The 72,089-nt window shown below is 32.8% G+C and overlaps 1 protein-coding gene and 1 long non-coding RNA gene across 2 annotated transcripts; one reads left to right on the top strand and one right to left on the bottom strand.

The window, feature by feature from the left end:
* Nucleotides 1–32,680: 32,680 nt before the first annotated feature.
* On the bottom strand, nucleotides 32,681–57,254 carry LOC114334736 (uncharacterized). Its single transcript, XR_007698647.1, has 2 exons — nucleotides 56,826–57,254; nucleotides 32,681–32,836 (listed from the first exon to the last, which is right to left on the bottom strand). It is a non-coding gene; the product is annotated as an uncharacterized LOC114334736 (long non-coding RNA).
* A 3,396-nt stretch (nucleotides 57,255–60,650) lies between these two features.
* LOC126890034 (histone H2B-like) lies at nucleotides 60,651–61,131 on the top strand. The gene has a single exon (XM_050658855.1). The coding sequence runs from the start codon at nucleotides 60,670–60,672 to the stop codon at nucleotides 61,129–61,131; it is 462 nt and encodes a 153-aa protein (XP_050514812.1). The 5' UTR covers nucleotides 60,651–60,669.
* Nucleotides 61,132–72,089: the final 10,958 nt, after the last annotated feature.

Below are 72,089 nucleotides of genomic sequence, written 5' to 3'. Positions count from 1 at the left end.
TATAGCAAAACTGCACCCCATACTTCCACATAGATAATCCTTAGTAAGGCTTTGTTTATATCACAGTCCTTGGCAACAAATTCCTCTTCTTACAGTAAAAGAGCTAAAACCGACCGAGTCGGTCTTCTTAGATTCATGATGTTATAACTCATGCTTAGTGTCAGCCGTAGCTTCCTACCGGAAATGTTTCACACAGACTTCCTTCTAAAGGCTTTTATTTTTTTCTTGTTTATTTTGTCATGCTGCCACACCGACGCCGGCCAAAGGTAGGAGCTGAAAATATAGCGGGGTCTGTCGCTCAAAGAAATGCTCCGTGAAAAACAACTTACAAGCCTAAATTTCTTTTGCAAGTATAAATAAGTAAAGGTGGGACAAACTGTGAGTGTGTATACAGTTTTTTATTTCTTACGTACCAGAGATTAAAATAAACAGGTCTCTCGTTTTTCCGGATTCTTCTTACAGTACACAACAAAAAACTCGCTATTTTAATCCAATTTGTAGTAAAAAACGTATTTTTTATGAAGATAGATACCCTATTGCTCTATAAGCTGATTTAAATACAGTATTGGAAAATTATGTTTTTATAGTGGTATAGACATTAATCATTCAGCGAGTTGCAATAGATTCTCAAGTTAGTCAAACATACCATATTATTGCTAATAAAAAAATAAACGAAAAATTAATAGAAGACATGGATCATGACATTCATGGCATGAATCAACAACCCGTCAGAACAAAATAGGGAAGAATACAAAATAGCGAGAAACAAAGCCAACATCATCATCATCATCATCATCAATAGCGCTACAACTCTTCGTGAGTCTTTGCCGCGTTTACTATGGCCTTCATGTTTGTCGGTCCTGTGCCACTAATTCCCATTGTCGCACTCCCATTTTCTTTAGATCTTCTTTGACTGCATCGTTCCACCTTTTTCTAGGCCACCCTACAGACCTTCCTCCATCTAGCCGTTCCCAGAACACATTGTTTTTAAGGCGATTTTCGTTACTGCGTATCACATGCCCTGCCCATCTAGTCTATTGCCTTTATATTATATCTGACTAGATTTTCTTTTCCGAATAGAGACTCTAGCTCGTTATTGTATCTGCGCCTCCACTCGTTTGTCACGCTGTCTCTGCAAGGGCCATATATCATTCGAAGGATTTTATGTTCCCACACCAGTAATTTGTTTACTGCTCTTTTTGTTAGGGTCCATGTTTCCCTTCCATACGCGACTGCTGGTCATATTATGGTCTTATATATCTGGATGTTTGCACCTCGTGAAAGAAGTTTCGACTTCATTAGATGTTGCATTGCAAAGAAAGATCTATTTCCTTCCATTATTCTCGTTTCAACTTCTCGCTCTAATTTGTTGTCATTTGTGATTGTTGCTCCTAGATATTTAAATTCTTTAACCACTTCGAAGTTGTGATCGGTTATAGTAACGTTTTGCCTTATTCGACGTCGTTCTTGTTTTGAGACGACCGTGTATTTTGTCTTGTCTTCATTTATTTTTAGACCAATGTTTAATGCAGCTTGTTCAAAGCTCGAGCAAATATCCTTGATTTCTAATGTTGACTGTGCTACTGCATCTACGTCATCGGCAAAGGCCCGATTTTTGCTCCCCGAGCAGTTATGTCTGATTTGATTTTGTAATATATATTTTCCGCATGACATATTCTAAGGCCAGGTTAAACAACAATGGGGATAACGGATCTCCCTGTCTCAGTCCAGAATTTACGCAGAAAGCATTTGATATTTTTGATATGATAAACAAAGACAACGCAACAAATAAAAAGCAAAAAATGACTGGTTAAACGAAAAGCTAGAGTATATTGTGTTAGCGCTGTTTAGATGATTATTTCCTTCGTGAACTGTAGTTTTATAGGTCTGCTAAGTTTAAATTTCGTGAACTAACATATTTATACAAATTGATAAGATAAATGATGATGAGCCGGTAAACATACAACTGATAAAAAAAATCGTACTCGCTATTTTTGTTGTCGTTTCAGAATCTGAAGCCCCAGTCACCTATGCACTCTTCCATGCACCAAATTAGCAACTTTAACAACTTTGTATCACGACGGTGATTGATTGATTTAAAATTTCTATTTCTCGCGGATGGTACGATATCTGTTGTCATCGCCATATTTCGAATGTCTAGTACTGTCTTCCGCATATGCGCAATACCAGTTCTTCCATACCCTGTGCGTTGAAATTATAGTTGTGTATTTTTGAAGTCTAATTTAAATATTTAGCGATAAAAGTGGTTTGCGCTAATATTACCGGCCTCCAAAACACACAAAATTGATGAATATTAAGATTTTATATTGAATTGATCAGATTAAATTGACAAGATCTGATATTGAATTGATCAGATGAAATTTAGAACATGTAACTTAAAGATAATAATTATTAAACGCATAGGTATGGATCCCGCGTATGAAAAAAAGTTGAAGCTGAAAATTTGTTAATAGCTTGAGGGTGTTTAGTCGGACAAACTTTGATATATGGGAACACTGAAACAGGGGAAGTTGGTTAAAAATTTGGAACGGTCAGACCACGAAAACGTCACATGTATTTTGTCCGACAGGACTTCCAATTGATTTGTTACCCTTTCATTAAACTCTCATGCAAAAATCAGACTGCTATTTATCGCCTGTCATAATTCCTGTCATTTGACATGTTCTACGTGTTCCACTCATTAAAATGCCCATTTGGTAATAAATAGCAGTCTGATTTTTGCATTAGAGTTTAATGAAAGAGTAACAAATCAATTGGAAGTTCCGTCGGACGAAATACATGTGCCGTTTTCGTGGCATGACCGTTCGAATCTTTTAACCTGTTCCACAGTTAAAACTTCCCCTGTTCTAGTGTTCCCATATGTCAAAATTTGTCCGACTAGACAACCTTAAGCTATTAACAAATTTTCAGCTTGCTGTTAATCAGCTTTTTTTATACGCAGGATCCAGACCAATCAGTTTAGGTTTAAAACTCCAAAAAAAATAACAAAAATTCTAAAGTATAATCTGTTGATTTGTTGTCCCGAAAATCAACAGAGACGGTAAAAAAAACAAACATAATTAATTTTGTGTGGCTAAGGGACACAGTTTAACCACCGGTCTCTTGTAGGTACTTGTTTCTGTTTTTAGCGTAGCAACTCGTACGCAGCCATCTTCACCGGATGCAACTGTAAATGTGCCATTTAAGTGGATTTTTGATACTGTCATTCGCAATAACAACTAAATCGTTAATTTTCACTTCTGGACAGGAATCAGACCATTTATATCTCTGTTGAAGAGTATGTAAATATTCACGCGAATATCTCTTCCAACAGTCATTATTAGGGAGCGGATTTATATGCGATCAATTTTGATGAAATATGCGCATATATATGCGGTAAAAAATTACGAAATATGCGCAAGATATGCACAAAAATTCAAAAAATGCGCATTTCAAGAAACCACAAATTTTCTGTTCTATTCTATCCTAGGGGGTTCTTTTGTAGGGGGGGGGGGGTGGCAATCTTATTTATTGTCTTTCAAATAAAATAATTTTTTTATATATGCAATTTATTCACAGTTTTTACAAAACCTGCTACCAATAGTTACCTATTTAAAATAAAACAACAGTATCACTATAAATTATTATCTTCGATTATAATTCACTACAATTTGTTTTTCCAAATTCTTTACGAGGAAACATATTCTTTGATCAGATAAAATATTTTTATAACTTGAAAAACTCCTTTCAACATCAATAGAAGTAATTAAGGCGTATTTAAAATAACTTGTTAATTTCCGTTAGAAATTCGTAAAACTATGGTTAAAGGTGTAAATTGTCTTAACAATAGAGGATTTAAAAGAATTACCAGAATTATAGGCATAGGCGTAACCAGGATGAACCTAAGGGGGGTTACAACTACCTGAAAGGGGGGGTTACAACTACTGGAAGGCCTCTGAGGGCTATGGTGTTAAGCGTATAGAGCTCAAAGTACATCCCAATGGGGGGTTATAACCCCCAAAACCACCCCTGGTTACGCCTATGATTATAGGTACCTACTAAATATAATAAAAGTAAATAAAATTCGGATTTCCGGGTAAACCATCCTTCATCACTACAACCTACAATCATTTTATTACACCGTACGATAAGCACTAGTAAGTACTTTGTGTAAAGATCGGGTATTTTTTAAGAAAAAATTAAAGGCAGTGAATGAGCCGTCTCTCTTCAGGTAGTTCTCGAATTAATATATATGAAGGGCTTAATGTGAAACAATGACAAGCCTCAAAAAGGTAAAAATGAGATATTTGACTTTGAATGTTAAAAATAATATTAAAAAATCCAGTAACAACTTTTATTGTTTTAGTTTAGATATTTCGATGGATCATTCCCTATAAGATCATAGTTGACAACAATATTAATAAAATTACTTGAAACTCGAGAAAAAACAGCATTTATTTAAAAAAAAAATGTGGCATGTTACATTATTCCATTAATAATAAATACCCAAATTTTAGATATGTAGATTCAGAATTTTATTTTATTGACTGAGTTCGTGGTGGTTTCAACTCTATACGTGTTAAACAGTGTTTATTTCTTTGTCTCCATCAACTTGTTGGAATTTTTGATGGGTGTGTTTGGTTTTGTCCTTTTTATTGACGGACCTTGTTCATTATCCTACAACCAAATGCAATAATATAACAAGCCACGTCATGAGCCACTACCTTAATCTTGAATGGTAATAATGTAACAAGCCACATTTAGGAAAAAATTACATATCGCTGTATTTTCATTACTTGAGTCACTTCTAGATTGTACATAGTCAGGGTTACGGTCACTGTCATCGAATGTCAAGTCAACTTTACTATTTTTCTTGCTAGAATCATCAGAACTCAATAATTGTCCGAATTGCTTCTGCCCATGTTCGCCATTTTGATGTGGCTTGTCATTATGTCGAGTAGATACTAGAGACAAACTAGACCTATGCAATAGTGTGACCATAGATTTATCGGGCCATCTGTTAACGAAGGGCTGAGATAATTTGTTAGTGGCTTGTTATACTATTACTTTAACCAAGAATAACACTAACTTGTTTTGAAATCATGTGTGGCTTGTCATTGTTTCACATTAAGCCCTTCATATATACATACGACAGCCTGTGCATGGAAATATTTTGTGTTGAATTAAAAAATTTAAATTTTTTTTGGACTTAAATGTTTTTAAATAGGCACAAAATATGCATGTTTCCTTAAAAATATGCAAAATTTAGTAAAGTTCTCAAATATGCGAAATATGCAGCAATATGCATTTAGCATAAAATCCGCTCCCTAGTCATTATGAAGCTGTTTTATAAGTTGTCATCTCGAAAGGCGATTAATCGAATCTTCGGAAAATTCAGATTCTGGAACGGTTCAATTTAGAGGTCCGAGGGTTAGAAAATATGCGTGGGCGAGAGGTTGAAGATCATTAGGATCGGAAAATGCCGTTGAAAGGGGTCATGAATTAAGGACACCTTCGATATGACACATAAGAGTTGGCATCTCCTGGCATAAGGTTGCCTGTCATCTTTTATAACATAATGACCTAATTAATTATTACCTAGTAATCCACTTACCAAGTGTGGGAGCCATATGTTGTACCAAAGCCACGTCCATAGGAATTATATCCATCCTTTGGATTTTACAATGTTTACATTTATATACGACTTTTAGTCTATTTTTAAAATGTTTTAACCTTTCAATTTTAGAGTGGCTCACCATGTTCTTGTAACACTGATAATGCTTTTGTTACAGAGCGAAAACGTTTTGTTTCTATGCTTGTAGCCCTATAGGTAGGGTTACCATACGTCCGGACAGTCCGGATTTGAAAGACATGTCCGGATTGGCGTCCGGATACGAGAAATATCCGGATTTTTTCTTTACAAAAAAAATAGAAAACACTTGGCCCAACGGTGGGAAATTTAATTCTGCGCAGCACCTAGTTAAGTTGGTCGCACTGCTTGTCATGTTAAAACATAGGTGTATTATGTATTTTAACTGGCAGAGATTTTCGATGTTAGTTGCATATTGTAGCGAAACAGCTGTACTTTTAATTGTGCCGTATGCATTTCGCATATGCATACATAATATTTATGTAGAATGTAGAGGTATCAATACAGTCAAATTCACATTTTACATTTTCTACAACCCCTTGGACTACCCCTGTCCGGATTTGGCCTTAAGAGGAAACAGTAGCGATCAACAGGTAGCGAAAACGCGTTCCAAGATTGCGGCTGTAATTTTGAATATTTTTTCGAGATATTTGGCACAAGTATTCGTAATATAATAAAAAATGGCGGTACAGAGCCCAATTTGAAAAATATATTAATATGTGGAAATTACTCTGCAACTAAAAACAATATTTAAAAAACGAGCCTGTACCGCCATTAAGAAGAACAAAAAAATACACTTTCTTCAAATAAACTTTTTATCCGATGCCTAGATTTTGTGTCATTTTGGAACTATTAAAATTTTTTATTACGAGGAAAACAACGAAAAGCCCCAGATGCAAAGTTTACTACCTTTTAAACAATTAGGATAATTGAAATAAAAATATAATAAGCAATATTTTAAATCTAAGACTTTTCGTTATTTAACTGCTTTCTGGCTGCATCCCGTATCTCCTGATTTTACAATATATAATCACAAGAGACGACGAAAGTAGGAGAAAGCAAATAGAGGACGCTTAGGCCACGCATTCACCTTCCCTTCGTCAAGGAAAAGGACCGAAAGACAGTTTCTAAATACTCAAACTGAGTAAAAATGAAAAAGATAAAAAAGATGAAGGCCGGTTTTGTTTATATTTGATTCAGAGTTGGACCACCATCTCCATATAGCTATTTCAGCATCCCTATGCCTCATCAGTGAAGCTCAGAAGTCTCAACTCTGAAGGAAATACAAACAATTCTGCCAATTTAAGGCAAACCATCGCAATGCAATGATCCCACCTCTGAGACGCAATTTAGCGACATCTCTTAGATTTAAAATATTGTTTATTATATTTTTATTTCAATTATTCTAATTGTTTAAAAGGTAGTAAACTTTGCATCTTGGGCTCTTCGTTGTTTTCCTCGTAATACGAGAGATGTCGCTAAATTGCGTCTCAGAGGTGGGTTCATTGCATTGCGATGGTTTGCCTTAAATTGGCAGAATTGTTTGTATTTCCTTCAGAGTTGAGATTTCTGAGCTTCACTGATGAGGCATAAGGATGCTGAAATAGCTATATGGAGATGGTGGTCCAACTCTGAATCAAATATAAACAAAACCTGCCTTGATCTTTTTTATAAAAATTTTTATTTCATTAGTAGTTCCAAAATGACACAAAATCTAGGCATCGGATAAAAAAGTTTATTTGAAGAAAGTGTAATTTTTTGTTCTTTTTAATGGGTGTACAGGCTCGGTTTTTTAATATTGTATTTAATTACAGAGTAATTTCCACATATTAATATATTTTTCAAATTGGGCTCTGTACCGCCATTTGTTATTATATTACGAATACGTGTGCCAAATATCTCGAAAAAATATTCAAAATTATAGCCGTAATCTTTGAACGCGTTTTGGCTACCTGTTGAACGCTACTGTATCACCTTAATAAATTATGGTAACCCTACCTATAGAGGCTTCTGAATTTATGGCTTTGGTGAGAAAAAATTAGCTTTAATAATTGTTAGAAATAATATTTCCAACATTACAAGTAAATAAAAATATTATAACATTAAGGTTTGTTGTAAATTCGTGTCTAAATTCGTATTGTTAGACAAAATCTAACGAGCGACCGATTACGTGAAAGAAAAGAGCGCGTGAAAATTACGCGTAAGATTACGTGAAAAGAGAGCTGTTCCCGGGTTATGAAATGGTTGAGTCACAAAATTTCACAAAAGAAAAGCGAATATTTCGCGAAATGAAAATCAGATCGAAAAACTGAAAAATACACGTATTCAATTATTTTGAAAAATCTATCGAGTAACACCAAACACGACCCCTCACGGAGGTGGTGTGGGGGGTTACATTAAAATCTTAAATAGGAGCCCCCATTTTTTTATTGCAGATTTTGATTCCTTACGTAAAAATAAGTAACTTTAATATGCATAGATGGCGCTATCAACCGAAGAAACTATTGTTGGAAATAGAAAACTAAATTAAAAAATGAAAAGTCCTCCACTTTATGGAAAACTTAACTTTTTTTGGTTTTAGGATATAATCTTCACAAGCCAATAGGTCCCCATAACGCTCGAGTAATTGCAAATTTAGCATAATTTTCTCCCCTACTATATTTCGGAGCTCCAAAATATTCCAATTTGGCAGCCAATTGTTCTTCTAGATTTTGTTACCCTTTTCTGTATTTCCTCATCGTCTTTTAATGTTCTATCGAAGATTACTCCCAGGTACGTGTATTCACTACAGGATGTGATTTCTTCATTATCTAGTTCGCTATCGGATTTAGGTAATTAGTTTTTTCCACATTAATCTCCAAGCCCCACTGTTCATATTCCTCCTTTAGTTTTCTTGCCATATACTCTAGATCGTCTTTATCATTAGCTATGATGACTTGGTCATCAACAAATTGTAAGGTATATAAACAAACCACTCCGAGGTCTACCCATACAGTGAAATTTACGTTTCCACTGGCTTAGTGCTTTTGCAATATACAGGGTGTCCCAAACTAATTTATCCAGGCTATATCCCTTAAACGAATAAAGATTTTCGAATGGGACAAAACTGATCTATTCCATTTGTAATACACTTTAATACGGCATAGAAAAAATCATCCCTTATATGTATATTCGTCCTTTAGTTAGAACCACTAACTTAAATTTTTTTAATACCACCCTGTACATTTTTTTATAGTTTTGGATGTAATCTCCTATCGTCTATTCAACAGATTTTTTAAAAATAAAATCGGTTCGTAAGTAATCAAGAAAATATCAATTTATTTTTTTTTAATTATGTGTCCCAGACTAATTTATCCAGACTATATTTCTTAAACGAATAGAGATTTTCGCATGGGACAAAAACTGATCACTGATCTATTTAATTTATAATACACTTTAATACGGAGTAGAAAAAATCATCCCCTAAATATTCATCCCTTAGTTACAACCCCTAACTTTAATTTTTTAAATAGCATCTTGTAACTAAGGGATGTATATTTAGGGGATCAATTTTTTCTACACCATATTACAGTGTATGACAAATGGAATAGATAAGTTTTTATTCGAAAATCTCTATTGTTTTAAGAAATATAGCCCGGATAAATTAGTCTTGGACACATCATAATTAATAAAAATAAAATGATATTTTCTTGATTACTTACCAACCGATTCTATTTTTAAAAAATCTGTTAGTGGAAGATAGAAGACCACCTCCAAAACTATAAAAAAATGTACAGGGTGCTATTAAAACAAATAAAGCTAGGGGTTGTAACTAAGGGAGGAATAATTAGGGGATGATTTTCTTTACGCCATATTTATGCATATTACAAATGGAATAGATCAGATTTTGTCCCATTCGAAAATCTCTATTCGTTTAAAAGATATAGCCTGGATAAGTTAGTCTGGGACACCCTGTATATCTTTAACAACGTTGGTGAAATATAGCAGCCCTTATCCAAGTGATCAGTGATAGTGTGTTGCCAATTTTTACTTGTGATATAGAATTTCATATAGATTTTTTAATGCTTTGATTAGAGTGTAGCTAATGTTAGTTTCTTGTAGTTATTTCCACAATTTAGTCACAGGAACGCTGTCGTATGCTTTACGGATGTCAACAAATATGAGGCGGGTCTCTTGATTGGTTGCTATTTTTTTTTCAATTAGTTGTTTTAGGCAGACAACATTATCTGTGCAAGTCCTTCCAGCGCGGATACCAGCCTGTTCTTCTTCTTCTTGTATAGAATAAGTATAATATGTCAACGTTATGATACTTTTTTATAAATGATCTATAACAGCAGTTTCTGAAAATGTTATTATTAGCCAATATTTTGGGTGATGAATAACTTGTGAAACTATACAGTACGGTGCAAACGAAAGGAAAACATTCGTTATTTCGTAAACCGGCGACTCTAAGGAAAAATACCGAAACAGGTCAATTATTATTTTTAAATTATGATATTTTGTCATACATTTCATACTAGTGACGTCGTCCGTCTGTGTGTGATGACGTAATCGATAATTTTTTTAAATGGGAATACAGGTCGTGTGCTAGCTCATTTGAAACGACATCGACATTCAATTCTCTATTCAGCAATATAAACATTTACATAATTATTTGTACAGCGTATCCATAACAAATTTTTAAATTAAATTATTTTACAAAATATTTGACAAAAAAAAAGAAGAATGTATGTAATTTATTTAATTCAAAATACATTTTACTGCTGTCAGAAATCAGAGAAAACTATTTATATCATAAATAAACAATGCTTGTCGCTTAAATTAAATGTTCAAACTTCCAAGAAGCGGGTGTCTGGCGGAAGCTGGCTTGAACATTTAATTTAAGCGAAAATCAATGTTTATTTGTGAAATTAACATTTCTTTCTGATTTATGACAACAGCAAAATATATTTTAAAGTATATAAATTACATACATTCTTCTTTTTTTTGTCAAATATGTAATTAAGTTTAAACTTTTTTTGGGCACCCTGTATAAATAATATTATTTGAATAGAGAATATAATATTACTGAATAGAGAATTGAATGATCTTTCAAATGAGCTAGCACACGACCCCTATTCCTATTTAAAAAAATCATGGATAAGGCCCAGATGGGTGACGTAACTAGTATGAAATTTATGCCAAAATATCATAATTCAAAAATAAAAATCGACCTATTTCAAAATTTTTCCTTGAAGTCACCGTTTTATGAAATAAGGAATTTATTCCTTTCATTTGCACCATACTGTATGTATGATGAAAATAAAATTATTTATGTTGTATCGCCCAACCCAGCGGTTGGGCTTCTGTATAACAGAATAATATAATATCCAAATATAGTTCAATAAGTATGTCGCAGTTAATTATTTACAGCGTTGCGTATTACTAAATTTCTATCGACGCCAACATCTCAAATCAAAACATAAACTAACGACAAAGATATCTAGATGATCCTTAACCGAATCATGGTTACACGATAAGAGACTGTTTAGCAAACAACATGAAATACTTAAACTTACTAGTACTTTTGTTTCTTGTAATCTGTGACGTATCTCCATATGTTCCAAGACCTAGAAATTTTAGAAAATTGCATAAAGTTAAAGACCCATGTCCCGACCATCAAGTGTTGTTATATGCAATGTGCAGAAATTATACTGATTTATATACGGAAGATACATAATAAGTAAGTTTTTTCAATATTTAACAGCTCTGTGTTATTAACAAAATATTTATGTAAAGTTTTGAGACTGTTTTCATTCTACATGCCTACCTATTTAAGTATTTTTAAGTATTATATTTACATGGGATTGTCACACAATTATTGGTGTACTAAAAAATAATAGTAATAATAATATATGAGCACTACAGGCCTAGCAGGCTCATGGCTAGGTGTACTATTCTCTTCTATTCTCGCTTATCGTTAGCTTTCCTTTTCCAGTTGGTTATAAGTAAAGACCGGATTATATGTTCCTGTTTTGGTGCATATACATATATGTCTGAAATATGAGTAATATATGTTGAAAATATTCCCTAGAAGTTTAAAATATGTTCCAAATATGTGGAATATGTGAAAAACATTTTAAAGTAACAAGAAAAAATGCATTAAAAAATATATAAAAGTTTTAATTAAATAACGGTAATTACATATATTGACACAATTAACCTAAATATACCAATATATACCTACCTAGTACCTATTACTATTACTTACGTTTCTACATTTGATTCCTTCTTGTAAAAACAATTCACAATCCAAGGTTTTTGAATATTTTCAATAGTAAAATTATGTCGCCTATCCGTTAGTAGTAATTTGTGTGTTGAAAATCTTCGTTCAACATCAACTGATGTAATTTAAATTGGTATTAACATCAAAATCGCCACAAAGAATTTGGTTTGCTTCCTGTAATAATTTTAAATTACTATTTTTCTGTAAAGTTTCAATACATTTTTTATTTATTGATTGTCAAATTTTTCCAGAAACTTTCTCAACGTTTTCCTTAAATTTCTGAATTAAATTAAGAGACTCTTGTAGTGGAAGCGATTCAGTTTTAAGATTGAGGATGGTTTTATAAACAAATTCATAATTCGATTTAATAAAACAAAGCTCATTGTGCAGTGACCTGTTTTCTAAAATTGATTTGCATTTTGAAATCGCACCAATATTTGTTTCTTCAAAACTTAAAATATGTAATTAGTTCTTTTATAGGGAGAAAATGTTCCGCATAAAAACAGGCAGCGTTTAACCATGTTCCCCATCCTGTGATTATAGGCTCCGGTGACAAAGGAGTATTTGGTAATTTTTCTTTATATAATATGTGAATCCTTAAAGGCGATTTTAAAAATATTTTCTTCACGTTGCTAATTAAACTATTAACTGTAGGAAATGAATTTCGAATTTCTTCCGCTACTCTATTTAAACCATGCGCCAAACACGTCACATGAACTAAATTGGGATTAGGTCTGGATCCCGCGTATGAAAAAAAAGTTGATTAATAGCAAGTTGAAAATTTGTTAATAGCTTAAGGGTGTCTAGTCGGACAAACTTTGATATATGGGAACGCTGGAACAGGGGAAGTTTTAATTGTGGAACAGGTTAAAAATTTGGAACGGTCAGATCACGAAAACGGCACATGTATTTTGTCCGACAGAACAGACTTAAACTCTCCGAGCGGAGATTAAACTCTCATGCAAAAATCAGACTGCTATTTATCACCAAATGGGCGTTTTAAGGAGTGGAATATGTAGAATATTTCAAATAACAGGAATTATGACAGGTGATAAATAGCAGTCTGATTTTTGCATAAGAGTTTAATCTCTGTTCGGAGAGTTTAAGTCTGTTCTGTCGGACAAAATAAATGTGTCGTTTTCGTGGTCTGACCGTTCCAAATTTTTAACCTGTTCCACAATTAAAACTGCCCCTGTTCCAGTGTTCCCATATATCAAAGTTTATCCGACTAGACACCCTTAAGCTATTTACAAATTTTCAGCTTGGTGTTAATCAACTTTTTTTTTCATACGCGGGATCCAGACCTATATAAAAATTTTAGTTGTTGGCCAGCTTTGACCATGTATGACGCAGCATCGGAAACCATAAGGAAGATTTTGTTAGTTGGAACAATGTCGGGAAGGAAAAAATTCATGAAAGCATCATTTATAAACCTAACCATTGTTACATGGTTAACTTTGTCAAGCTGTTTACAAGCAATCAAATATTATTTACGAGGGGCGCTCTCATTTAAACAACCTATTAATAAATTTGCCATATAGCGGTCACAAGAATCCGTCGTTTCATCTACTATAAAATACATAATATAATTGTTATTTATAATTTGCCTAATTTCTTTAATTATGACCCCATAAACATCAGTAACATAATTTTTTCTTAAAGTACTTTCGTCAGGTAGAGTATGTTTGCAATATGTTTGCAAAAACGTTTTAAAACACGGATTTTGTAATTTATTAAGTGGAATATTAGCAGCAAGCAAAGCTTTGGTTAAATCGGAATTGAATACTTGTTGTTCACCCTGACTTTTTGTAGATGAAGATGTTGTAGATGAAGAAGTGCCTGACCTAAAGACATTTGCACCAAATTTGACTGTTTCCTTTTTTGCCATCTTCCTTTATGAAGGCCAGTTGAAAGATGTTAGGTTATTTGGGATTTTTTTCTCACATGGAATCTACAAAAGAAAACCATATATCAAACAAGAGTTACCCTCTTATTCATTGTCAATAAAAATAATATGTGCTCCATAAACTATAGCAATTTAGATAGATTGTTTAATCGAATTCGCAAAATAAATATCAAATAAAATTGTAAAATTATCATTATCAACTTACTATTTTAGCACATGCTTTGCAGAACACTTTTTGTTCATTCAAAACTAATTCTGGAACGGTTTCGATCCAAGAGGCCACCAAATAATTTTTCACTTTAGGCATTTTTAAGAATCACTCGATAATACAACACTAGCACCTCACTTTGTTGTATGTTTCTGAATAATGACAATTTTTGAATGGGAAATATCTCTTGAAGCTTGAATAACCGGCATAACATAAATTATGGTAAATCATAGTCGTAAAATAAATGGAACTATAATACGCATTGGCAGCGTCTGCGACGATTCTTGTGACATCAACAAAAATTTCGGTATTTGTCAAAATAATGCCAAAATATAAATAAAAGAATGTGTGTGTACTTTGTACGCACGTAAGAAGTTATACTTCTACTACATATTATGGTAGGGGAGCCCAAGCGGGGATTTTTGCAGTTACTCGAGCGCGTCAGATTATCATATGGGGAGAAACGTGGTACCCTGCAGATGTACCTCTGCCATATATTGGCTCTTAACACAGGGGAGTTCGTTTAGGGGGGCCCGAAAAAAAAAATATATCCTTAAAAATACTCGAAATTTTCAGATTAAGATAAGGTAAGTTAAATACATGCAAAACAGTGTATATTTAAAAAATCTGACGATTTGAGCGGGGCGTAAGGGAATTGGCGAGTCACAAAATTTCACAAGAAAAAGGCGAATATATCGCGAAATGAACGTCAGATCGAAAAACTAAAAACTACACGTTCAATATTTTTCAAAAATCTATCGACAGATACCAAACACGACCCCTCATTGAGAGGGGTGGGGGGTAAATTTTAAATTTTAAATACAAATCCCGCGATATTTAGCAAAATAAACATCAGATCGAAAAACTGCAAAATACACTTATTTAATATTTTTGAAAAATATATCGAATGGTACCAAACGCGACCCCCCACGGAGGTGGGGTGGGGGGTTACTTTAAAATCTTAAATGGGAGCCCCCATTTTTTATGGCAGATTTGAATTTTCTGCATAAAAATAAGCAAGTTTTATTCGAAACATTTTTTCAAATTATGGATAGATGCCGCTATATTCGAAAAAAACGATTAATGGAAATGGAAAATTAAATTAAAAAATGGCAAGCGCCCGCTAAAATGGAAAATTTTACTTAACTTTTTTTGGTTTTAGGACCTAATAATCACAACCCAATAGGTCCCCAAAGCGCTCGAGTGACTGCACATTTAGCATACTTTGCTCCCCTACCATTATGTGATTTTTAAGACTATACCAAAAATTTAAAAAAATAAAAGAATAAAACGCACACAAACACATTGAAAAATGCCACAAAGAAAAAATGATTTCTGGACGATAATAATTGTTGGCAAAAATTTTAAATACGCATTTGCTGAAAAAAAAAATTATATAACAAATATACTTACAATCATAATATGCATAAAAAAATAAAAAAATAAAACTTGCATCGGGAATTGAACCCTTGAATTTCGTGCCGCTTTGACTCGTAATCGAAGCGTAGACTCACTCGTCCAATCGCACATTATTTATCATGTGGAAAAATACGGTAACTAAACGTTTTACTGTTTGACAATTGTTTTGAAAATTATGTAGTTTAAATTTTGTGGAAGAAAATATAAAAATATAACAAAACAGTAAGAAAACAATATATTAGATGAAGATTGGTAGAACTTTTGTTGGTAATCAAATTAAGTATGTAAATCAAAGCATTACATACCTACTAGATAAATAAATCTACGCCAAAAAATCATAATTTAAAAATAAAAATCGAACCTAATTGAGGCGTTCTTTGCAAAAACCCCATATGTCACTTTGTACAACATCGGAGATATTTAAAAAAAAGTTATTTAATTGAACCCTATTAAGTTTACGGAAATTCTCAAATTAGTGATTTATTATTTTGATGATTACACACAGTTTACAATATAAATAACATTATTTTTTCCTTTTGTTTATTTATGAAGGACATTTATTCATTTGACATATGGGGTTTTTGCAGGAATTTTTCATTAATTTATAGGAAAAACGATATTTATAGTAATAAACCAAAATAAAAAATGAACGAAAAATGGTGTTTACTTATAAAATCACACAACACAACTATTCGAAGGAACTTTAATCTATAAAAACCTACTGACAGCCAAGCGATAAAGTTTCCCGCAAAAACACCAATAGTCATTAAAAGGGAATTGCGCTTGATTATGGGGTTTATGCGGAATCGCCTATACTTTTGTCGCTTATATTTTGGACTACTGTAACTTTAATGGAAGTTTCTTACGCAAGGAACGTAGGTAATTAGTCCTTCAATCCATAGATGGCATAAGTCCATTTTCGGAAAAAAAGGACTACTGGGGTTTTTGCAAAGAACGCCTCAATTTGGGATTTCTCTCTAAAATCCGCATTCTTGAGAAAATAAATGTATGTATTTCAACCTAATCCAAATGTATAATTACAATATGATTATAATAAAAACTAGGTACTTACCAAATTAGAATGAGTTTTCCTTGTCCAAAATAGTCCAAAAGTCCAAAAATATAGGTATATGAAAACTATTTAAAAAGGCAGTATAACTATTAACTAACTTTTGTTTGTTGTTTCTTTTCACACAAATTTTAAAACGCAACAACCATAAATAATCTAACTACAGCTGTGCCACAGCCACCGTATTGAATAATTTTTGACATGTCATTTGAACATCCAATCAGAACAAAGTTATAATGCGCATGCGCCCGGTCGCTAGGTTTTCCCATATAAAAATTTACCCTCTATCGCCGGTAAAGAAGTATAACTTCAAAAATATGTCAAACGGTCGAAAATATGTTCAAACCATCCAAATATGTTAAAAAAACGAAAATATTCTAAATATGTAAAATTAAATCAATGTCAAACGCCTTTAATTATCATAATTCGTCCACATCCTGAAGCGTTTGATTGTATCTTTGATGGTTATCGATATGCAAAAAACATATAATCCGGTCTTTAGTTATAAGTCTTGTCATGTCGTCTTTGACCTCATTGTTCCATCTTGACTGCAGTTTTCCCCTTGTCCCTTTTCTTGCCAACGCACTAGACATTATCATTTTTGGGACTCTTGCTGAACTCATTCTCTGGACGTGACCCAGCTCTCTAATTCTCTGAGCTCTTGTTACTGCTAGTATATTAGGTTGTTGATAAAGCTCTGATAGCTCCTTATTTGTTCTTCTCATTCATTGACCGTTTACGTCCTTCCCACCAAAGATTTTGTGCAGCACTTTTTCGCTCCCAAACTAAGCGCATTGCTTGCTGTTTTTTTTACGTGGTCCATGTCTCAGATGCATAATATACGATTGGCTTTATTAGGGTTTTATAGGTTCTTAACTTTGCTCCTCAGGATATATTTTTGCTTCTAGACAGTGTTGAGAGCATATATGGCACAGTTACCTGACATAATTCTTCTACGTATTTCTACTTGGGTATTAGGGTCCCTTGTAAAAATACTTCGTAAGTATACAAACCTTTCCACTTTTTCGAATTTATATTGGATTCCTTTTGTTGTTTTCATCATTATGTATTGACCATGAATAAATTGTTTTTTGACCATATCATATATTTTGTTATTTCTTCGGTGATATGTAATTCTTCGATCACCGCTTTCTCCTCGAGCTTATATACGAGGACAAATAATTTTCCGAAGAGGTTTCTTACAAATAAAATAACCACCACTCATGATGCGCTCTTACAAAAAACACAAAATGCTTATCTAATCACAAAAATATAAATTTTATCCACAAGACTCCCAATAGTATTATCTGTAAAACTTTAAATACTTTTCACGATTTTTAATACGATGCACGTGGCCAAATAGGTTGTAAGAAGAAGTTAAGTAGAGGGGAACCGACTGCTCTGCCACCTAGGATAAATTATAATAATAAAAGTAATAGCGGCAGATATTCAGTCCGGTACGGACGAAAGATGACCTAACTGCAAATTTTGTCAATTAATGTTTATTGCGCAATTAACTTAAATTAAGATGATACAAAAAGACCGAACTGTAAAAATGTGCTGAGCCACTATAAGGTAGTTGCGTGGTTACTGAAATACGCGCTATTTTAGAACTTGTTTCAGATGCATAATGACGCAACTATAGATAGGGTTGAAAATGGGGCGATTAAATTAAGATAATGAAATTTGAACCAATCGCGATGAAATAAAAGCCATCATTGTCAGAAAACAAATGCCATACCGATCCTCCTAGGTTCTAGACGATTACTATTCGTTTAATCGCTATTTTAAATATTTAAAAATAGCTTTTTCTCTTCTGAAGAATTTTGCATTTTGCGGTTGCGTCATTCTTCTTCTGAACCGGCGAATTTGCCCTCAAACAACTTCTTGGGCCTTTTCTATATATGCTTAAGGTTCTAAGTTTTATAGTGGAGAGAAAGGTCAAAAATAGATTAATAATAGCATAGGAATGTTGAAATCATAATAAATTGTATGAATAAAAAAATATATAGATAGAAAAGTAATTAAATATTTTCGATGGGAAATAAGCAACAACTTTACTAAAAAAATGAATTTATTAACGTTTCGACGCCCAAGTCAATTTTGAAAACGACACCCGACTTGGGCGTCGAAACGTTAATAAATTAATTTTTTAGTAAAATTGTGGCTTATTACCCATCGAAAATACTTAATTATAAAAATGGCACAAGGAAATAGCTTCAGAACAACATATAAAAAAATAAGTTTTGTTTTTATCGTATCCCTATGAGCATTCGAGAATCTGGTCAAGTTTGGAGCGCTCTAAAACCTAGATAATAAATAGAATTAAACACATTTATAGTGCAAATTGTTCACTGAAAAACCCTCTACAAAATTGCTATCATGTTATTTTATTGTAAAATGAACTGAAAAAAAGTTATAACCTCCAAAAGGAAATTTGTTAAAAAATTTTTTACATATTTTTGTTTATATCTCTTTTGTTGGTCACTTGACAATAGAAAGTAATACAAACAAAATTGTAGAAAATTGAATTTGCTAGATTTTATGTTTTATTAGGTTTTCCGTAGGGTTGGTAGTTTACGAGATATAGCGCGAAACCCCTTTGCACTCCTTTTCCAAGATGGCGGCCGGGGGACAAGGGTGGCGATCCCAAAATCTTGAACTTAAGCTTTTACTGATCCACCCTACATATTAAAAAAATAAAATTGACTCCTCTAACAAATGCAAGGTATGGCCTAAAAAATGTAACATTTCAATGGACTAATGGTAAAAAAACAATTTTTATTTTACAACATCAAAATGTTTTATTTTTTGTTCACATTTGTTCTAATGTAAGTTAAGTTTTGTTAAGCAATTTGGGGCTCCAGAATATCTGGTTTATTTTAGGACCTCGTTTTTTGTTACACCCTATATACAATTTTAACTAAACAATATATAAATAAATTAAATAAATTAAACAAATAAATTAAACCCTATATACAATTATTTTTTTAAATAATTATTATTTTTCTGCACGGTATGCAGTTTATAATATCTTACTTTTAATTAGTAAAATAAATAAAGATAAGGAGAAGGGTTTAAACGTTTTCGTCACTGCAGTCAATACATTTTTATTTAAACATAAAATTTTACATCCCGGGCAAAAATCAATTTTATAGCCACTGCAGCTCACGACAAGTTGCGCAGTGTTATTGAATAATATTATAGTAAAATGCGTCGACAAATAATAAAACATGTCTAATTTCAATATTTTTTTGTCAAAGTGCTGCAAAAGCAAACTGCGCGGCCTAAGTTAGAGATATTGTCAATAAACTATACAGGGTATAAATTATATCACAGATTCTGGGGTAAAAATTGGTTGATTGAACCTCACATAAAGTAGTGCACACAAACAAAGTTACAGCCCTTTGAAGTTACAAAATGAAAATCGATTTCTTTTCATATATCGAAAACTCTAAGAGATTTTTTATTGAAAATGTAGATGTGGAATTTTTATGGCAGTAACAAGTAAAAAAAATTAAAGTGAAATTTGTGCACCTCATAAAAATTTGATGGGGGTTTTGTTCCCTTAAACCCCCCAAACTTTTGTGTACGTCCCAAATAAATTATTATTGTGACACCTAAACACAATGCTTTTAAAACTTTTTTGCCTCTTATTACTTTTTTGATAAACCAGTGTTTATCGAGATATTTTGAATATTTGTCGAATCCACCACATGTATTTGTATATGGTTAAGTATGATTATAATAGACACCTGTTAATGATCTGAAAATTTATTTATAACTTACATTTTTAAACATAAAATTATAAAAGGTGACTTATACCAGTGACTGACATAACTTACATAGGTCTTTGCAAAGTAACAAGACACTTACTCAACACACACACTACACATTACTCCCCTGACTTAGTGATAAGTTATACAATTACGTGGCTAAAGGTTCTAGTTCTAAACCAAAGCCAAAATCAGAGAAAAAAAACTTACATAGGTGACTGACATAACTTAGATAAAAGGTGACTTATCAAAAAAAGATTAAGAGGCAAAAAAGTTTTAAAAACACTGTGTTTAACTAATGGTACCACAATAATAGTTTAATTGGAACGTATACAAACATTTGGGGGGTTTAAAGGAACAAAACCTCCATAATATTTTTATGAAAATATATTAAAAAAGGAGCCGCATCTCGATAAAAAATGGCTTATCGAAAAAATATGAAGAGGCAAAAAGTTTTATAAACGTTGTGTTTAACTAATTGTACCACAATAATGAATTAATTCGAAGATACACAAAAGTTTGGGGGGCTTTAAGGGAACAAAACCCCCATAAAATTTTATGGGGTGGACAAAATTTATTATAATTTTGTTTTAAGATGTTCCTGTCATAAGAATGATACATATATTGAAAAAAATCGTTTTCATTTTGTAACTTCAAAGGGCTGTAACTTTTTTTATAAGCACATTTTTACTAAGGTTAGTTAGGTTCAACCGAACTATTTTTGACCCCAGAATGTGTGGTATAATTTATGACCAACCTTTTCGGGACACCCTGTATAAACAACAGTACTTAATAAATATAAATTTAATTTGCGTGTTACAAAGTACATTTTTAAGGCACTCATGTGAATTGCTGAACTTGCTTCGCTCATTATGCAAAATTTCACATGCGTGCCTTAAACTTGTACTTTTAACATTTATATTATAAATAACTATTAAATCAAACGTATTTTATAGTTATTTACAAAAAATATTATTTCTTAAAAAAAATGTAAAAAAAAGAATACTAGTTATCCATAATAATAAAAATTAAATTTTTCATTACTACACATTGTACACTAATAAGTCGAATATCCACCATTGGCAACAATTATTATTGCTTGACGTCTACGTAGCATACTACCTACTAAATTATTATCAAGAGATTCTTGAGTAATTTTCCCACATAACCGTTCAATGAGATTGAGATCTAGAGTAAGCGGTAGATAGTAATGCCAAATAAGGAATTTATTCCTTTTCAAATCTCTTGTTTCTTCGATGACTGACGATCTACGTGGTCGAAGATTATCGGCGAGAAAACAATTCTAGTCCCCAATGGCTGCATGTAAATTAACAAAAAGATGCTCAATAATGTCCCGTGTGTATATCCTACCATTCATAGAGTCCTTGCAAAGGTAGAAAGCTGTTATTTCACCGAAACAGATTCCAGTCCAAACCATAAAACCACCACCTTCAAATGGATGAACCATCTGACACGGTCTTTGATTTCTTTGTACCCTTGGTCTTGTCCATAAACTTACTCGACAAATATCTTAAAATCGGAAAAATCTGGATTCGGATTTGATCAATACTGAATGTCATTAATCTCTCTAATTTAAATGTGCTTTCGCCCAATCTAATCTTTGACGCCGATAGCGTAAACTCAATGGTAAACGTTTCAAAGGACTCCTACATAGTTACCAAACCAAATGTATTTAACACATTAACCTTCTTCTCTTCTTCTACGGCACTACAGCCCAATTGAGCCTTGACCCCTTTATTTTTTGCCTCCACCCTTGCTTGTCTGTGGCTGCTCTTCTCCATACATGGACTCCTAAAAGGGCTTATGCGTCGCTGTTTACTGTGTCTTTCCAGCGCTATCTTGGCTTTCCAACCGGTCTCTTTCCACGAATTCTACCATTCAGCGCCCTTTTTGGTAGCCTATCGTCTCCCATGATTATCACATGTCCGGCCCATTGCAATCTTTGTATTCTAATGAAGTCTGACAGGGGTCTTTCCTTATAAAGTTGATAAAGCTCGTTGTTGTATCGACTTCTGAAGATTCCGTTTTCCCTCACAGGTCCTGGTATTCTCCTCAGTATTTCCTTTCGAATGTGTCGAGTTTGTTTTTGGATGTTTTTTCAGGACCCAGGCTTCACTGCCTTAGCATGTTATTGGTCGAATTAAGGTTTTATATATTCTCATCTTTATATTTCCGTGGACACTTTTAGGCCGAAATATATGGGAGAGGGCAAAATAAGCTCTGTTTTCCTTCATTATTCTCTTCCGTATTTATCCATCATCTGATCCGTCGGCAAATATTTCTACTCCCAGGTATGTAAACTTTCCAACCGTTTCAATATCATCTTCATGTATAATATTTTGTGGGAATATATTTCTTTTCCTCTGAGTCATTATTTTTGTTTTTCTCTGTTAATTTCCAGACCTAGCAGTTTTGTTTGTATTTTTAACTCTGCGTAAGTTTCCTGTGCTCCTGTTGATGTTCTACTCATAATGTTAATATCATCGGCATAAGTGTTCAGCTGAACCGTTCGGTTGGTCAGTAGGTTTCCTCGTCCAGTTTGCATTTGCCTAACCTCATCGCATATTCCAGTGCCAGGTTAAACAATGTTGGAGCCAGCCCATCTCCCTGCTTTAGTCCCTGCGAAATTTTGAAAGAGTTCTCCGGTGGTTTTGTATTCGTACACATGCCTGAGTTTCATCCATTGTGGCTTTAATGAGTCTTATTAGCTTGTGTTGTATTGCCAATTCAGCCAATATATAGTATAGTTTGTTCCTTTTGACTGAGCCGTATGCCTGTTTTAAGTCTACAAACACGTTGTGAACATCAATATCGTGTTCCCATAATTTGCTCAAGTTCTGTGTGACTGTAAATATTTGATCCAGTGTCGATGTTTCCGTCGGAAGCCCGTCTGATACTCTCCAATAATATTTTCTGCTAGTGGTTGGAGCCGCTGCGCTGGTTTATAATATACGTGAGGACTTTATATGCTGTACATAGCAGAGAGATTCCACGGTAGTTTTTCACTGGAGTTTGTCTCCTTGTCTATAGCTCGGGCATACTATACTTTTCTTCCAGTCGTCGGGTATTTTCTCTTCTTGCCATATGTCTTTGATGAGCGAGTGGATGTGACTTGATAGGTGGTCGCTACCTACCTTATACAGTTCTGCTGGTATTTCGTCAACTCCCGGAATTTATTCCTTTTTATGAGCCTTAATAGCTTCGAGAACTTCCTCTATGGTTGGAGCTTCTACTTCATTCTCTTCTACGTAGTTGATACCCATTTCATCTTCCATATCTACTTGTGTAAGTAGGGTCTGAAAATAATGCTGCCAGGTTTCTGTGACTTTCTGTTGATCACTGTTTATTTGCCCACTTTCATCTTTAAATAGGCCTGTTTGAGGTTTATACCCACTTTTTATCTTTTTTAGGTATTCGTAAGTCCCACTAATTTCGTTGTTTTTGAAATTTCTTCCATTTTTTCTATTTGTCCATTTTCATAGGCTCTCTTTTTATTTCTATAAATCTTGTCTCCTTTCCGTCTTGCAACTTCAAATAATGTTCGTATTTCCCGTGTTCTTCCTGTTATATACATTTTGTGTACTTCATTTCTTTCCTCTATTGCTTGTCTGCACTCGCCATCAAACCGCACATTAACCGCCACATTCAAATTTTTTGTTTTTGTCTTCAGGCTCCACGTTCAGTATCTCATTGTTAATGTGAATTATGTTTAACTCACTGAGAGCCAGGACCAAAAAAGGCGTGAATTAAATACAACTCACGTGGCGTTCAATATCTTAAACGTCTTCGAATAGTTGGAGTGGAACCAAGAGTATTACCAGTGGCAGATTGAAAGCTGTGGCAGTGTTCGCCAAAAAATGCCACCTTCGCGCAGTTAGTCTAAAGCTCGGTACACATTATGCGAGCCGATCTGTATGCGAACGCTATATCCGTCTAATTTGTACGGCTTCGCAGCTGTTCATTCGCCACTTGTCTCGAACCACGGCGTGTCGTTTTTTGCGACAAACACAAAGGATATTCGCCGTTTAATTTGGACATCGTACTCAGCAATATTGTCTGGTTCATTTCGTCGCGTCGACATTGAGTAAATGACGTCTTCCTAGAGATAAGCAACGTGAGAAACACGATGTAATAATTATTTTTATTTTATAGTTGATCAACAAATAATTGCTGTCTTTATTTATATTTAGAACGTGACTTTGAGATAAAATTACCAATTAAATGAATCATTTACACAAACTTCGCTCAGGGGTGGGATTCTGTGTACAATCCCTAACGCTGATCGCTTTCTATCAATGTCAATATATTATTTTTTTTTTTTTTTTTTTTTATTTAGAAATAACCGCATTAACCACGAAGGTCATCAGCGGGGTAACGAGAATACAATTAATAAGTTTACAAAAGTATGAAATTGTGTACAATTAAATCTTACTTGCTAGGTTACATTTATTAAGGAATTGAAAAAGAGGTTTACAGTCGGTTTGCAGGTTAAGAATGTCTTTCATATTGTTTGAATAACCAGATATAGATTGTTTGTAAGCGGCAAATTCATCACATTCTGTTAGCACATGTTTTACTGATACTGGTATATTACACCTTCTGCATTTTGGTGCTTCGGTATGGGTAATGAGATGCTCATGAGTAAGTTTACAGTGTCCTAACCGAAGACGAGATAAGATGACTTGGTTCGATCTGTTGGTTGTATGTGGATTCCATGGACCAGTATCTTCTTTAACGTCTCTTAACTTGCTCGTGGATGTTTTCCATTTTTCACTCCATAAATTGAGAGTCATTGATTTTAGTAATTGTTTTGTATCTGCGGCTGGAATTGATTGTTCTGCCAATGTTGGTAATTGCGCAGCTGTGTAAGCCCAACGATCAGCGTTTTCATTTCCCTCGATTCCAGAATGAGAGGGAACCCATAGAAAAACTATTTTTGAGTCTGTTTGATGCAGACTGTGTAATATTTCTTTGATTAATATGACTATAGGATTTTTCGTGAAGGTTTGTTGTATGAGTCTCAGTGAATTGAGTGAGTCAGATATTATTAAGGAGTGTTTGGTTTGTGCATTGGAAATGTGCTTCAACGCTTGTAATATGGCATAAAGTTCACCATTTAAGATGCTATAGGAGCTGGGAAGCTTAAATAAATATTTGGTTTCATTGTTTATGTATACTGCTGCTCCTACACCTTGGGAAGACTTAGACGAATCAGTGAATAAGTGGGTATAATTTTTATATTTTGCGACTATTTGTTTATAATTTTGATATATAAGACGTGGATTGGTATCGTATTTATTATATTTCGTCAATTGGGTGTTTACATGTGGGGTTCTGATAATCCATGGAGGAATGCTGTGTTCATTCATTAACCACGTTCTGGGGAAATTTTGGAGATTTAACGTTGATATATACCGGTGAATTCTAACATAAAAGGGTGGTGGAGAGGTGCTATGTTGAAAAGTTGATTTGAAACGATTACAGAACGTGTTTTTGTGAGCAGGAATTGATGGTATTGATGCTATTCTGGAGGCATAAGATAAACTAAGAATTTGTCGTCTGAAAGATAGAGCTGGTTCGCCCAGTTCGCAGTATAGACTTTCTACAGGCGTTGTCCTGTAAGCCCCTAGAATTATTCTTATTGCGGTGTTGTGTATAGTATCTAAGCATTTTAATATTGAAGAGCGAGCAGATGTGTATGCAATACATCCATAATCAATTTTCGATCGAATAAGGCTTCTGTATATTTTTAGCAGCATTAGACCATCAGATCCCCAAGACTTGTTTGCTAAGCATCTTAATAAATTTAAGCCCTTTTGACAAGAAAGAGTTAGTGTTTTAATATGATTTTTCCACGACAGACGTTCGTCGAATATCATGCCCAGAAAATTTATGTGTGGAGTATAGCTTAGTTTCTGGTTGTATAGGAATATTGATGGTCGATGCTGCTCTGGTATGTTTCTTTTTGAGAATAATATGCAATTTGTTTTGTTTGGGGAGAAATTGTACCCAGACATTATAGACCAACGTTCGAAGGATGTTATGCATTGCTGAAGGCTTTGAGCCATGGTGCTAAGACATCTTCCCTTGATAAACACGATCATGTCATCTGCGTAAAGTCTGGCTACAACTGGTTTCTTTAAATCTTTTAAGACATCATTCATAGCAATTAAAAATAAAGTTGGGCTGAGAATTGATCCTTGTGGTGTGCCGTTTAATTGTTTCTTGGTTGATGATATTGTTCCAGAAATTCGGACTTGGAATTCTCTTTGAGATAAAAAATTGCGTATGAAATTTATTATATTGCCTTTCAATCCCCAGTGATGTAGTTTATTTAGGATGATTTTATGGCATGTAGAATCAAAGGCTTTATTAATGTCAAAATAAATTGCTAGACATTTATCTTTAGTAGCAAATGCTTCGTGAATATGACTTTCTAGGTCAATAATGTTATCAAGTGTGCTTCTAGATGGTCGAAATCCGGATTGTTCGGGAATTAATAATTTGTGAGTTTCCAAAAACCATATTAGTCTCTTGTTGATTATTTTTTCTAGCAATTTACTCATGGAGCAGGTTAGGGAGACTGGCCTGTAAGATTCAGGCAAGAGTGAAGATTTGTTAGATTTAAGTATGGGGATGATTGTTGCTTTCTTCCAGATTAAGGGGAAGTCACTATTATTCCACATGTGATTAAAGATATTAAGCAGAATTTGTTTCGCCGTTTCTGGGAGATTTTTTAGAAAAATTGGTGGGATGTCATCGGGACCAGAAGAACTGTCTTTTAGTGATGAGAGAGATTCCTCCATTTCTTCTTTTGTCAGTGGCTTGTTTAGAAAATTAAGGTTTTCCAGCTCTTTGAATTCCGTAGGGAGGGCAATGTTATCATTAGTTATATTTCTGTTTATGGAAAGCTTATGATAATAGTCTGCGAATGCTTCACCTATTTCTTTTGTTTGGTTTATTCGTTTGCCGTTATAATCTAATGCTTTAATGACATGGTAAGTTTTGTTTCCATAAATACCTTGTATCTTCCTCCATGCCGATGATATTGTAGTGTTTCTGTTTATGCTTCCTACGAACTTCTTCCATGACTCTTTTTTACTTTTGTTGGTAATATATCTTGCTTTTGCCCTATGTTTTTTGTATTCAATTATACTTGTTGCGGTTTTCTCCCTCCTACATCTATTTAGAGCAGATTTGCTGTTTTGTATTGCTTCGGCACATTCGTCATTCCACCAAGGCACAGGTTTAAATTTCTTGATATGTTTTGTTTTTCCTATTGAAAATTCAGCGGCTTTTATGATTATTTCGTTAAGTTCAGTTACTGCTGTATTTGCGTCCTTCCACTCATTAATTTTGTATATGTTATTCTCAATGGTTTTTGAGAAAGAGCTCCAGTCGGCTTTCTTTATTTTCCATTTCTGATGGATACTATCTCCGTTTGATATTTTGTCTTTTATAGTTGAATTCGTTAATTTTATAGGAAAGTGGTCACTGCCTAGTAAGTCATCCATAACTCTCCATTCAAGGTATGGACTAATAGTTGGGCTACATAATGAAAGATCGATGCAAGAAGAATTGCCAGTTGCTATATTGAATCTAGTATTGCTGCCATCATTCAGTAAACTTATGTTCATGCTGTTGAATATGTTTGATAGAATTCGTCCCCTTCTGTCTGTTTTTTGAGAACCCCAGGAGTAATTGTGGGCATTAAAATCTCCTAGAAGAATGAAAGGAGTTGGAAGTTGATTAACTAGAGACTCCAGTTCCTCCTCAATTAAATAATGGTCAGGAGGAATGTATATGTTGCAGATGGTGTAATTTAGTTGTGCTTTAATTTTTACGGCTATCGCTTCTAGGTTTGTATTTATTCTAATTTGTGTTGCTTGTAGATTCTTTGAGACGTAAATGGCTACGCCGCCACTCGCAACTTGTACATTTCGGTTTTTAACGAATTCATTGTATCCCCTCATTTTGTGGACATTTTCGTCTCGGAAGTGAGTTTCTTGTAGACACAATATGTCCAGAGAATGGTGGGCTATGATATGCTGTAGCATATTTAAACGGGTATAGTACCCATTTAAGTTCCACTGGAGTAATGACTCGAATTTATTTATTGGGTATCTTGAGATGTATTTGAGATATCAGATTGGGTATCACTTACATCTTGGGATTGCTTTAGTAATTTCTTTTTTAGCCTTGTGACACGAGTTTTTAGTTTCTTAGTGTTTGCGTGAGGATGAATTTCTTCTAACATATCTATTAGTTTTGGAATATCTTCTGTGAAGTCTTCCGCAATGCTAAGAACATCCCTCGATCCGTATGTATTTTCTAGGAGCTGTTTAAGCTGATGGCTGTTGATTATGAAGGGAGGAGAATGGGAGTCGATATAGTTTATAACAGATTCAGTAAGTTCTATTTCTTGATCTAATGTATTAGATTTGGGTTTTTTGTTTTTCTGAACGACTGTTTGGGGAAGAGAGAAGGTAGAAGTATTGGGTGGCATTTGTTCTTCTGGAGTGGTTGGGGTCATATCTTCAGCTGTTCGTTTTGTTGCGGATGCAGTTGTTGACTTAGTAGTTTTGTCCGAGGTTGGGATATTTTCAGATTGAGCAGTGTGATCTGGATTTGTTACCAGATTGGATGTGATCAAAGCAGTATTGGCGACTTTTGAACAATTTTCTACTACTGAGGAACTTTCGGGTAGAATATTATTTATTGAGTGGGAATTTAAGTCATTAGGAGATGTTTCATCCGGTTGAGATATTGACGAGATTGGAACATTATGTGTGGGTTGTGATGATTGTTGGGAATGTGGGTTAATATTGCCCGAAGGGCATTGGGATGCAACATGACCCGATAATTTGCAGGTGAAGCAGCGTTGACTGTCTAGGGCTAAAAAGATATGATATGATAGATTATCATGTGTTATTTCTAAGAATTCGGGTATGGTAATATCTGGGGAAGGAGCGATATACACCTGTCTTCTGAAGCTGAGTATGTGTTGGTATTCTGGATTTGATGCACCTATTCTAAGAAAGTTTATTGGAGAAACTAATTTTAATCCAATATTTTCCAGTAAGGTTACAAGAGTTTCGTGTGGGATCGTTGGGCTTACATTCGATAATACTAGTCTGTCTGCTGGTGAAATTAGACGTCTTGCTTTGATGACTTCATTATTGACAACAATTTGACCATGATTAGTTAAAAACTCATCAACCAGTGATTTATTGGTTAGATAAACACATATTCTGTTGTGTGAAATTCTGCTACAGAAAATGATGTTTGTTGGTTTTACCAGAGGTCCCAATTGGAGAAGATAATCTTGAAGTTTTGCTCCCTGAATGGAGCCGAAGATAAGTGCCTGGTCTTTGTTAGGATACTTGTAGATATTTTTGGAGACAGTGCTTGCATAAGATGTGTTGGAGGTATTCATATTATTTAAATTATTATCTGGGTGAGTGTTGGTGGATGAAGATTGATTTGTAAATGTTGGTTGTGACATTTTATTTAAAATATTCAAATTTGCTAAGTTATTTTGTTAAATATAATTATTGTCCAAAACATTTTTCCCAGGCCGACCCTGCCTTTTGTTGTTAAAAATTATTTATTTCGCTAGGCGAGTTTTTACTAGCTAATTACTTTTCAGTCTTGTGTATCAGATATCTAACCTCAATCAGCCTAACAAAAATCGTCTGAATGCAGTTAATATTAAAAATTTACTCACAGTTGCTGTTCTTGGTATTTTATGTCACTGCACTAGTAAAACTTAACTATTAAAAGGCTTTTATTTAGCGGTAATTTGTTTAAATCGACCGTAAATTATAAAACGTGTGTTTACAAACAGGTCTCACAAACAAGTCCCAATATATTATTTGAATTTTTAGTTTTAATTTTTTCTTGTTTTACTAAGTGTCACTTCAGCATCAATTAGAGTACAACCTAGCAAAACTAGAAAATAATTCAATTAAAGCTAAAAATTCAAATATTTTTACGACAATTGACATCGATAGAAAGCGACGTGTAGATATCTACAGTGCACGGAATCTAGCCCCTGGTGTTGATTCGTCGCTTTCCATAGATCGTGATGAGTTTGCGATAAGTTCGCTGCAATATATAAATATATTTCCAACGAACCGTATGCGAGCAGTTCACAAAGAGTTCGGCTGGCATATGTATACCCAGCTTAACATATCGGTCATCTCGAGCCATAGTGATTCTAGACCGACGTGTTCCTTGTCATTTAGCAACATTGCCGGTGTTCTAAAAATTTGAATAGATTTAATCTAGACGCATGTCTAGAAATAACACTTTGCGAAACATTGAAAATATTAGCAACTTCGTCTGTAGAGCTCATTTTAAATCATCCCCATAGCTCTGTTGACTTCGTCTTGACTTAAGGGGGTAGGCGCAAAAGTTCGGGTCCAATACTTTTTAAATGCATTATTTTTTTTTAATCATGAGAAAACTAACAAGTATTTTTGAAAAATTTAAACGCAGAATGAAATGTTATTACCAATGGCCGAAAGACCCTGAAACCTCCTGTAATGTTTATTTTAATAAGACATACAGGGGTGAACAACAAATAGAAAATTTAGAGTGATTTTTAATTTCAAATTTGTCATTCAAAAGAAACTTTTTGTTTATTCTAAGGGACTTTCGGGCCTCGGTAATAATGCAATCTCTCAGTCTGCTTTAAGTTTTTCAAAAATATTAATTAGTTTTCTCAGGATTCGAAATAAATGAATACATTTAAAAAGCATTGGAGACGAAATTTTGCGCCTATACCTTTACTTTGCGATGAAGCATATTACGACTACCAAATAAATTACTTGGAGCTTCGTTTATTGCAACAAAATTAAAAAATGTACTAAATTCGTTGATATTTTATTTTAATTATTTATTTGTTTGAATAAAATCTTAAATGAAAAACTTAAAACTAAAAGCTAGTGTCAACTGTGGATGTAGATAAATGACATGGTTTACAAAGTGAAGTAAAATTTTATTGTACCTTTTCAGCGAAAAGTTTACGTTTATAAATTCGCAAATTCTCTGTGTTATTGCGTTGCCGCTCCTGCAATACTCAGATCAGATTTATCGATGGATTCATATGTAGTTTTTTCTTCTGAACCCAAATCTGAAAACGGCATTTCGATATCTCTAACCGTCTTCGAGATAATCGACCTCAAATTCTAAAATGTGACGTCACAATCCATTTATTTTCTGCCGACACACTAAACGTCAGCCACAATCGTTGCTAATAAGTAGGCTAGTTTTTTAATCTCGATTTGTTAAGCAAAGCATAGGTTATTTACATTTGAGTTTGACACTTCGTGAATGTCAAACTAAATTTTAAATTAAGTATTAATAAAATATCAGTGACATTTGATAGTGAATTTAATTATTATATAAAATAAATTAGATGTTCAAAAATACAATTTGAGTATATTTTAAAACCAATAATTTATTTTTATTAACAGCTTTAAAAAGTTTTATCCGAGTATACGGTCTCCACTTTAATGATAAATGGACTGTTCCATTTGTTATGAAATGAAAATTGTTATTATAGTCGGTTCGCTAAACTCGACCTAACTTGTTAGTGATTTTACTAGGTAATGTTTGTATTACTATTGTTGCCAAAATCGGCAAAATTACTAATTATTTAGTACTTATTAACTATTTAGTAATTATTTTTCTTTTGGCAAAATTATTGGCTAAAATCGCTAGCCAGTTGTGTCTGAGTTTAGCGAACCGACTATATGAAATAATATTGTTTGGAATAAAAAATTATGGTCTGATATGTGCAATTACATCCTTCTAATTGAAAAAAAAAAATATTTGAAGATTTTTCTCAAATTATGGATATCAACAACATTTTCATTTATAACTCTTTTATTTTTAATTTGACGAAGAAAAGTTATTCTTCATAAAAAGCTCTTCATGTTCTAAAATTTATGATGCAACCATCATATACAAAATTTTATTAATTTTATACGAGGTATGTAAAAAATATGAATTTCGATCAAGAGTAAAGTACCTTTATAGTTCATAACATTTAAATTATAATGATATAACTGCACATTAAAACATAATTATTAATTCTAAACAACTTTTCATAATAGCAATTTTCCATATTATGAATTAAAATACGTAAATAAACAAAGATTTCGTTATGATAATGCTCGCATTTTCAGCTTGTTATTTATTTAATTTTCAGCTACATCCCTAACTTTTGCCTCGTATTATGTTTTATTTTCAAATTGTTCTGTGTTTTTAATTTATTATATTCGCTATATTAAAATTGTTTTTGTTTTGTTTTAGGTGAATTATATCAGGAAAGGAAAAGTGTATTAAACTAACTGTAAAGAAATTATAAAAAAATTTATTCTCTAGATTTGTTGTTTATATTAACATTTTGTAGTCTAAATATATACTAAATTTTATTTTATATGAAAATACATAAAATTTTAAAATATAATATTATTTAATTAATGCATATTCTCTTGATGTTGATCAACGTTTCTGAAACAAAAAAAATTATATTATTGTGCTATAATGGTTAATTTATATAAATGTCAAAATGTTTATATAAATATGATGAATAATATGGCATCAATTACTGGCCGATAAAAGCCGATCCTAATATACAGCTGGTTCCTAAACAAACTGATACGACTCTTAGTAAGATTTGATAATTTTGAGCAGTGTATGATTGGTTTGACATTATATTATATTTATTATGACAGACAAATAATAAAATAAACAAACAAAGAGCCATTTTTTTGAGGTTGAACAGAATAAGTTATCTGACAAATTTTAAGATTTGGCAGTGACAGTGACAGCATGTCTGTAAATAATAAGTATTTATCCTTCCAAATACACTGCTCAATTTTCTACAAAATACGCTTTATGGTAGGGGAGCCCAAGCGGGGATTTTTGCAGTTACTCGAGCGCGTCAGATTATCATATGGGGAGAAACCTGGTACCCTGCATATGTACCTCTACCATATATTGGCTCTTAACACAGGGGAGTTCGTTAATTGGGGCCCGAAAAAAAAATCTATCCTTAAAAAAACTCGAAATTGTCAGATTAAGATAAGGTAAGTTAAGTACATGCAAAAGAGTGTATATTTCAAAAATCTGACGATTTGAGCTGGGCGTAAGGGAATGGGCGAGTCCCAAAGTTTCACAAGAAAAAAGCGAATATTTCGCGAAATGAATGACAGATCGAAAAACTAAAAAACATGTGCTCAATATTTTTTAAAAATTTATCGAATGATACCAAACACGACTTCCGACGGAGAGGGGTGGGGGGTACATTTAATATTTTATATACGAATCCCGCGATATTTCGCGAAATGAACATCAGATCGAAAAACTGTAAAATACACTTATTTAATATTTTTAAAAAATCTATCGAATGGCACTAAACACGACCCCCACGGAGGTGGGGTGGGGGGTTACTTTAAAATCTTAAATAGGAGCCCCATTTTTTATTGCAGATTTGGATTCCTTACGAAAAAATAAGTAACTTTTCTTCGAAACATTTTTTCGAATTATGCATAGATGGCGTTATAATCGGAAAAAACGATTGTTGGAAATGGAAAATTAAATTAAAAAATGGCAAGTGCCCACTAAAATGGAAAATGTTACTTAACTTTTTTTGGTTTTAGGACCTACTCTTCACAACCCAATAGGTCTCCAAAGCGCTCGAGTGACTGCACATTTAGCATACTTTGCTCCCCTACCATTAAGAGTCATATCAGTTTTTTTTTGGAACCAGCTGTACGTTAAAATAACCAAAAAATAAAATCGGTCAGTTGACATTTAAACTGTTAAAAATCTTTACATAACGAGCCGAAAAAAATATCTATATACGCAGAGCATTCCTAGGCTTTGTACAAATAAGGGCGCTTTGGCAGCACTAATGTCGCCTTTTACCTGTTTTACCTGATCTAACCCTAACGCCGACTTTCAGGTTACCAAAGAAAACAGGTGAAAACGGCGTTATTGCTGGCAAAGCGTCTCATGTGCACAAAGCCGTAGATAAACTTTTTTCATCCTGTCTCCACTACAAATGCATGTAAGAAGTATCGCTTTAGAAATTCTTTCAGGTTAACACCAGCTCGGAATATAAAACCCAGTGGAAAAGTAGCAACACACCAAAACTATAATGAAGCCCTTTCAAACACAAAATTTTAACTAAACAAAAAATAACAAAGCATCTGTTGAAAAAGTATCATTTCTAATTTTCTGAAAGTATCTATATATCGAAAGGCTGTGAGCAGAAATAACTGAGAGTAGCCCTTTGAATGCTAATGACGCTTAAAGACGCCCTACCGTTACTACTATCAGGTATGGATGACGACTTCAGGCGTCATATATGCAGATATGCACAACATTCGTTTATGGACAAGGCGAAAACGGCGGGTTCGTTGGGAAAAATATTCCCATGATATTTTTTTGCATAATCACATTTGTCAGACATCCCAGAATAAGGTTCAAGAAGTCGCCCACGTGAAAAGTGGTCCAAATTTTTTTAACAATTTTTTTAATCAAATTGCAAAAATTAATATTTTTGGCACGGACAATTTTTTTTGGTTTTTGAACCATTCTGGATAAAAAAGGTCTCTTATAATTTTTCTCTAAAGTTGATCGCATTCGAGTTATAAGCAATTTAAAATTGAAAAAAACGAAAAATGGCGATTTTCAAGGCTTAATAACTTAGTGAAAAGTTATTATTATGAAAGTCAGAAAGTGACTAAATCAAAGTTTAATGCCCCCCCCCCCCTACAAGATCCTGAAGAAATGTTTGTCATTATTTTATTACTAAGCTGTTATTTTTAAGTAATAATAATGAGCGCCATGCACGTGTTAGGCGGCCGTAAATGCTGAGTGCGAGAGAGATGCCAGTTGGGCAGTCCAATTGTGCATCTTACTTCACTCACATTTACAGCCGCGTCAATACGATCTAACCGCCCATTGTTATTAATTAAAAATAACAGCTTAGTAATAAATTTATAACACAGACTTCTTCAGGATCATGTAGGATCTCTTCAGGCTTTAAATTTTGATTTAGTCACTTTCTAACTTTCATAATAATAATTTTTAACCGAGTTATTAAGTCTTAAAAAGGGTAATTTTCGTTTTTTTCAAATTTTAAATTGCTTATAACTCGAAAAAGATCAACTTTAGAGAAAAATTATGAGAGACCTTTCTTGCCCAAAATGGTCCAAAAAACCTAAAAAAAATTGCCCGGGCCAAAAATATTGATTTTTTCAATTTGATTAAAAATTTTTTTTTAAAATTGAACCACTTTTCACGTGGGCGACTACTAGAACCTTATTTTGGGATCTCTTACGAATGTGATTAAGCAAAAAAATCTCATGGGAATACTTTTCTCAACGGACCCGCCGTTTTCGCCTTGTCTATTAGAGGTTAGTGTTTGTTCGACTTTGACTGAAACGTGTTGTCTTTCTATTTAGTCCAGGGTAATAAGGTTTTTTCCATGACACTCGAGCAGCCAGGGTACTGAAGCGTTTTTTCGACAGGTAATACCTATGAGAACAAATTGTAACTAATTCCTGCTTAGGATCTGGCAGCCATTTTTATTTATAAACAATTTAATGTCGAAAAACGCCATTTTTTCCGTTTTTTTTTTTTCAAATCAATGGAAAACAATGTATCTTGTGGTTACACTAGTACAAAAATCTTCGAGAGAATGGAAAAACCTTTAAAATGACGTATTACAAAGGTTTATATACTTATTTATTGTTAATATAATTGAGAAAAAAGGTCTAAATTTAAAAATAATTGATTTTGCAATAACTATTGTAAAAATTAGTGTACAACTTTGAAATTTTTGTCAAATGAGGGTTCATTAGTGCTTAATACGTGACAAAAATTTCGAAGCGATTCATTCAATTGTTTATATTTTATTCAAATTGATTTTCCCAGAGAGCATTTTTTTGCAATAACATAAGTCGGAAAAACAGAATGCTAGAACCATTCTGCAGGTGTCAAATGAAAGAGCATAAGCTAAACTTTCAAACCTGTTTAAAAAATGTTAAAAAAGAGTGCATTTATTAGTAATAAATAATTATGCAAAAGTCTCGTCAATTTTTCCTTATAAACAATTTGAATAACTTTCTTGTTATAGCCGGTACAAACATTTTTTTTGTACGTTCTAAAAGATAGCATTTTTATACGAACTTAGGAAAAAATAAGTTAGACTAAGTCAATTAGGGCCAAAGTTAGCAACATTTTTTTAAAAATCCACAGCTAATTTGTTTATGATAAAAAAGAATCGAAAGTAGCGCTCTTCCATTTTCAAAGACACGAAGTATTCAGAAAAATGTATGGATTTATTTGCTATTTAAGGGAGTCGTCCATAAAGATTCAAAAATTAAGTACAAACGCGACCCGCTTGCTACCGACGAAGTAAAAGCATAAAATCCGTGCGACCTAAAATTGAAATATCAACTTTAAAATCCTACAATTTTTTGTAACTTGGGAACCAACCAATGGATTTTTTTTCTCTGATTCTGGCTTTGGTTTTAGAACTAGAACCTTTAGCCACGTAATTGTATAACTTATCACTAAGTCAGGGGAGTAATGTGTAGTGTGTGTGTTGAGTAAGTGTCTTGTTACTTTGCAAAGTCGACGTCATTGTCTTTGCAAAGAGACGCTAATTATTGTTTCCGAACGTCTGCGGTCTCTCCGGTGAGTACCGATCCCACAAGGACAGAAACTATTTTCCATTTATTAATTTATAATAAATGAAAAATTTCTGACCCTGGTAGGATTCGAACTCCCGACCTTTCGTTTCAAAGGCCAATGGATTTTAATGTTTTTTATTTTAATTTGTATGTACTTTTAGCGTACTTTACAAATATGGAGTCTGTTGATTTATAAATTATTTAATAAACAATTTAATTTGTTTAAAAAAAATTTTTTTTCAAAAAAAAATTTTTTTTTACTGTATTTTAGGTGAACAACTACAATGTTATGTATGTAATAATTAAAAATAAAAAATTGTAATAACTATATTATTACTACACTCACCGGCACAAAATTCGGCCACCCAAAATTTTTGATTAAGTTTAATAGTTTATAACTTCATTATTTGTGCTCCGATTTTTAAGATTCTTGCACCAATTTGTAGATACGTATATTGATATCGTTTCGTATTTTTCCAGTAACAAAAAAAAATTTGCTTGCATGGCATTATACAGGTGTGAATGGAAGCGTTGTATTTTCTACTAACTTTAAAAAAAAATTCTGTGGAAAAACGGAAGGGCTCATTTTGTGTCATAGTCCTGTCATTTATTATTCCAGAGACATCACTAAAATTTTGTCTTTTGAATTATTCGAGTATCTCTTTTCTTGTAAGAGCTGTATCATTTTTTGTAAGTAAAACACTGATTGACTCATAAAATAGAGGTTGGATTGATAAGATTAGAATGGCCCGCATGCAGCCCAGATCTCAATCCTGTTAAGGATTTGTGGGATGAATTAAAAAAAGTTATTCGCCGTTATCCCAGGCCTCCAGAAAATTTGGTACAGTTATGGCCTTGGTAGAGGAATATCGGACTATTCCCCAAGCAATATTAACACACCTTTATTCGATGCTAAACAGATTGCGAGAAGTCGTTGCTGCAAGAGAGGGACATACTCACTATTGAATTGTTTCGTTTTGTTGTTAATTTTGTTTTGTTGTTAATTTTGTTTTTTTTTTAATTTTAGTGCACTTGATATTTTTAATTAAATAAACCTTCAAAGCAGTGTTTTCATTTACAGCTCTTACAAAAAAAAAGATATTCGGATACTTCAAAAAATAGCTTACAAATAGATGTTTACATGTACTTTTTACAAAAAAGTAAAAAATGTCTCCACTTAATAGTAGCCGTTGTGCATACTTTCCAAATGAGTTCTTCTCACATGGAATGTTTTTTAATAGAAAATTCGTATAAATAGTTATTGTATAGGTACATTTTAAAAAATCTTCTTAATTTGTAATTGAAAAAACTTTGTATTTTTTATTCATATAAATATAAAATCTAAGACATAAAAGTGATTTGATAAACAGTGAATCACAAAATTCAAATTACTGCAACTGTAAGCAAACTTATCGTGTAAAAGTCGCACTTTGATAGAAATTTTTCTTTTATTATAAATATGATATATATACGGAGAGGGGCTAAATTATGGAATAAATTCATTTTCTCTAAAATCGACGACTTTGAAGAAAAATCCCGAAACAGGTCGATTTTTATGTTTAAATTACAATTTTTTTGGCATATATTTTGTAGTTTCGTCATCCATCTGAGCGTGATGACGTAATCTATGATTTTTTTTTAATGGGAATAGGCGTCATGTGGCACCTTATTTGAAAGGGTGTTCAATTGTCTATTCAGTAATATAAATAATAATATCCTTATTTATGCAGGGGGATCAAAATAATAATTTTTGGATTAATTTTAATTGACGCAAAAAGAAGAATGTATGTAATTTATTTAACTAATACAGTAAAATACATTGTACTGCTGTCAGTGAATAAAAAAAAATATTTCACAAATAAACATTTCCTTTCGCCTAAATTAAATCACAAACAACCTCCTTTCATTTTTAACATTTAATTTGAGCCAAAATCAATGTTTATTTGCCAAATAAACATTTTTTTTTCAATTTTCTGACAGCGATAGAAAGTATTTTGAGATAAATAAACTGTATACATTCTTCTTTTTTCGTCAATTAATTTAATTTAAAAAATTATTTTTTGGCCACCCTGTATAAATAATGATATTAATGTTTATATTACTGAATAGAGAATTGAACACCCATTCAAATTGGGTGTCACACGACCCCTATTCCTATTTAAAATAATCATCGATTACGTCATCACGCTCTGGTGGATGACGTCACTAATATGAAATATATGCCAAAACATTGTAATTTAAAAATAAAAATCGACCTGTTTCGGGATTTTTCCACAATCCTCCACTTTAGAGAAAATTAATTTTTTCCATAATTTAGCCACTCCCTGTATATATTATATATATTCATAACAATTTTTTTATCAATTATTATATACATAACATTACTTGGTAGTTGTGCACCTAAAAGACGGTAAAAAATTAAATAAATTGTTTTTTTTTTGTTTAAATAAATTAAATTGGTTATTATAATTTATGAATCAACTGACTCCATACTTGTAAAGTACGCTAAAAGTACATACAAATTAAAAAAAAACATTAAAATCCATTGGTTGGTTCCCAAGATACAAAAAACTGTAGGATTTTGAAGTTAATATTTCAATTTTAGGTCGCATGGATTTAGATACTTCATTTCTGAAGCTATATTGACGACTCCCTTGAAAAGCAAATAGAGCCAAAAATTTTTTATGAATACTTCGTGTCATTAAAAGTAAAAAAGCGCTATTTTCGATCCTTATTTATTATAAACAAATCATCTCTATATTTTTAAAAAAATGTTGCTAACTTTGGTACTAATTGACCTAGGCTAAATTATTTTGTTTTAAAGTTCGTGTAAAAATACCATCTTGCAGAATATGTAAAAAAATGTTTGTACCGGCAATAACAAGAAAGCTATTCAAATTGTTTATAAGGAAAAATTGACGAGACTTTTGCATAATTATTTATTACTAATAAATGCACCTTTTATTAATTTTTTAAACAAGTTTGAAAGTTTAGTTATGCTCTTTTATTTGACACCTGCAGAATCGTTCTAGCATTCTGTTTTTCTGACTTATTTTATTGCAAAAAATAAGCTCTCTGGGATAAACAATTTGAATAAAATATAAACAATTGAATAAATCGCTTCGAAATTTTTGTCACATATTACGCACTACAGAACCCTCATTTGACAAAAATTTCAAAGCTCTACACTAATTTTTACAATAGTTAGTACAAAATTAATTTTTTTTAAATTTAGACCTTTTTTCTCAATTATATTAACAATAAATTAGTATATCAATCTGTGTAATACGTCATTTTAAAGCTTTCTCCATACTCACGAACATGTTTGTACTAATGTAACCACAAGGTACAGTGTTTTCCATTGATTTTAGAAAAAACGGAAAAAATGCCGTTTTTCGACATTAAATTGTTTATAAATAAAAATGGCGGCCAGATCCTACGCAGGAAATAGTTACAATTTGTTCTCATAGGTATTACCTGTCGAAAAAACGCTTCAGTACCTTGGCTGCTCGAGTGTCACGAACAGGGTATATTTTTGCCTTATCACCCTGGCCTAATTAAGTAAGTAGATAAAAGTGTGTTTATAATGTCAGTTTAGATTCATGTTATGTATGAAGCAATTGAAGACCTTGGGACCAGTAGGGGACATGCAACAAAAGATTATTTTGGAGAAAACACCATTTTAAACTTATTTTCAGATCCTGAAATCCAATTTTTACATTTTTCTCGGAATTAAGGTCCACAATCGTTTTAAAATATGTTATTAAATACACAATTAAAATAACACAAAAAGGTTTATTTGACGGCTTTTGAGTTAGTGAAAATTTTTTGAAAAAATATGAGGCTTATCGCCTTTAGTACTAAAAAAATTATATTCTAAAAAATGAACTGGAGTATTTGTCATCTTCGCTTTTATTTAAAAAGGGATTTTGGTCACTTTGCTTCAGTCAATCAAACTCATCCAATTCTATTTTCCGTTTGCATGCACCGGAATGTTCCGCAGCCATGTTAATTACTACTGTGGCTTGTCTCCTTCTGTTTCAATATAAAGTAATGGTGACACAACGGGATTTACTACAGCGGCGCCATCTATGAGAAAAAAGCTGAAATTTTCTGTTTGGGACATTAATATGGTCATAGAGTGTGCGATTTCTACTTTAACTTATTTTTGACGAAATTGTGGCTTGTCTCCTTCTGGTCCCAAGGTCTTCAATTCGAGGGCCATCTAGACCAAAACACTGCAACCTAACTGAAGCGAAAAATCGAGCTAGCACCCAGGTCGCGTTAGGCATATATTTCGTCAGCAATGAAAGGGATAGTACCTACTTGACATGTGAATGAAAGAACAAATACCCGAGATGTGAAAGGAATATGTACGATACATAAAAAAGGAGACGTTGTATAACGTAAAAGTACAAGGGAATGATATTAAACTATAAGAATATAAAGTTTTGGAAGTATCGATAAAATTCAAAATTAAAACCAAAGTTGGAAATAATTTGGGCGAATATCAAGTAGGCGGTACACCCAACAAATCGGTAATAAAACAAATTTTAATAAATTTTTACAAGTAAATAATCTTATATGACTTTAGATTAGCATTAATGGTAAATGTGTTGTTTATCCATTATCCGCGGGCTTATGATATAATCAACACAAATAAACTTTTCGAAGCACTACTTAGATTATTTTTAATTTTCACCAATAAAATAATAATATTAAGTAAACGAATATTCAGGGACACCAAAAATCAAGGTATTATAGAAGGACATGTCTCAGACAGTTTTAAAATTAGCAGAGGCCTACGACAAGGTGACAAGGTGACCCTAATTTTAACTTTGACAAAATTTTACCAGAAATTAACATAAAAAAATACCAGGTTTTTTGGAAAAAGGTATATTTTAAAATACCCTAAATAAGGGTCACAATAATACAAAACGTTTTCGGATTAAGAAATCCACCATCATTGTTCTAAAAGCCTAAAATTGCATGCCTGAGCCACCAAAATGTATTGGGTAAAAACCCTTTAAATGTAAACGATTATGTTGTTTTACATATTTATATAAAATTCAAGTGATGTTAAAGATATGCCTTTCCAAAAAATTCCAACCACGTGAGAAGAGTCCTGTGTTGCCCTGGATAACATCCAGGCATATCTTTAACATCACTCGAATTTTAAATAAATATGTAAAACAACATAATCGTTTACATTCAAAGGGTTTTTACCCAATACATCTTGGTGGCTCAGGCATGCAATTTTTGGCTTTTAGAACACTGATGATGGATTTATTAATCCGAAAACGTTTTGTATTATTGTAATCCTTATTTAAGGTATTTTAAAACATACCTTTTACAAAAAACCTGGTATTTTTGTGATTTATGGTATACAGCCAGCTACAGGAAGTTTATTTTCCTCGTGGATTTAGAAATTAGCATCTACACCACAGGTTAAATATTATTCTTATAGTTGTCAATATGTAGCATGTGCGCATAATCTTATCTTAGTAACAATTAAACCCACTGAATTAAAAGAACTTTATATTAGATCAGGCAGGAATATCAGCGAACATGGAAATATTGTAAGGTAAGGCAGTGTTAAAAAGGTAAGTTGTTTTTATTATTAGGTAGCTAAGGGGGAATGAAATAGGCCTTTATTACATGAAGCCCCAGTTTATTCTAATTATTTAATTCTATTCTTTATTTGAATGTAAAAGTGCATTCTTTCATATACACTTGCAACTCAGCACTCGTACCTCTGAATTAAGGCATTTCACATTTACAAAATATTTACACAATAGTTATAAAATTACTTAATATTCCTCAAATCAAATACACAATCTTGACGCAGCGCCGTCAGAGCATAGGCGCAAAATCAAGGCCCAATGCTATTTAAATGCATTCATTTTTCCCGAATCCTGAGAAAACTAATAAGTATTTTTGAAAAATCTAAACTAATAATGAAAGATTACGTTATTACCAAGGGCCCAAAATCCCTAAGCGCCGTTAGGGCATAGGCGCAAAATCAAGGCCCAATGCTATTTAAATGCATTCATTTTTCCCGAATCCTGAGAAAACTAATAAGTATTTTTGAAAAATCTAAACTAAGAATGAAAGATTACATTATTACCAAGGGCCCAAAATCCCTAAGGATAAACAAAAAATTATTTTGAATGAAATATTTGAAATTAAAAATCACACTAAATGTTCTCTTTTTTTTTCACACCCGTAACTTAAAATTAAAATAAACGTTATAGAAAGTTAGGGACTTTCGGCCCTCGGTAATAATATTTATCTATAATCTTTCATTTGACGTTTAAGCTTTTCAAGAATACTTATTAGTTTTTTCAGGATTCGAAAAAACTTAATATATTTAAATAGCGTTAGACAGATTTTAGAAACATTTTGCGCCTACACCCTTTATATTAAATAATATTTGGTATTTTTTATTAATCTTTCTATTATAAAAGAAATCTCAATAATTAATATTCTCATTACACCATAATATGTGATTAACCCAATTAAGGATTATAATTATTTCTAAATTGTTAGACAATTCTACTACTTAGAAGTAACATTAAAAAAAGTAATTAATAAAGAGAACCAAGAAATCGTAATAGCTAAATGTAGTACAAATTCTGGGAGGTTGAGGTCCAATAAAATATCCAGAACCATAAAAATATAAATATGCATACATTAATCTGACTTACGATTCTTTACACAAACGAGTCTTGGATACTTAGTTATACCGGGAGACAAGATATGAGACTAAAATTTGATAGATGAAAACAATGGAAACTTACAATAATATTCATTTTGTTTGATTGAAAATCATTCTGGCAATTATAATTTTTTGGTTACGCGCATGAATAGGTCAATTGAAATGCATCCACACCATTCACGTAGCCGTCTTCATACGCTTCTTCTGCCATTGCTTTTGCTCTGCGTTATATTACTTATTAGGTAGTTCGTATTTTTCACCTCTCATAATTTTCCCCAACTATTCGCACCGCATTCCCTGATTTTTAGGGAATTTAAAACTTCGCATTGTTTCCTAGTTGTTCCAAAACTTGTGCGTACAATATACGAAGTTAAAAGAGAAGAATATATGGCGAAGAAAAATTAATGAATTAATGAAAAACATATATGGACAATCAAAAATAACTGTACTTCTTAAAATTCAAAGACAGAGATGGGTCGGTCATATAGCTATAATGTAGGAGGGGCCCAAATACTTATACTCACAAATAAGATAAAGACGGGTTGGACACATAGCTGTAATGAAGAAGGTTCCCAGATACTTAAATATTATTATTAACACTGGTTAAAAAGGGTGAAATAGTATGTCACCGAAGAAAAAGGATGATTTCAGTAAAAGATCCAAAATGGTTAAGAGTACAAGATTGGACCTTGGGCCTCTGAGTCTCTAAATCTACGAAATTTGATAAATCGGTACATCTGAGATGAAAAATAAGAACCCTTTGAGTCCCTTACGTTGCATGGATGTAAACATACTCTACAATCTACAAGATTAATTACCAACTAAAAACGATGGACAACTGAAGACTTACCCTTAAATATAAATTTCTCTACAATCTCCTCTCTGAAATGTATATCCTTCAGGACATAGCTTTGGAATTGTATATACTGTTGAGTTAGATTCGCATATAAGTAGCAGCAGTGTTGTAACAAAAAATACAAATATTATCATAGAATCCATACCTGAATAAAGGAATTTCGAAACTGTTTGCGTCAGTACTAATATGCATACTAATTGGCAAAAAGTTGATAGCATACATATTGACAAAATTTGGAACAAAAAGGAAACGGCTAATTTGCACAGCTTCTAAAGGTATTTTTAACATATTTGATATTGCATTATCAGAGGCGTCCTTTAAAAAATATAACAAACATTGTTTAGTTACGCATATCAGGAAACGTACTCGTATAAAACAAATATGTGTCAGATCGGGTTTTGACAGAATAAGTAATTATTTAGTTATACTACGACTAGTACGATTTTTTTTTTCATATTACATATATCATTTCCGGACTCCCTCGATGCCGTTTGGTCTATTTATTTGTTCTTGTACTCATGTCTTGATAAAGTGATATTCAGATAAAGTAAGTTATCAATCGAAGTAGCACACAAAACGACAATAAATATCGTTCCCATACCACCAGATTGACAACAGGTGGATTACTTTCTTTGGTTACAACCTCCCGAGATTTTCAAAAAGTATAAATCATACAGGATGCCGAGGAAATTAAGATGAGATAATTTTAAATAATTCACAACCCATCTGCTCAGCGTGGTAAAAGTTCCAACAAGAAAGATTCCTTAGTACTCAACAAAAGAGTAAATGAATTAAAATATATAAACATTTTCAATTTCTTTGCAATACGAAAATGCAGCAGCTGCATAATACTCTGGTGAAATCGGAGAGTGCAGGAACAGTCTATACCGGTTTCTGAGGTTGGCTTTTTCCTCCTCATCAGTAGTCCCATATCGATGGCTTAGTGTGAAAACCTCGTATCTCATTTTTTTTTTCGAAAATGACATTTTGGTGGTTTTAGTTTGAAAACCTTGTATCTCACGATTTACAACTGTTAGAAAAAATCCAAATATACCAGACTATTTTCTACAGCCGAAAAAAGAAACCGCGTACTTTGGTACTTCATTTGGAGTGTTTGTTTAAGAAATTCGACTTGGAGAAATGTTTTTTTGTGAACAACAAAAGGCAGTCCGGCATATAGAAACATTTTATAAACCTTAAATCAAAAGATTTGTACTGTATCAACCTAGTATTTGGAGGTGTGCAATAAGCTATGAAAAATGAAAACCTCGTAAATAATTATAAACACAACCTCATTTTAGATGAAAAACACGTATATCAAGATATACGAGGTTATCATAGTTACTTGGGCAAAGGCTCTATATACTGCAAGGATATTTACGTGTTTTTCATAGTTAATATTTGTATTTTCAATTTAATAGCAACATTTAACACTTTCAGCTCTGGGCCAAGATCAGAAATTTGTCTCAATGTGCTCAAATTAAAATACGTAACAGTAGTTTTTGTTTTTAGATTATATTATGCAGAAAATCAGTTTTTTGCCTCTCCTGTAAAATTGTAATTTAATGAGATACGAGGTTTTCACACTAAGCCATCGATACCCTCTTCTCTCCGATTTCCCCAGGCATCATACTTTGGGCCTTTCAGAATTGCACGGCGTGACGAATTGCGTGACGAAATGTCACGGATGTACTAGAACCATCTACCGAAAAACAAAGTAAGTTATCAATCGAAGTAGCACCGAAAACGAAAATAAATATCGTTTGCCATAACACCAGATTGACAACAGGTGAAATACTTTCTTTGGTTACAACCTCCCGAGATTTTCAAAAATTATGAATCATACAGGATGCCGACGAAATTAAGATGAGAGAATTTTAAATAATTCACAACCCATCGCGTTTCCCAACCAAACCAACAAACCTCATTTCTTATTATATTTCTCAAGTTTATTGCAGGCATTGATCTCTATATTTTACGTTGTATCTTTCTAAATTCTTCGAATGGAGAAGAATAAGTTTTGGTTAGGCTGCAATCGGAAAAATATCCTAATAGTTTTGTTAAATTCGAGAAATTTTCAGTGTGACTTATCTTCTCTTTGTGCAATTATTGATTTCACATTATTGCTTACCATATTTTTTTAACTTCGTATGTTAATAATGGTGTCTTTAATAGTTATTAGTTTAATAAATTAATAGTGGGCTCAAAGAATCTTCTCTTCTTATCTCAGCGTCAACTTCATTTGCATCGGTAGCTTTTCTTCTCTTTTGGATTTATTGTTATATTTTCATCTAAATGAAGTCCCTCAGTTTAATCATATGCATATGATGATATAGCTTCTTTAGTCACTCAAACATAAAGTAACACACTAAAAAAAGTGGGTAATACATTTTCAATTGTAATTTTTATTAGATTGAAGCTTTGCTTTGCACCAGAACGTGTTCTTTTATGAAATGTGTAAGTCTATTGAATATAATAGACCAATTTCTCTGATTGTTGTTGACTTCCTTAAATCATTTGACACAGTGGACACAGTCACTATTGTAAAAGCTCTATCAGAATGCAGAATAGACCACAGGTATGCGAATATTATTTGAAATATATACGCAAATGTGACAACTGTAAACCTTCATTGCATGACTCAGAAAATAAAAACTGTAGACGGAGAGGCAGCGCTAAAAATATCTTTAAATTTACTAAAGCTAAATTTTTCACAGTTGATTACTGTGATTATGTAGAGAAACATACTGCGGTCGTTCAAGCGAAACGTAGAACAGGGGTTACTGAGAGGGTATCAAAGTTGCTTTCCTACGAAGGTAATTAAAACCATTTAGGTACTATGGCTGAAAGTAAGTACACACATTCTAAATTGAATATAAATAAAAGTTATTATAGTCGGTCAGCTATATGGCGGGACAGAGCCGGTCGGTCGGCCCCAATGAATGTACAGGGTTATTCACTATATTTTGACCAACTTGTAAACAGCTTTATTTACAGAATTAGAAAAAAATGTAAAATACAAAAGTTATTAGATTTTTTAATTATGATTTTTTGACATATATATCGTACTAGTGACGTCATCCATTTGGGCGTGATGACGTAATCGACTATTTTTTTAAATGAGAATAGGGGTCGTGTGCTAGCTCATTTGAAAGGTTATTCAATTACAGTACTATAAACATTAAGATCATTTATACAGGGTGTCAAAAAAACTTTGGAATTATTAATTAAACAATTAATTTAATTTAAGATTTTTTGGGCACCCTGTATAATTAAACATGTTAATGTTTATATTACTGAATAGGGATTTGAATAACCTTTCAAATGAGTTAGCACTCGACCCCTATCCCCATTTAAAAAATAGTCGATTACGTCATCACGCCCATATGGAGGACGTTACTAGTACGATATTTATGTCAAAAAATCATAATTTAAAATAGAATAACTTTTGTATTTTACATTTTTTTTCTAATTCTATAAATAAAGCAGTTTACAAGGGGGTCAAAATATAGTGAATAACCCTGTACATTCAGTGGGGCCGACCGACCGGCTCTGTCCCGTCATATAGCTGACCGACTATAATAACTTTTATTATAATCAATTTAGAAGGTGTGTACTGATTTTATGTAGGTCCAGACGAAATACCTGCGGAATTACTGAAATATCTAGCTAGACGATGAACCCAGTACTACTGGATCTGTTAATTAAAGTATATAAAACCGGAAAAATCCCTCAGGAATTGTTGGTGTCCACCTTTGTAACAATATCAAGAACAATATATGCCAAAGATTGTTCGGACTATAGGACAATATCACTAATAAACGATACCCTCAAAATATTTCTAAAGGTGATTCACGGAAGATTATACAGAAAGCTAGAATATAATAGAGATGATACCCAATTTGGGTTCCGCAAAGGACTTGGCACAAGAGAGGCATTGTTTGCATTTAATGTCCTCTCTCAAAGATGCTTAGATATAAACCTATCTAGTCATCGACTTCGAAAAAGCGTTCGACAGGGTCCGACATGAAAAACTAATAGAATTATTGAAAAACAGAGATATAGACAGACGAGATTTAAGAATCATCATCAATTTGTATTGGAATCAAAAGGCCAATATAAAGATAGAAGAAAAAAAATCCGAGAATATTGATATAAAAAGAGGAGTAAGACAGGGTTGTGTTCTGTCGCCGCTACTGTTTAACCTGCACTTCTTCTTTACGTGCTATCTCCGCGACGAAGGTTGGCAATCATCATTGCTATTCTCACATTTGACACTACAGCCCAAAAGAGTTCAGTTGAGCTGCATCCAAACCATTCTCTGAGATTTCTCAGCCAGGACATTTTTCTCCTACCTATCCGCCTTTCTTGAATCTTTCCATTAATAATTAACCTGTACAGTGAGGCCATATTTCAGGAAGCGATAGCGGAGCTAAGTGATGGAATTTCTACAAACGGAAGAATAGTAAATAGCATAAGATTCGCTGATGACACGGTTATAATGGCAGACACCCTGGAATCGCTACAAGAATTGCTAAATAGAATTAACGATTATTGCATTCGATACGGACTAAAAATAAACAAGAAAAAAACTAAATTTATGATTGTCTCAAACACAAAATATGGAAATGAAAGGTTAATGACAAAGCAAACCCAAATAGGAATAGTTAAGACATACAAATATCTGGGAACCTGGGGTAATGACAAAAATGACCAAAGCAAAGAAATTAAAGTCCGAATTGAAACTGCAAAGCAAGCAATTATAAAAATGAAGACACTGCTTACAACCAAAGACCTTCAGTTGCCTCTCAGATTGAGGGCTGTAAGATGTTACATATTTTCTATATTGCTATACGGAATGGAAGATTGGCCATGGAAGAGGCAACACATAAGAAGAACAGAAGCGTTTGAAATGTGGTGTTACAGTTACAGAAGGATATTGAAAATTCAGTGGGTTCAAACGATTAACAATGTTGAAGTGCTACGACATTTACATAAGGAGTTAGAAATTATGAAAAGTATAAAAACTAGAAAACTGGAATATTTGGGTCACATTAGCAGAGGAGAAAAATAAGAGTTGCTGAGAATTATTATGCAAGGAAGGATCCAAGGAAGAAGAAGCATAGGAAGAAGAAGCATCTCCTGGCTAAGGAACCTTAGAGAATGGTTTAACTGTAGTTCATTACAACTATTCAGAGCAGCAGCCAACAAAGTCACCATAGCCATTATGATATCCAACCTCCGATAGGAGAGGGAACTTTAAGAAAAAGAATAATTTTGAAATAGCCAAACTGACTTCTAGTTTGTTTTTATTAATAATGATAAAAAATAATAATAATAATAATAATATAATAATAAAGCAATTATTGCTATATTGGCTGCATATAATACCTATTTAATTTGAAAACTGCTGGCGACATCTTTTAAGTATCGAAAGCACGATATAAATAGAAAACTAATATTTTCAAAGGCGAATAAAATATAAGAATAAACATAAGATTTGGTATAATATAAACCATAAATTTAATGAATAGCGTTTTTATTCTTAATTAAAATAATATTTAACTAATTTCCAGATCGAAATTAGTAAATTCACCAACTCGCCACCTATTGCAAATATCTCCAACTAAGTATGAGGTTCATTTTTATCAATCAATATATTAACTTACGTATAGATTCCTTTTATTTCGTTTTATAATTTTACAATTTTCAACAATAGAACGACCTAAGTTGGTGATTAATTTCACCTCAAAATGATTAGTTTCTTTATTATACAGGGTTCAGTAAAATATAAAATATTAATAACTGAAGATTACATGAGTTAGAATACACCAATTTGATTAAATTTACCTTACACCTGGGTTGAAAGGTGGTCCTTCCCCTACCACTTAAAATATTCTTGTCCCAGACATTGTATAAAATATAAAAAATATACCTAATAGTCACATATAAGCCCGATCAAAGAACAATCTGACCCAAAAAAAAAATAAAGAAAGGATGAAAATTTGGGAATAGGTAGTTGAAATTGTCTCTTATTATATAAGAAAAAGGTTACAATTCTACATCCCCTCCATTTAAAAAAAATGAAGGGGAATACACCCCTCTCGAAGATAAAAAAAATACATTCAAATTAAGACCGAAATTGGATAAAATGACTAATTCTAAACAACTTTTCTTCTATAGAATTTTTTCACTAAGTCAATACTTTTCGAGTTATTTGTGAGTGAATATGTTCATGATTAACAAAATAAAACATGTTTTTGGACGGTTTTTCGGAGATAACTCAAAAAGTAAGTATTTTAGCGAAAAAAATATTCTTAGCAAAAATATAACCCATAAAAAATTGACAAAAATGGTATATACATGAGGTCTATAGACCCAGTAGAAGCAGAGTTGCAGCTAATGAAAGGTAGGTTCTTCTTCGTCAAATTCCCAATCAAATATTTCAATGTGAAATAACCCAAAAACGGAGCAGCTTTGGGGAAAAATTCATTTTAAATTTTTTAAAGTGTTTAAAAAAAGGTTTACTTTTGTTTTTTAAAAAAACCTGTAATGTTAAAAGTAAGTGAATTACGCTCAAAATATTGTTGGTCCCTTTTATCCTTTGGTAAAAAAATCGCGAAAATCACCCCCTAATTAGCATAACATATAAATGTTAACATTATCACTTCACAAGTTACTTTGTCTGTGTATTATTTATATGATCTGTAAGTTTCATCTGTTCAAAGTTCTTCGTTTTGAAAAAGCTGAAGTTAAAATGGCTTGAACGAGTAATTAATCACGAGTTAAGTAAATTTTGAACAACCATAGCATAACCAATTTTTGTCTAAAAAGGAAGAAAAAATCAAAAATATTCAGAAAAGCAAAACGTATATTTTATTACTGTTTGAGATTTTTGGTATTCCTAATTGTTTTTAAGTTAATTTCATAAACAACTACGATTTTTTTCAAAATTAAAAAAAAATTTTAATTTAAACCCAATTTTTTTCAAAACTGAGCACTTTGAACCAATGAAACTTATAGATAATATAAACAATACATAATTAAAGTAACTTGTAAAGCGGTAACGATTAATTTTATTTGAGAAGCTAATTAAGGGGTGATTTTCGCCATTGTTTTAACAATAAATAAAAGGGACCAACCATATTTTGAGCGTAACTCACTTACTTTTAATGTTAGAAGTTTTTTTTAAAACAAAAATAAACCTTTTTTAAACACTTTAAAAAAGTTGTAATTAATTGTCTCCGAAAAGTGCTCCGTTTTTTGGTTATTTCACATTGAAATATTCAATTTGGAATTTGACGAAGGAAAACCTACTTTTCATTAGCTACAACTCTGCTTCTATTGGGTCTGCAGACGACACGCATACACAATTTTTTTCTATTTTTTATAAGCTATATTTTTACTACAAATATTTTTTGGCTAAATTACTTACTTTTTGAGTTATCTCCGAAAAACAGTCCAAAAACATTTTTTTTTTGGTTAAAAAGAACACATTCACTCGCAAATAACTCGAAAAGTATTGGCTTAGTAAAAAACTATATAGAACAAAAGTCACTTAGAATTGGTCATTTTATCCAATTCCGGACTTATTTTAAACGTATATTTTTTCACCCCGGAGAAAAAATTTTTCAGCCCTTATTTTCCAATTTTTTTAAAATGGAGGGGATGTAGAATTGTAAACTTTTTCTTATATAATAATAGACAATTTTAACTACCTATTCCCAAATTTTCATCGTTCCTTTATTTTCTTGGAGGTTTTCGTAAAATTTTGCGTTTATGATCGGGCTAATAAGCATAAGGTTGGGATGGAGCAAGCGCTGAATGTATGATGAATGTAGTTATATCAAAATTCAGCCTGGTCGACACTAAAACCTCATTCTGATACAGTAGGGACAGTTCTGTAGGGACCAAAGACCAATAGAGTGGTCCCCTCTATTTTTGTAGCTCTGAACTTGATTCTTAATAATCTTAACAGTTGTGATTGATTTTTCCAAAAATACTCAAAAAAATTTAGCTGACTAAAAAAATTATAACGGTAAAGAAAATTTGTTGCAAAACTTTTAGTTGTTTTTATTTATAACTTTATTGATTTTATTTTACGAGAAAAAATAACAAAAATAAAGTTGTAGACAATTTAATTTGCTATAAATATCCTATAAAATTTTCCGTAGGCTTGCCAGTTTACGAGATAAAGCGCAATAACTCTTTACACCCCTTTTTTTTTCAAGATGGAGAGCAGCGGAGAAGCACATAAAAAAATAAAATTGCATTCTCTGAAAAATTCAACCCTTAGTGTAACTTTTTAATGCACTATTTATGACAAGTACAGATTTTCGTTAGAGTATTAGATATTCGTTAAGTAAGAAACTCGCCTCAGCTTGCTATGCAATACGATCTGTCTCAAGGGAACTTAATTTAGCATCTTCTCAAATAACGTATTTTTCGTTGTTCGAGTCTCATCTTCGATATGGTCTTCCTTTTTGGGGTTCTAGTACAGCTGCTCAATTTGATGTCATTTTTAGATTGCAAAAGAGAGCAATAAGATATTTGTTTGGCCTCAGAAGATCTACACATTGCAGAAGTTACTTCAGAGATCACGAAATTTTAACACTTCCATCTTTATATATTCTAGAAACGGTTTGTTTAATTCGTAAACACCTTCATGTCTTTCCATCAAGGCCCAATCATCTTTACTCCACCAGAAATTCAATCTTTGATATTTATTTACCGATTCCATCCACTGAGTTAGTAAAGAAATCTATATTATATTCCGCAAAGAAACTGTACAATCATCTTCCGTTACAACTTAAATCTGCAACATCTTTCCCTAAGTTCCGAAAAATGACAAAAGACCATATTATTCAATAGAAGAATTTCTTAATGAATAACTAAGAAAATTGGGTTATTATTATCAGTGGAAAAATATTTACGTAAAATATTTTATAATTAAAAAATCTATACTGTACAATTGCCTAGATCAAGACAAAGTATGGTATACCAAAATGCGCTGGCGAATGCACCCGTATACAAGCCAATAAAAAGAAGAAGAAGAAGAAGGAAATAGTAGCCTCGTATTTGCTAGCTAATGTATGACTACTTGTGTATGTGTTATAGTCAAAGCCCGAATTTCAGGCACTCCTAGGTTTGACTAGGCCATCCTCAGATCTGACTGACGGTCTTAGTCAAAGCCCGAAATAAATTACAGTCTCGGCCTTTGACTTGTCAAACCTAGGAGAGACTAAGTTGGTCAGGCAAAGGTCGAAATTTAATTTTATGAAATCGGGGTTTGTAATTTATTAGATAAAGTTTAATAAAACGTCATTTTTTAATTTTAATGTTTACATTTTTACATTGTCGTAATTAAAATAAAAAAATTAGTGTTTATTCTCACATGTTGAGACATTATGGCATTTAGAGTCGCACAATACGTTAGATTTTAGATCTTTACATTTGCATTATTTTGAAGAGCATTTCTTATTGCAGTAGCATTTTACAAAGCCTTGTAATCCAAATTTAGAATCTTTCGTACTAATTTCTCTTAGAGACAGCTTAACGTCTGAAACATCTTCGAAATTAAGAAAATTTCTTGAAAAAAGTGTGTTTATTGTTTCGTATTTCGTACCAACTCTATATAAACCGTCAATAATTAGTGTTTTATCTTGTATGATACCCAAAATATTTCGAGCATCTCCTTTGGCTGTATCAAAGCTAGGGATCGGTAGTGTTACAGTTTTTCCGATCGAAATTAGAGGAATTTTTTTTCACTTAATTGTTCCATAGCATTACGTGGGTTAAAGACCTTCAATCGCCTTTCTTTTATTTATTTTAATCTTTTCTGTGTGTGCACAAAGCCTGCATGTAACTTTTCTTTTAAAACCTTCATAGTATTCACCAAGTGTGCTGTCAGCGTATACAACATATACCACCAGACTACAAATTATGCACGTATGTGCGTCATAGCTCTCATTTTGGCAAATACAACAAACCACATCTGAAAAAGTAATCTGAATTGTTTGACAATTTTCTTCCTCTTCTAGTGACGACGGTCCAGGGCTTCGTTAGTTTTATGGTGATACTTAGTTTTTTCTCAGATTGCAATATCTTAATGTTGTTCTGAAGCTATTTCCTTGTGGCATTTTTATGATTAATTATTTATATGGGAAATAAGCCACAATTAAAATGAAAAAAATAATTTTATTAACGTTTCGACGCCCAAATCGGGTGCCGTTGTCAAAATACAAAATATTACTGATTATTTCCTTATAAATAATTAATCATTGCAATATCTTCTTTCACAGTTGACGATAAATCAATTTGACGGTTTATATAGAGCTGGTACGAAATAAGGAAAAATAAACACACTTTTTCAAGAAATAAAAATAAGAGAATGCAAAGAGAATTTACTTAATTTCGAAGATATTCTAGACATCAAGCTGTCTCTAAGAGAAATTAGTACAAAAGATTCTAAATTTGGAGGACAAGGCTTTATAAAATGCTACTGCAATAAGAAATGCTCTTCAAAATTATGTAAGTGTAAAAGGTCTAACGTATTGTGCAAATCTAAATGCCATAATGCCTCAACATGTAAGAATAAACACTAATTTTTTCATTTTAATTACGAAAATATAAAAATAATAAACATTAAAATTAAAAAATGACGTTTTATTAAAATTAATCTAACAAATTACGACATTTTAATAGCTGATCGGGGTTTGACTAGTCAATCCCCGATGTTATAAAACTGAATTTCGACCTTTGCCTGACCAACTTAGTCTCTCCTAAATTTGACTAGTCAAAAGCCGAAACTGTAATTTATTTCGGGCTTTGACTAAGACCGTCAGTCGGACCTGAGGATTGCCTAGTCAAACCTAGGAGTGCCTGAAATTCGGGCTTTGACTATAACATATGTACTAAAAACCCTGCGTAATTGATTTGGCATAACTGGGCCAATAAAAATAATAAGTGAAAAATTGATAAATTCAAACTTTTCACATAACAGTCTTCGAGTCTTGAATACTCAAAGGTTCAGAAAATATTCTTTATTAATAAAGTTGATATAAAATACAGGGTGTAGCAAAAATACAGGTCATAAATTAAATCACATATTCTGGGACCAAAAATAGTTCGATTGAACCTAACTTACCTTAGTACAAATATGCACACAAAACAAGTTACAGCCCTTTGAAGTTACAAAATGAAAATGGATTTTTTCCGATATATCGAAAAGTATTAGAGATTTTTTAATGAAAATGGACATGTGGCATTCTTATGGCATGAACATCCTAAAAAGAAATTACATTGAAATTTGTGCCGCGCATAAAAATTTTATGGGGGTTTGGTTCCCTTAAACCCCCCCAAACTTTTATGTGCGTCCCAATTAAATTACTTTTGTAGTACCATTAGTAAAACACAATGTTTTAAAACTTGTTTGCCTCTTAGTAATTTTTCGATAAACCAGTTTTAATCGAGATGCGGCTTTTTTTTAATATGTTTACATACAAATTTTATGGGGGTTTTGTGCCTTTAAACCCTCCAAATGTTTGTGTACATTCCAATTAAACTATTATTGCTGTACCATTAGTTAAACACAGTGTTTTTAAAACTTTTTTGCCTCTTAGTATTCTGCAGATAAGGCACATTTTATCGAGATGTGGCTTCTTTTTTAATATGGCTCAAAGTATACCTCAAACTGTAATTTATAAATAAATTTTCATATTATTACAAAGTCGCTAAAATCGTACTTAACAGTACACAAATATGTGGTGGATTTGACAAAATATTCAAAATATCTCAAAAAAACTAACTTTTCGAAAAAGTACTAAGAGGCAAAAAAGTTTTAAAAACATTGTCTTTAACTAATTGTGCCACAATGATAATTTAATTGGAACGTACACAAAGTTTGGGGGGGTTTAAGGGAACAAAAACCCCATAAAATTTTTATGGGGTACACAAATTTCACTATAATTTTTTTCAGATGTTCCTATCAGAAGAATGTCACATGTTCGTTTTCAACAAGAAACCTCAAACAGTGTTCGATCTATTGAAAAAAATCGATTTTTTTTTTGTAACTTCAAAGGGCTGTAACTTTTTTTAGGTACACATTTGTACTAAGGTAAGTTAGGTTCAATCGAACCATTTTTGGCCCCAGAATATGTGATTTAATTAATGACCTGTATTTTTGTTACACCCTGTATATAACAGTATCAAAATTCTTACCTTAAGAATAAACCACCCTACATCTTCCTCTGACCATTTTTAGTCCGTCGCCACAAAGTCTAAAGGGTATAACCATAGCATTTGACTCTTGAACAACAACAGCCAAAACTACCAATAAAACAAAAAACATAACAACACGTAGCGAAATCATTTTAACTTATTTCACTTCTTCAGCTTCTCGTTCGTTGTGTATATTAAGTTTAGATAAGATATTGCTTATAATAATTGATATGAAAGAACAATCATCTCACTTATATTTATCTCCTAAAATGGGTGCAACTAATACGGAAGTGGCAAACCTAAAGGAAAAAATTCAAGAGTTAGTCATATGCGCGTTCACTGGTCTATACGACATTGCTTAAGTGTTTTCTGGTGAATAATTCATTCATCGTCAATCGATTTCAGTCTTTTGTTCTGAGTCATGATTACGTAAGCGGGCATCCTTGATTTATCACAATAGAGGTAGTTTTATCAGAATTTACTGTAATTATAGTTGTATGTAAGCCTATGGTCATATCGTGTTTCAATTATTAGCAATAGTTAGTCGAAAACAATTTTATGCTGCCAGGATGTGCCAAACCATTAATTTTCTTTTGTTATGCCTGAACTATGGAGTACCTACATCAAAAATGTTTATAATGAAACTGATGTATATAACTGATTATAGAGAGTTAATCAGAACAACGAAATTAACCAAAGTTGTGTTTTTTAAATGGAACATACAGTATAGTAATCCATTTTTGAATAAATTTTCTAAAAATATTAGGAAGTTTAAGTTTTTGTATCATTTTATATAATTAATTTTACATTTTCAAAATATTTACTAACGGTACCGTGGAAAAAATGGTAGTACACTGCGCGTCACAAAAGACGGCGCCGGGCCACCCAGAAAATTTAGAAAGTACTATTGTGTTTTCAATTTATCAATCAAAGGCAAAATGAAAATTATATTAAATTTTTTTTAAATAACGCGGGCACATAAATTGGATACACCCTGTATATTGATCTGTAAATATTTATTAGAATTTAGTTTGGATGTAAGTAGATTTCTCTTTTAATGAGCTTTCCGATGAACCATTAAAGACTTTTGTGAATAATTAAAGTGAAAAGAACGATGTATTTAGTTTTAAAATGGAAAAAGATTGTTTATTACGGGAACTATAGAATCTACAGGTAGAGGTAATTATCATTTTCTAGAAAAATGGTTTAAAAGAAAGTTTGGAATTTTAATATCTTTGTTTCACCCCGAGTAAATGTTGTAGGGTTCCCCGAAAGTAATTAGGATGGTCGGAATAATTTTGAAAATTACTGTTTGTTTGTCGAATGGAAAAGAGAAATGTTTCTGATTCTTGGCAATTTGGAAGGAGAAAAGTGGTTTGAATGATTGAGGGAGTTTGAAAAAGAAGGCAGTATGTTATTGGCAGCGCTGAGCAGCGGTCGACGTTTTCGTGGATAAGTAGTTAGCAAGTACCAGTGATTTTTTGATAGTGGAGAATAGTGCTGAAAAGTGGAACGAGAGACAGATCAAATTGAGACGAAATACCTCTTTGATTCTGTATTATTGTGAGAAGGAGAGCAGAGAATTTTTGGAGTTCTGTTTGAATCGAGTACTGGTCAAAAGAGGCTTTGGATCGTTTTGGAGAATTGGTGCTGGTATGCTGATAGTTTTGAAGCTGGAGAACGGAGAGGGCTTTGATGAGTAGCCTTTAACATAGTCAACGAGGGAGAGCTGTTTTGGGTCACGAGAAGACATCAGAGTGAGTGAAGCAAAAGGTCAGTCAATTTATGTGAAAGAGATTTTTATGTTCGGAAACTAAAATTTTGAGTAAAAAGCATATGAATTAAAATTCCAATATTTCAAAAAGTAAATAGGAAATATAGGTAATCTTGCGAATACATAAATTTGTTTTGTTTAGTTTGTTTTACCAAAGTCATCGGGAACAAACCGATAAATTGTTTTTTTTTAACGAGAATAAATTTAAGTGTTAAAAATTTCATTCGGACATCTGTGTCCACAGGTTTTAGATTTGATATATTTTTAGAGTATTGATTTTGATAAATAAAAGAAAATTCTGTATGTTTATTTTACATTTTGCTTTATTTCTTTTTCCTGTTTTATCCCGATTAGGATAAACTAAGAGATACTGAAACCACGAGAGAAGATAAGTATAACGTAAGATAATTTAGACATTTTTTTAATATTATAAAAAGGCAACCTGAGATTTTTTTATTCATTTTTTATGTATGATTTGCGATAACTAAATAATTAATCAAATAAATAATATTTCCTTTACTCGGATTTGAGTACTGTAAGTTCCTCTGCTGTCCGTTTTTCCTAGACGAATGAAAGCGAAATGTGATCGTTTCCCTTTCGTTTTCTATATTCGTCGTCTGCTGTCTTATTAATTGAAAAAGTCGCAGATTAAGGATGTACCAGTAAGAACTTTCAAACACGAAAAATCTCAGTTTTAAAATACTACCTACCATTTTAATTTATTAAATTGGTGGATTCTGCATCTGAGATTCTTCAATTTGTAAATAAATAATAATTAATATAAAATTAATAAGAAGCAGATCATAACAGTACATATATATTTTTTTATATTTTGATAATACTGCGAGAGATAATGCGATACGACGCCTTCCACCGATGGAAGCACAAACGTCCAAAACAACAAATAGTGGATTAAAGAAAATAAAGATCACAGACAAAAAAAGAAATAAATTAAATGGCAATAAATAAGACGTAAAATAAAATATAAAATAAAAGTGGACAATACGTGGCTCCATCAACGACGACAAGGCAATTAGTATGGGCCCCATACTCGCTAATTTTTACTAATAATTAAGATTTTATTTTCAGGACATAGCCCGATCAGGGAACGCAAAATTTTACGAAAACCTCCAAAAAAATAAAGAAAGGATGAAAATTTGTGTAGAATAGGTAGTTGAAATCGTCGATTATTATATAAAAAAAACTTTACAATTCTACATCCCCTCTATTTTACAAAAATTGGGAAATACGGGGTGAAAAATATATTCTTGTGAGTGAAAAAATATACGTTCAAAATAAGCCCGGAATTGGATAAAATGACTAATTCTAAGCAACTTTTGTTCTATAGAGTTTTTTCACTAAGTCAATACTTTTCGAGTTACTTGCGAGTGAATATGTTCATTAAAAAAAAAACATGTTTATGGACGGTTTTTCGCAGATAATTCAAAAAGTAAATACTCTAGCGAAAAAAATATTCTTAGTAAAAATATAGCCTATAAAAAATTGAAAAAAATGGTGTACGCGTGAGGTCTGCAGACCCAGTAGGGGAAAGGCGGGCAAAATGGGGTACTTAAGGTTTAAATTGGGATTTAAAATAAATCTGTAACTTTTAAGGTCTTAAAATAAGACAGGTATAATTGAAGGGCTCGGGGCAACAAGGGACCTAAGCCTCTTTTGAAAAGTTTTGAGTAAATCACGTTTAAAGTTTTTGACAAAATCCTGAAATCACATTTTTATATTTTATATTGTTTACCTTAATTCCTTACATGCATAATAAAGTATTAAATATATTTTTTCAAAAAAGGATACAAAATGAAACTGCATGTTTTAAGAAAAAATTTATTAAACAAATAAATGTGGCTTATGACCTTTTTGAAAATAACAAAATGAATATAAATTCTTAAAGAAAGAATATACCTACAATATTAATTTACATTAAAAAAATCGGTTTCATCACCCCTGTCTAGTTCCTCTGCTTCATCAACATTATAGTCTTGTTAAATGTTACTTGTACTGTTTTCAATAATACTGATATAAAACTGCTGGAGTAAGCGTAAGTTTGTGTTTGCGATGCCTCCTAAGACGAGTGGTAAAGCTGCTAAAAAAGCAGGAAAAGCCCAGAAGAACATTTCAAAAACCGATAAGAAAAAGAAGCGAAAGAGGAAGGAAAGCTATGCTATTTACATTTATAAAGTACTCAAACAAGTGCATCCTGATACCGGTATTTCCAGTAAGGCTATGAGTATCATGAACAGTTTTGTAAATGATATTTTTGAAAGAATCGCAGCTGAAGCTTCTCGTTTAGCTCATTATAATAAACGTTCTACAATTACAAGCAGAGAAATTCAAACCGCCGTACGTTTATTACTTCCTGGAGAATTAGCTAAACACGCTGTCAGTGAAGGTACCCTATATTTTCAAATGGTTGTTGAAGCTGTCCTTATGGAGCTAGAATGCTGGGACAGGTGTCATTTTGCAGGGATTTTTAAAACACTTTACAGTGATATAATATTATACAACATGATGTTATGATAATCAAGTTTTTCTCGAACAAAAAAATATATATTGTGATTAAGTTTTTTTTACAAAAAGTACTTACATAATTTAATTTTTTTTATATAGTATAGTATAGTTGATCCAAAAGATGGCATAACCCAGACATCCAAAGTGAAAGTTACCCTTCAACACCAAATTGTTCTATATGGTCCACACAATGTCCAGAAAAAAGTCACACCATTTTGAGCGTCGGGTTTGGGGGGGTGAGGGGGGAGAAATCTGTAAATTCGTAGTTTTTTAAGTTTTTCGCCAATATTTCTAAAACTATGCGGTTTAGCATAAACAACCTTCTATACAAAATTGTTATACATTAAATTTGAAATTAAAAAGGCCCTATGCATAATCTTTCTAAAATGAATGGTTCCAAAGTTACTGAGGTAGTATTGTATAGCTGGTACAAGAAAAGGCCTAACCCAAACATCCAAAGTAAAAGTTTTCCTCCAACACCAAAATGCTCTATATGGTCCACATATTGTTCAGGCAATTACTCGAAGGCATTTGATAAAATTGACCACCCTCTACTTCTCTCACTATGTAATTTTATGTCTTTTAGTAAACAAGCGCAAAAAATGTTGAAGTCATATTTAGATCAAAGATCTCAAAGCGTGTTTTTAAATAAAAAGTCGTCAAATAAAATATACCTATCACGAGGAGTTCCGCAAGGTTCTATATTGGGACCTTTGTTGTTTTCGATATACACCTCCCAGTTCTCAAGTTATTTAAATTATATGAAATCTCACTATTATGCAGATGACACAATTGTCCTTAGAGTTTAAAGAATCAGAAGTTGAAAATGCTTGTTCTAAAATTAATAAAGAACTAAAATCTATTTCAGACATTTCAAACAAATTCTGCTTAAGCATAAATCCCTCAAAATCCAAAGCCATGCTGTTTGGACGTAGAATAGAGAAAAATCGAGTAAATAATAAAATACATTTAAAAATCAATAACGAAAATTTAATTCTATCTAATTGTGAAAAAAACCTGGGACTCATATTAGATGACTCCCTAACGTTCTCTAATCATATTTCATCAATAATTCAGAAAGCATTTTGTAATTTAAAACTTTTATTCTCACATAGACAAATGTTTAATAGAACCACTAAAATTATGCTCTGCAATAGTTTAGTGCTTTCACAGTTTAATTACTGTGATGTAATATATGGACCAGCATTAACACAACTAGATCAGAATCGTTTGCAACGAATTCAAAATATGTGTGTCCGTTTCATTTGTGGTATCAGACGTCGAAATCCAACTTCTAAGCATCTTGCAGATCTAGGATGATTAAATGTTAGTAATAGGCGTATTCTTCACGGATCAGTATTATTTCAAAAAATAATGCTAAACAAAAAGCCCTATTATTTATATAAAAAAGTTAAAAAAAGGTCAGAAGTACATAATATTAATGTCAGATTCAAAAATAAACTTAATATACCGAAACATAAAACCTCGTTATTTCGATCTTGCTTCTCTTACAATATTGCTAATCTGTACAATATGATCCCTGAAAATTTCAAAACTTTACCCATCTCTCAATTTAAATCCAACGTAAAAAAGTCTCTATTTAATAATAGCATAAAATTAAAATTTAGATTATAAACAAGTAAATTTGGCTACATTCGTTTAAATGATTGGAAAGTTTATTCAATAAAAATTTATTCAATAAAAATAGATAATTAGTGTTATTATCATATACGATAAATTTATTTTAGCATGTAAATAAGGTCTCTAGGTTACACTAGAATAGTAATTATTTGTATTGCGGTTACGTGGAAGAGCGCTTCTTAGCTGGTGTTTCTAGGAACATCATCTAAGAGCGAACGTCGCCTTTTGCTTTATTATAATTATTACTGTTTGTCTAGTTTGTATTTTTTTTTTTGAAAAAAAGCAATAAAGTCATTATTATTATTATTATTATTATTAAAAAGTTACACCATTTTGAGAGTCCGGTTTGGGAGGGAGATGGGAGAGAAGCCGGTAAATTAGTAGTTTTTTTTAAGTTTTTCATCAATTTTTTTAAAACTATGCTTTAGCGTAAACAATGTTATATACAAAAATTTTCTACATGAAATTTCAAACAAAAAATGTTCTATACATAATTGTTATAAAATTAAGGGTTCCAGAGTTACGGAGGGTGAAAAGTCGAGGTTTTCGATACTTTTTATATTCTTTGGGCAATATTTATGATATAACTATACCAAAAACCCAGACATCCAAAGTGAAAGTTATCCTCCAACACCAAATTGTTCTATATGGTCCACATAATCTTCAGAAAAAAAGTCACACCATTTTGAGCTTCGGGTTTGGGGGGGAGAGGGGGGAGAAATCGGTAAATATAAAAAGTATCGAAAACCTCCACTTTTCACCCTCCGTAACTCTGGAACCGTTGATTTTATAACAATTATGTATAGAACCTTTTTTGTTTTAGATTTTATGTAGAACATTTTTCTATAGAACATTCCTTACGTTAAAGCATAGTTTTAGAAATATTGACGAAAAACTTAAAAAAACTACTAATTTACCGACTTCTCCCCCATCTCCTCCCCCCCAAACCGGACGCTCAAAATGGTGTACCTTTTTACTGAACAATATGTGGACCATATAGAACAATGTGGTGTTGAAGGAAAACTTTTACTTTGGATGTCTGGGTTAGGCCTTTTTTTGGACCAATTATACTATACTACCTCCGTAACTTTGGAACCGTTTATTTTAGAAGGGTTATGCATAGAGCCTTTTTTATTTCAAATTTAATGAAGAACAATTTTGTATAGGAGGTTGTTCATGCTAAACCGCTTAGTTTTAGAAATATTGACGAAAAACGTAAAAAACTACGAATTTGCAGATTTTTCCCCCCTCTCCCACCAAACCCGACGCTCAAAATGGTGTGACTTTTTTCTGAACATTATGTGGACCATACAGAACAGTTTGGTGTTGGAGGATAACTTTCACTTTGGATGTCTGGGTTTGGGTCTAACTATACCATACTAATAATATTCCTACAAAAACATAGAACTGTTGTTAATAACATATAAAAATTTTATCATGGGATGGTGATGGGTTCAACATAAAAAAAATTATCCATCACCATCCCATGATAAAATTTTTATATGTTATTAACAACAGTACTATGTATTTGTAGAAATATTATGAAAATTTTAAATTATGTACTTTTTGGAAAAAAGCTTAATCAAAATATTCAAAATATATTTTTTTGGTTGAGAAAAACCTTTTTATCATAACATCATGTTGTATATTATATTATCAAAAGAGCTCTAAAAATGCTGCAAAATAACACTTCTCCCAGCATTCTAGCTCAATTAGGACAGCTTCTACAACCATTTCAAAAAAGTATGGTCACGGTGTTTTGGATTTTTTTGGAAAACTTTACACAACCACATTTCGGAAACGGTCTAAGATAAAAATTTGATATTTTGTCTTTTTGTTTCCCTTATTCGCCAGTATGAGTATTCCAAATTCTAACCAATTCTGAAGAGGGGTGAAAATTAGATGTGTTAAGTTGATATAGTTGATATTCTTTAGTCAAGAAGGGACCAAGCCACCTACTAAATAAAATACTTTTTGGCCTTAAAACGTGTCATTGACAAACGAATTTAAATAAAATATAAGTGTTAAGGCCTCTTTATCAATAAAAAAATTAAAAACAGGTTATTTATGGCTACGTTTTACTAAAAAAGTAAATTTAATGTTATTATAACTTTTTAAAACACAAGCCACTTATCCTACAGCAAGAAGGTCTGAAGCCACTAAAATGTTTACTTACCCTTTTCGGAGAAGATTCATCACTTTCACTGGAACTCGTGAGGGGAGAATATTCTCGATCCTTCACAGAATCGTCAGAGTCAAAATCCGAATCGGAACTACTGTTTTTTTCCTTATAAAATAATTGTTTTTCTTCCAGCACTCGTCGATCACTTGTCGCCATGTTGATTTTACTGTGGCTTATGAAGTTCTTGCTTCAAAATTTTCCGTGATTTTGCGAGTCGGCAACAAGGTCGTTATAGCCTGGCGGCGACATCTATAGCCCGTAGCTGCAAAACTTCGCTGGAAGCTGGAGACCACTGTTAGGCAAGCCGCACACCAAAGAAACATGAAACGAAAAACATGAAACATAAAACGAAAAACATGTTTCATGAAAAGAAAACACTGCTAAACAAATCTAAAATTCCGCCTATCAATGAAACGAGTGTGATTCATGCTCATGACATATTTTTATTTTCGAAGAGTGTCATAAATGACCGGACGTATATTTTGTTTAGCAGTGGTTTATTTCCATGAAACGTAATTTACGTTTCATGTTCCTTTGATGTGCGGCCGGCCTTATAGAGCCAGTTTTACTGAAATCTTCAAATTTCAAAAAATGTGGCTTAGGTCCCTTGTTGCCCCAAGCCCTTCAATAATTGTTATAGTAGTTACTATTTATTAATATAATTTAGATTTAAAAAAAGTCAAAGTTTTTTTTATTACATGAAAAATCAGAAACTAATGTAAATTGCCCCATTATGCCCGTAGTATAGGGTAAAATGGGGTACCAAATTGAAACCAAGAAAAGCCTATTGACAAAATTCGCATACAAGTACTACTTCATCATCCTCATCTTCTACACCTGCACATGAATTTTTAGCCCGTTTAAGGCAACTGGATCAGCTTATCCTTCCTTCTGTGGAACTTGAATAAAAGTTTCCGCAGAACCAGTCAGTGTCACTATCTTCGCCTTCTGAATCTGACTCTACTTTTGTAGTTTTATTCAATTGCGATTTCTTACTCGTCTGTGATTTGGTTTGATCATCAGCTATCTTACTTGGTATGGTAAAAAGGGTAAAGACTACCAATAGGTATTGTAAAAAGGTTACCCCATTTTACCCTAACTATTGGTACCCCCATTTTGCCCAAAGAGCAGATTTTTAGATTATGACCTGTTTAAATTATTACAAGTTTTTATTTTTTAACATAATGACAAACGAATACTCTAGAACACATTCACTGTCAGTTGGAAGTAATTATAGTAAATAATAAATTGCTTTAGTAATACTAACGATGGATTATTTTTCGGCCGATATTATAACTTGGTTAACTAAAAACGTACATGTACTCTTCACAACAATCGACTAACAGTTAATTATATCTGCTTTATGACAGAAGGCGTAAACAGGCGTCTATAATATAATTTCATTAACGTCGTATAGATGGAGCGAGTGATATTGGAAAAAAAAGGGGGTACCCCGTTTTAGGCAGCTACTCCGTTTTGCCCGCCTTTCCCCTATAAGCAAAGTTGTAGCCAATGAAAAGTAGGTTCTGAAAATAACCAAAAAATAAAGCACTTTTCGAGAAAAATTCATTTCAATTTTTTTAAAGTTTTTAAAAAAGGGTTTATTTTTGTTTTTAAAAAAAATTCTAGCATTAAAATCATTGTTGGTCCCCTTTATTTTTTGGTACAAAAATCGCGAAAATCACCCCCTAATCAGCGTCCCAAATAAAATTAATCGTAACCGCTTCACAAGTTACTTTACTCATGTATTGTTTATATTATCTATAAGTTTCATTGGTTCAAAGTGCTTAGTTTTGAAAAAAATTGTATTTAAAATAAAACATTTTTTTTTTTAATTTTGAAAACAAAAATGGAATTGTTCATGGAATTAACTTAAAAATTATTAATAATACCAAAAATCTTAAAGAGTAATAAAATCTACATTTTGCTTTTCTGAATATTTTTCCTTTTTTGTTTTCTTGTTATACTAAAATTAATTACGATATGGCTGTTCAAAATTTGCCTAAACTCGTGATTAGTTACTCGTTCAAGCCATTTTAACTACAGCTTTTGCAAAAATAAGCACTTTGAACCGATGAAACTTACAGATCATATAAATAATACATAAGCAAAATAACTCGTAAAGTAGTAATGATAAAATTTATTTGTGATGCTAAATAGGGGGTGATTTTCGCGATTTTTTTACCAAAAAATTAAAGGGACCAACAATATTTTGAGCGTAATTCACTTACTTTTAATGTTACAAGATTTTTTAAAAAACAAAAATAATCCTTTTTTTAACCACTTTAATAAGTTGAAATGAATTTTCCCGAAAAGTGCTCCGTTGTTGAGTTATTTCACATTGAAATATTCGATTTGGAATTTTATGAAGAAGAACCCACTTTTCATTAGCTTCAACTCTGCTTCTACTGGGTCTACAGACCTCAAGCATACACCATTTTTTTTCAGTATTTTATAAGCTATACTTTTGCTAAAAATATTTTTTTCGCTGAAATACTTACTTTTTGAGTTATCTCCGAATAACCGTCCAAAAACATGCGTTTTTCTATTAAAAATGAACATGTTCACTTGCAAATAACTCGAAAAGTATTGACTTGGGGAAAAAACTCTATAGAAAAGAAGTTGCTTAGAATTAGTAATTTTATCCAATTCCGGACTTATTTTAAATGTATATTTTTCACCTTCGAGAGGGGGGTATTCCCCTTTATTTTAAAAAAATGGAGGGGATGTAGAATTGTAAACTTTTTCTTATATAATAATAGACAATTTCAACTACCTATTCCCAAATTTTCATCCTTCCTTAATTTTTTTTGGGTCAGATTGTTCTTGATCGGGCTAACATCATACAAAAAAAATATAAAAAACCCAAAATAATCGGCCTCGGCAAAAAAAAACTACAAACACCGGAGCAAGCCAACAAAAAAAAATCTAACAAAACGAAAACACAAAAACCCTTCCAAGTAGGGCCCAACCCTTGAGCACAAGGTCTCTGAACCGAGCTTAACTCGGTTCAGAGGCCTGGGGCCCAAGCAAGCAATTTTAGTACCGCGGACAAGTCACAAGAAGATAATAGGTATATAACGCTTCACGCTGGCCTGATTTGCAAATCGATTAGGGCACCATGTTAGAATTCTATTACCCAGGATTACCACGTAAAGAGCATTTGGCTGATAGTTGTGCCCCTATCGCGCATCAGCGTGCTATAGGGGTGAAATGGATGGCCTGGAGCATTGGGGTGAGGTGTAGTGACTCCTGTCTTAGACTCGGGTTAATACACCTCGCTCCAATGAATTGGTACACCCGAACTTACTTTCTTAGAGGTGAACAAGTCTCACGGGTCAGGTTGAATCAAATTGCTTGTTTGCTTGCATAATTAAAAAAATCATACAAAAGTAAAAACTTCGTTTGTACAATGATATAAAGAGTTTATTGAAAAAACTATTACAAAGTCATCCAAATGGATTGCAAAACGTTTTCGATCTAGATAAGATCATCTTCAGTGCCTAGAACGAAGTATTTCCACGTTAGAATGAATGCAAAAGGTTAAAATTGTGAATAGGTAAAGAAAACATATGGCATATACTTACGTTCTGCTTAGTAAATGAAACTAGCACACTTATAAAATTGGTAACATCGATTATATTTGATAAAGTGCTCAAAGGGCAGCATGGTCCCTGCTCGATAAGAAGAATCTAGACTGAGCTGGTAAAGAGAATAAACAAAGTCGCAAAACCTATTAAATCATAAAGTTCTCAGAATTCTGTATTTACAAATCAACGAAGCTTCGCGGAGTTGATGATTTTGAGAACTCTGTGAACTATTTAGTATTCTAAAGCGATTCTGAGATACTTTCGCGTTACATTGGTCTCGTTACCGTGAAGGGTCTTTCTGAATAACGATGGAAAACTATTTAAAGTCCGTTCAGATTGTTACATAGCTGGAAAATGGGGTAAGCTAATAGGATCTAGCAAGATAACTAAACGTTAGTCGTTTATCTATGTACAAAGAACGTATTTACCAACTATTTCTGGAGACTGAATCTCATCAACGGCGACCCGTTTCGAGTGCCAAAAGGACGAAAACAATCAAAGAAGTTCGCGTTCTCACTATTGCTGCATTGTAAGACCGGACTCAAATTGCTAGAATACTCCAAAGCCATATTGAGCATTGAGTAGGTAAGCCCAGGCACCATTCATTAGCAGTTCTACCGTTAGATAAAGAACAGTGTTTGGCAGCTGGCAATTTAGCAACGAAGCCATCACTTACTGCTGCTCACAAAAGACCAAGACCTTCATTTGCCCGAATACACGTCAATGTGGCAATAGACAATTGAAAAAAAGTATTGTTTACGGATGAGTGTAGAATATCAATTTTTAATAAACAGAGTCGAAATAAGGTCTACCGACCGGCTGCAGAACTTTATGCTGCCTGCACTCGGCAACACTGGGTTAATTTTGGTGCTGGCTCAGAAATGTTTTGAGCAGGAATTTTTTTTTGAGGCACACGCGGACCTCTTCTTGATTGAGAGGGGCACTTTAACACCACACAAATACACAACGGAGGTCATAATATATGATGCGATATGCAGGGCTTATGGGTAATAGTTTTCTGCTATTCCAAGATATTACGAGACCACACACGGCAAGGATTCTAACACAGTATCTTGAAGAATATACTTACTAAAAATATATTTTTCTTGGCTCTATCATTTTTATAATAATGTAATGTTACATAAAAAATCGAATACCACTTTTATGATTCGGGCGCCTTTAGGTATCAATCTCGAATGTTGCTGTTTAATGCCACCGTCGCCTTGGCATTAAATTAATGTACATGTGCGGTTTTCTGCGCTCGTTCATTCGCTCTTACAAATTTCCTGTTTGCACTCTTATTAACCTCTTGCACTCCCTTCTTACTCTCATACAATTTATCCTCAGATATCCATGCCGCTCATTCCACCAGTATGGTTGTTTCCTTTCATACCTCCCATTTGACTTTATAGAAGCCAACTCCGGTACCGCACTCAGACCCTCGATCAACTTACATCCTCGCATCTCGAACCAATCAAGCCAAAAGCATCCACCTCCTCATTTAAAAATCTCTTTAGATCGATATCTCTATCTTTCTGTTTCTTCCTTTTGCTCGTTATTTCAATAATCACATACTTATGTAAGCTGAGCGATTCTTCTTCCAAAACAGTCTAGCTTATGACCCTGTTTAGAAGTAACGTTGAAATCAGTGAGATGTCCACAAAGGATTTACTATTACCTCTCACGAACCTAGGTGCATTACCGTCATTTACCACAGTAAGCCTCACGGCGTAGATCCATTCTGATAGGTTTTTCTCTCTCCAATCAGATCTCCTATCTTTAATGATTCTTTGTCGAGAGACCAACTTTACATATGGCTCCTGAAATAGGATCAAGTCATAACCTTCCCTTCTTGAAAATACCTCTGCAACGTCGTGAGCGGCCGTCGCCCTTCCCACATTTATTTGAAGCAACTTCGTATTAGATAGTTTTTATCTCTCTAACTGACTTACCCGTACGATGTCTGATTCCTGGTCCTAGGTGCTTTTATCCACTCTTTCCTCGTCACTTGTGGCAGGGTCTCTCTTAAGGCTCCGCTTTTCCGGGATCAGTTTTTTTACTCCGGGCACTGTAAGCTGTCAGATCTGTGACCGGACTCTTTACCAAACGGACCAGTCACTCTCGTGCCTGGTGCTCCCTTGCCACATTTGTAGCAGGAGTCCGCCCTGTTTTCTACCTTGCAGTCGGTTTTACTATGCCCGAATTGCCTTTTACTAAACCATCCACAACTTAGTCACGGATCACCTGACACCATGTGGTTGTGGATTTTTTATCGATGTTTACTCTTATATTATATGGAGTTTTAGAGCGCTCTAAAAATTTGAAAAAATTCAAAAAGATTATGTTGAACACCGATCATCATGATTTTTGTTAAATGTTTTTGGATCCAGTAGGTCCTTCTGTAAAAGTAGTTGAAAAATTACTCAGACTTTTCAAAAATTTGTTTGGAGTCTCCAGAGAGTACCTACCAAAGAGTGTAACGGAATAAAAGGGTACTGGGAAACTGAAGCTATATTTTTGTCTCATCTTCATATAATTTACTACATATTCCCAATAAAAGTAGTCAATTACTTAATGGCTTTAAATTAAAATTAAACTTAAAAAATTCACAAGTAATATTGATTTACTTTTGCATAAAAAGTTTGATGCAAAAACTTACGAGGGGGTCTGGCGCCTTTGCTTAGAGATTAGGTTGGCGCCTTTGTTTAAAGATTAGGTTGGCGCCTTTTTTTGGAATTTGGGTTGGCGCCTTTTTCATGAGCCAGTCCAGCCCTGACTCAATCCACAATAATAGATCTAAGAAGATGATCTAAGTGGGACTGTTTTAAAAGTATGTATTACTTAAAGTTGATTGCGATATGGTATATCTTCGTGGATGAGTTTTGATGCAGTGACTTTGATATCCTTGTTTTTAGGTCCCTGGGAATTCCACCGATATCTAACTACTTTACAATGATCCACATAACAATGAATATAGTCACTACTCATTCCACATTACCACAATGTGGTTATATATGAGGAATTTATTGATGGTTGGCAATCGTTTTCCACGCTTGTTTGAATATGTTTTGGTCGAAATACGTCAAGTACCTTATTTGGCAACTCATCTCCCCAAATAGCTACATAATGTCTGAATATGTTGATCTTTATTAGTATTGCTTCTAATTGCACTTTCCAGTCCGTTACTGGATGTGAGTAGTATTGCTTGGGTGTGGTATTGATCGTATATGTTTCGGGTATCAGCCCGCATTTTGGAGACATCTTTATAACACTCATTTGATCTATTATATGTTTAGATCGAAAATCGTTGCGCCTTATCTCTTCTTTATGTGCGTCATCCTGTAAGGACATTAGCGATCACCATAACCCATTTACCTCTGTCTGCTGCGGTTCTGTAGAGTTATTTTGTTCTTCTTCCACTCCACTGCTTTAAAATTCTCAGCCAGGACCTACGCCAGTTTCCCGGTCTTGTTTTCCTTCCACTTTCGCTTACATAACAACTAATCGCATTAACTCATATTTTTCATTTCGTAGTATGTGACCAAAATAGTTTA

Source organism: Diabrotica virgifera, chromosome 1, assembly GCF_917563875.1.
Source record: "Diabrotica virgifera virgifera chromosome 1, PGI_DIABVI_V3a".
In the NCBI taxonomy this organism is placed as follows: domain Eukaryota; kingdom Metazoa; phylum Arthropoda; class Insecta; order Coleoptera; family Chrysomelidae; genus Diabrotica; species Diabrotica virgifera.
Note: the sequence above shows the minus strand (reverse complement) of the source record. Positions and strands in the feature narration are given on the sequence as shown.

Excerpts from the sequence above, each read along its gene's own strand:
- LOC126890034 (XM_050658855.1), top strand. The coding sequence starts at position 60,670 with ATGCCTCCTAAGACGAGTGGTAAAGCTGCTAAAAAAGCAGGAAAAGCC.